The sequence below is a fragment of the Schistosoma haematobium genome, chromosome 2, assembly GCF_000699445.3.
Source record: "Schistosoma haematobium chromosome 2, whole genome shotgun sequence".
NCBI classification, from domain to species: domain Eukaryota; kingdom Metazoa; phylum Platyhelminthes; class Trematoda; order Strigeidida; family Schistosomatidae; genus Schistosoma; species Schistosoma haematobium.
The window spans coordinates 35,894,369-35,966,457 of record NC_067197.1 but is presented as its reverse complement, the minus strand read 5'-3'; the positions used below and the strand labels follow the sequence as shown (position 1 = coordinate 35,966,457).

The window sequence follows — 72,089 nt, the reverse complement described above, 5'->3', positions numbered from 1 at the left end:
TTAAATATCTGTTTACAACAGTCAGTAGTGTAGGAATACACAAATCTGTTCTCTTTAAAGCCCGATGTTTTAATCAACTAACAAACGCCTGAAAACCGATACAACAGAAAGGGAGTAGTTTTTGTTTACAATTGTTTTGTTAATTTCGGAACGCTACCATTGTAGAGGAGGGTCGATAATAATGAAGTTACTCGTGGTTCATATACTTTCGCTCGGAGAGAGAGCAAATTACGCGAACATACACGATGTTTTTTAATCCGTTAACTCTATTATACTGCATTTAGAGATTTATATTTTACAATTACGTATCAATACACACCAAGCTTACTATAAGTTGTCATTTAATTAGCTGTTTTTGCCTATTTTAATATTCATACATTTACATGTTTAAATAACTAACCGTACTTTAACATAGGGCTCAAGGAAATCAGCTAGTAATAAGGTATTGGACATTGGGCGTCTCACCTTCCTTTACGGACTATTTTGAAAGTTAGATGACAAATCGCGGTCCAACTACTTGGTTTGATAGTATAGGTAACTTAAGAACTGAATGCCCTGCTAAGGAAAATAACCGACTTCGAAAAAATGTGAGGGTCTCAGCATGTCGTCGCCTCGAAGATTCACATAGTGAGTTCACGGTAGAGGACGTTCATTCAGACGGGGACTACAGAAATTCTGTCTCGCATCTTCTATCAATAAACTTTGGCCTTGACGAGAGGAATGAAGGTGAAGTTCGTGTGTTTTATGATTCATGCTCCACAACACTTCTTGGTTCAATGGCTTTAGAGGAGTGAATATAAACCACTACGTCTTCTTGGTAGATCCGGCTTCTGTGTGTATATTATGTTCAGATAAACCAACTATAATCCACACAGCCTACTTTTAGGAAACCTTTTTGATTATATTTGCTATAAATAACTTCGTTTGGTGGTTCACATATCACTTTGTATGTTTGTATTGCAAATATAGTTTATGGATGCTGATATTGCGGAAGCAATAGCTCAGATACACGTTAACTACCAAATTCCAGTACTATCTTGAGATAGATTTGATGGTTCAATACTGTGACATGTAATCATCCCACCATACATAAATACTCCATTTAAAAACAGAGGATCACGAACGTATATAAAAAGTAAGACCAGTTGTAAACCCAACCGTATTCAGTCCAACAAGAAAGCATGTTAGCGAGGCTTGATAAATCTTAATTACCGCTTTTCACATTTAAACAACAGATAATTCTTCACTTTTGTTTAAAGGGAGATCTTCAATAAGAAATTGTAATCGTTAGTGCAAAATATCATGTTTCACCTGTCAATGAAGCTAGAGTGTGTTTGCCATCAAATGAGTGAGCCGTGTTGTAACCAAAAGAAATGGGCACTAAATCCGATAAGCAAGAGATTTTGTGTGTGTTCCATTAAGGCTTTGCAGTGAAGCAAACAACTAAATTTCTGATTAGAGTAGTAACATGGGATGTCGTTTCATGCGGTTTTGCACAGACATAGATGGTTGGAAAACGAACTACTCCACGAGTACCTACACATATAGTTATAGGAATTGAAGAAAAAATAACGTAAATATACCAAAATAATATATGGATTTGTTGGTTATATGTTGTTGCTGTTCAGATTGGTATTAGCTTCTTTTTTCATAACCGGTAAGAGGCTAAGAATTTATAGCAACATTAGATGAATTTAGTCAAGACAAATAACAATGGCAAATTTATATTTGCGAAATACCCTTGTCAAGAATTTCAGGAGGTAGAGTCCACTGTAAAAAAAATTAAAGTAATAAACTCTCAGTTACCCTAAAGCAGTTCTTTAAGCGTTTAAAATCATTAAATTCCATTTTGTGAGTGATTTTAACAGTAATAACTTGTCGAAGCTGCTAACTAAACCCGTTACCTGTTCAGGGCCTGTAAACTCAAATAGTTTACAAAAGCTTGCAATAAAGACATTAGATATTGGTTTCGAACTTGACTTTATGGGCTATCCAGTTAGTAATTATGGCTTGATAACGAAGTCTACTGTGATAACCTATTTATGCAGTCACGAGATTATTTCCATTATCAAGTACATTTAACTTACGAAACTATTAATCTCAACCAAACTATAAAGCTTAGTAAATTTGTGTAACTGCTAATTGATGAAATATTAATTAAAAATCTATTCACTCATTCTCCCTATCCTGCCCCGACTTTACAAGGTCGCTTGCTCATAGGAAAATTTCCGGAGGGAATGAGAATCTGTACCAGCAAGAATTATTTTCAATTAGGAGACAAGTATACTACGCGGCCATTCGTTCTTTTCTGATTTACGGCTGCGAAATGTGGCCCTTAAGGGTAAATGATATTCGTAAGCTACTAGTATTTGATCACATATATCTCATAAATGTTGCTTGAGTCTGCTGAGATCATCGGGTAAGTAATGGCGAGGTTAGACGCAGGGTATTAGAGAATGATGGAAAATCAGTTGATGAGGTTATGAATCTTCATCGACTGAGATGGTTGGGCCACGTGTTACGTATGCCTGAACACCGATTGCCACGACGCGCAATGCTGACTAGTGTAAGGGACGGCTAGAAGAAAGTTAAGGGTGGCCAAACCAAAACGTGGCATCAGTGCTTAAAGTCGCTAACTTCTATTCTTGGCCGTGTTGGTAGATGCAGACTACTTGGTTTGGGTCGGCATGACTATCCTAATCAATGGTCGGAGACTCTGAGTGACATGGCTCAGAATTGATTACAGTGGCGTCGGTGTATACACTCTCTGTCTTCTCTTAAACTAAGAGACTAAAATTACTTTATATCTTTCTTTCTACCAACTGATTCTTTTTTCTGTACTATCTCCTTATAAGCGATCATTCTTTTATATATTACCACCAATCAAGTAACTACTTCTATGAATTCGGTGTTCATCCTTTTGTGCTAATGACGTATGACAACTTGGACAGATGCATATATATGTCTGGACCTACGTCACAGCTGACTGATGAGTCGGATATCTTTGGTTATTTTTTTCACTCAGTATGTAGAAATCAACTTTAAGCAGCAAGATTGGTGAAAAATGAGAATTCAATCAAATTCCAAATATCTGAACATTCTATTATTGAAGTTTAATTTATCTCTATTTTATATTATACTTGCTTATCTTTTAGTTACATTTAAATATTCATCGTTTTCCATGCATACCAGACGAAAGTAACTTTTTAGTTATATTAGTTACTGAAAAAATCTTTTTAAACATATTGGAGAACAGATAAAACATCTTTATATTTCATAAGTGCATAGATTACAAAAATAATTGTCAAGGACTTTCATAAGTTTAAAAATATGATCTCATCTGTAATGAAAACAAACACTGTCGAATTTAAGTCGAAACACTTACATGGGAAAAATTATACGAAATAAGAGCGTATTTGATTAGTTCAACAGTGAAACATATAGATAAATATATACAGATAAATTATGATTAAATATAAAATTACTTTTGTAATTTTATATCCATTACTGATGACAGCAGGAAATCGTCCATCAAAGCTTGTTGGACACCACAATCATCTAAACGTAATCGGATACGTCTTAAACGTGCTGGTGTACCCACTGTAGCTTTAACTGAGTAACGCGGACCAGTAAGTTGAATAAATCCACGAGAATCAAGAAGATCGCATACAGCGGAGAGTTCAGATTCATTTAAACTTGTAATTTGTTTTTTCTTACATATAAGAATGTACGTATCATAAAGTAGGCTAAACGATAATTCACGTAAACCTTTTTGTTTTCTTAACAGAAGACAGCTAGCCAGTAGAAGCTTATGGTGTAATGGCAGCTCAGAGCCATTAGTAGTAAATGTATTAACGCCAGTAAACGATTTAACAGGAAGAGGAGAATCAACCTGGTAAGAATGAAAAAAAGATTAACTCGAATTACCCTGAGATATAACACAAAGACAATACAGATGTTAGACAAAAAGGACAAATTCAGACGACTAAATATGAAAGTAATATTTATGTGAACTGATTAAACGATTTTAAGATCATATTTGGTCTATAAGTGCTACCTATTAATTAAAGCATTGCGTCTATATCTTTTGGATTGTATGATAAACAAACACATCTAATTACTAAATTACTCTAGCGCAAAGGAACTAATGAAAAGCGTTTATCTAAGTAGACTGAAACTGCTGGCAGTAGCTATGAACCTTTGTCTTTACTATTTTAGCCGGTATTGTTACAGATGACGGGAAAAGTAACGTCTGCTTTAAACTTCCTTTGCAATGAACCTCCATCCAGAAAACTTGGGAACTGTCTACAGTAAACATATAATATGATCCTGATAAGCAGATGTACTAACAAATTATAAGAAAACAGAATGTTTGATATGAGTTAATAAATACAAGGTGCTGCTAGTTTTATCCAAGCCGACCCCTAGTAAAACAAAAAATAAAGTGGCTGGACGTATCAACAAACAGAGCTACATCAATCCGGGTAGTGACCAACAAAATTCGGGTATAGATGTGGGTCGTAATGGAAATAGCGAACTATGTTTAACCGCTGCATGAAAAAAATCTAATGGTCACGTATAGGAATGAGAACTACACCGTTTCAAAACAAGGCGTAACCGATGATAGTAAGCAATAATTACATAATGTCGAATTTAAGACCCAATAGCGATATGATGATAGGCGATTTATTTTGCCCAAAACACTACCTAGCAAATATTACTGTATTACATTGCTTTATATCTGATAAACAAACGAGCAAGCTCTATCAACAGGTCGAAGTGTTCGGCGTCTTATTTCTAAAAAACATCTAAATGACTTAGTCTGTACTATATATCTCTATAGTTTGTTAACAGTCTCAAAATACACTTCCAACATTACTTACTACGAAACTACAGTACTCACCTGAGATTCCTTTAAAGCCCTACTTATATGCTGGATGGAAGGTGTAATGTGAGAATCAGTCGCCACCTTTTGAGGAATAAACGCGTCAGATATGTTTTTCATCCGAGCATCTTGATGGGCTAAATCAATCGCCCTGCGACATATATCTAGTGCAGTACGTGCATCCCCTGTAGAAGCAGCAATCTAAATTAAATATGCTGACAACATTAATACATGTTACTGGAAAGAAAAGTAAACTATAACCTAACACTATATTGCAATTTAAAAACAGTTGCTTTTCCCTAAGAGCAGTGATCAGTGTTCGAAGGGAATATTTCATATTAAATGTCACTGAACTCTTTAAGTAATGAGTTACTTATACAATAAGGTAAATCTATTACATATGTTCTTCAAAAATAGTTTTGTTTTAGGATATTTTACTACAAACTTCAATAGATTAATAAAAGCTACATAAGTAATAAAAAAACAACTAATAAATGATAATTTCTCTTAAGTAGTTACCACGCATGGAAGTAATTTATTTTTAATCAAGGTATTCAAAGCATGTACATACTTCCTGCTCAAATATATTCGGAATATTCCAGTGAGAATAAAAATCTTTCAAACGTCTTAACATCTATACTAGTAAAACTAACGTGTTAAATTGTGATACAGAAATATTGCTAACGATATGAAATGAGTACTCGAATATTGATAGGTGATATGGCACTTGAACTTGTAGGTTAGGTTATATATATAGCACTAAGCTGGTAGCTCACGAAATGTGTTTAACATTCTCGACATATGTAATCACCATTATTTTTTCTCTTGAATCTGTTAGTTTTAACCCTTATAATCCACAGCCATTTACTTATTTTAACACATGAATATTGATACAAAGGGGCACCGAATACAAATGCACCACACAAGTCACTTGATTTGTGTGTGGGCTGCGATACTGCCCGAGCGCCCAGACCGAAGCAGGTGGTTTTCTTAAGTGGCCACACCCGGAGCCTTCGACCTAAAGGTCTGGTCCACAAGGCAGTGGAGCGACGTCAAGAGATGACGTCCGATTGTAGCCGGCTACCAACAATTAGTTCATACGCCATTTGTTCTCTCAGGGTACTGGAGCCCATGTGCACCATTGGTTCGGAATCAGGGTTTTTCAACTCTTCTAGGTGGATCCGCCGCGAGAAGGCAACGAGTAGGACTTGCCTGGTAGTGGCTGTATATGCGTGGCCATGTGAAAGCATTTCGAGAGGGAGAACTGACTCTCCCCACCCCCGACCGTACGAGGACATTTGGGGGTGATCCAGAGTCATAGAGCTTTGTAATTCATTTTATACACTTCACAAAAGACAACTAGTTACACTGCTGAAATACGTCACCAATTTAGGAGCAAAACACAAAATGAGGAGTACTGTGCAGCCCAAAACTGATTGCCTTACACACTAACACGAGAAAAAAGAAACACTGGAAACCGAGACCTTGAGAAAAGCTTGGTCTCAGTACGACGATAACGACCAGTATCCACTCCTACCACAACTAAAATGTTCATATCTTGTAGAGACCAAATCAATACCGCACCACATATTTGGAATATAACAGTTGACTATTAGATTTAAATGGACCCTGATGTAACGTACGCATTTTAGCGTAACCTAGTGAAAACTTCACTCCTATTGATGATTACTTTATAGGAAAACTCACAAGGCTTGCGTAAATAGTAAATAATCTGAAATATTACAAATCAAATAGCTCACTTTTCTAGAACATAGTTGTATAGCAAGAGCTTCTATACATGGTCCACGACTTGATGATTTGGATAAATGAGCTTGGACAATTTCAGCAAGCTCAGATTGTGAATATGGTTGAAATATAATATGAATAGGTTTGTAAACTTTTGATTTCAAACGTGGCAGCAAACGTTCTGGTAAATCTAAGGCATTTGCTACTCCAATAACAATGGTGTGACAAGTAAGTTTTGATGGCCATTCGAAAATTCTAGATGGTAAGTGTAGTTATAAAACGCGGACGTTTCATTAATGATAACGGGGAAGTTGATAATTTACAAAATAGCCATAAAAATATATGAATTCGTGAGTCGTCCTGATTTTAAAAAATTTAATAGTATTATAAGACCTGGTTAAAAGGGTTTTAACTAGGATCGTTTTAGTGCCACCCTACACTTTTATTTGGGCACTGAATATACTACAAGTCTTACAATTAAAGTACGTTAAGACAATGAATCCACAAGAATAAAAGTATATACTTACAAGTTACGAATGAAATCTCTTAAACCAAATTTTCATTTTTTTTAAGTATGGAAAAAACTAATCAGATGAAACCTTCATTCAACAGAAGCAAGGTATAACACAGGACAAATATGGATTGGTTTAATGTGTGAAATGCGAAAACCAGCACGAAGGGAAAACAAAAGCGATGGGCTAAAATTAACAAACTGGTGCAACACTAGAATGAAAAAATAAAACCATGAAGCGGAATTCATGGATAGTCAAGAAATATAGGACAACAACGACTGAACAACTTCATATCGTCATGATGAATTAAGAATTACCGATAGATGATTGTGTCATCTGACTGATTATGGTGGGAACTAACTTTTATCTATTTAGATTAATATAAAGTTACTGCAATTAAAAATAGAACACTAACAAAATATTCTGAGAGTTACGGGAAATAAAACCACCTGTAGAGTAACTTCTGATTACGCGTAGATAACTGATCCACTTCATCTAAAACTAGGATAATGGTCTTTTTTTGTGGTTGTTGATTCAAAACGCATTCCAATGAATCAGCATCGCTAATAAAATTATTTTCCTTGCCATTGTGAGCTTCTAAAACAGTAGATATTCGTCCAAAAATATCTGCACATGACGTTAATTGCATACAATTAATCACAGCAGTATTACATCTGCCAAACGTTTTAAAATTTTGAACAACATTCAGAACAACTGCTGTTTTTCCAGTTCCTGGGGCCCCACTTACATAGAAACTAGCACTTTTCTTCGTGTCTATACAAGACTGAATCAGAGATGTCAAACGACTGATCTCATTTGCTCTTCCAACAATCAGTGGACTAGATTCCGCAACCTGAGTTGCAGAGTTGGCTGAGAAATTGACCTTACATTGTGTAATATGTGAATCAAATACCACAGGTGGATGGGTTTCTTTTTGATCGTCAAGGGAAGTATTCAATTTATCCGATATATTGCTTTGATCTCTTAAGTTAAAAGATTCACAACCGACAGATGTTACGTTTCTACAAGAATCAGGGGGACTCGGTCGTCTTCGCTGAGTGAGACGACTTCCTGGAGTTCCCGTTGAGCTGGAAGATACTGAGGGGATTGCAGAAAAAACTCTTTCATTTCGTTGTTTCCGAGGTATGACTTGCTCTGACTTATTTTCTCTGATACTAGATCTTAAGACACGACTCATTTGAATTGTCAAAAATATTCACCAGTTTAGATGTTAGCATGAAATGATATAGATCTGGTTGATAAGGAAGCTGAAAAAAAGATGAAAGATAAACTTATTGGTTTAAAACGTGGAAAATAAAATATCAAAATACATCAGAAAATTACGGCGTCCTTAATAAATTTAAAATGGCTTATTTATAAAAAGAAATGAAACAAAAAGACCAGAACAAATGATTTGTTATAGTTTAGTATATTATCTTGATGGCAAGACTACAGTTTATAGACGAACTAATCAGACTTAAAATAGGTCTTGGACTTTGGCGCGAAATTCATTCATCCATAGAGATGAATGGTGTTTTGAACCTACAGTTGATGTCGGTTCGTGAAAACTTTAACTCCAATTTCCCACATTAATTTGCAACCTTCATTTAACGCCAGTAAGAAGGTGGATGGTTTTAAGGCCACCTAAGCATCACTCAAAGGTAGTCCATGAATTATCGTCTGGCCGTCACAGTAACAGCTTTTACTTGAGCCTAATAAAAAAATAGAACATCTGAGAAAAATTACTAACCATTTCAACTCTTTGTTATACCAGCTTTAACTATTCAGTATGCTACTAAATATATTATCCGGGAATTTGTGGACAGTGAACTACAAACATAAAAGACCATTTCACAAACTAACCAATTTTTCACCACTTTCTCACAATACCTACGTCAGGAAATGTGGAAGCCACTAAGATAGTGGACTATGGAAGATTCTTATTAAGATAACACTACTCATTCACTGACGGTTTTTATTTTTTGAAAGCGTAACACTCCAATACTACATTGCAGTGCTGCTATCCCATATAGATCTTATACTGCAAGCCATAATAACGTAGAACCATCCTCACATTTCAAGCATTAAGATTTTCGGATTGAAATAGACTTACACAAATATATAGTGGATTGTGTTGAGTCTAGACTTTTGCACACTCATCCTCAAGAGAATAACAGATGTGGGCTGAAGATTTAAGAAGAAAATAAAATGCACTCACATTTAGTAATGAGCTAATCGATAACAATCAGTGGTAGCGAGCGACCAAAACAACTCGACAATCATGACCGGAAGTACCAGGATGAGATTTAAAGTCCATTACACATACAAAGTTGCGTCTTTGGTAGGTTTGAGTTTAACCTGAAGATACCTTGTGTGCAGGGGAAGTGCGAGGAGCAGTGGGCTCCAGATAATCTACCACTCAGTATACGCAAAGAATGCACTTAAACTTAATTAAGAAAACGAATGCAAGCAAACACAAGTAACACAAGCGTGAGATTAAGACAATATGATAATACAAACAAGAAGTTGATAGTGTCAACAAACTAACAAAACACGCGGCCTCAATCCAGAGTACAGGATTACATATTTCAAGCTTCAACTTCAAATTTATTTAGCAGATTTAGTGAATTGTTGGTTACTCGGTATATGCGTTTGAGTAGCTGATACGAACTAGTGGTTACGTAAAGGCGTGGTCCCTGTTACATTTCCTTCACAAGAAGAGGAAAAACAAATTGGTCAGTAAAAGATGTGATTGAAGTGTAGCACCTAGATTGATCCCATCTACTACCTATTGAACTAAAGTAACCTTCCAGCCTCCTTCAGAACAATTCAATAGGGTTGTGTTTTATCGAATATTTTTTGGATCAGCATCGCCCGTTGTTACGTAGACCCATGAGGATTTGGGGCACTCCGAGTCAGTGATCTTAGGAAGTCGTTGTGGGTACACAGAGTCACTAATAGAGCCTGTGTTTTTAGGTCTAATCCTTATATGCCTCAAGGATAGAGACAGTGAAGTTTGTGGATATGCCTTTCTAAAAAAATGGCTCAGATGTTATCCTAATCAAGTCAAATACTGTGCGATTATCATGATTATCATCGGAGAGTGAGACGATTACCGGTAAGCGGAAATAAGTTGGCCAGATCGACAATCAAAGCTCTTTAAGTTTACTCACATGGTAGAAAAGAATGTATATTTAATGGACAAGTTGTTATGGTAGATGACGTGCCGGTTCACAGACCAAAAAACCTGTAATGAACAGTGCCAAAAACTGGCCTAATCTTGCGGATTTATCATGGTCAGAGTTAATGGGCGGCGAAATCATATTCCTTGTTGGCTGTAAAGTGTCTGAAGCACATTTGATCCTAGACCGAAGATTACGTAGAAGAAAAGGTGCTTATCCTAGTAGTACACTGCTAAGGTGTGTTCTCTTTAGACCAGCAGGCTACAACAAGCATGATAAAAAGATTGTTAATGATTTTTCTCAAACTGACGATCCTGTAGAGAAGTTAAAGAGTATATAACCATGAGTTTGCTGACATCCATTCATCTTAAAAATCATTATTTTTGAATGATTTAAAGACAATTATAGTAGTAGATTACGACACTTATTTTGATGAAAGTCACTGGGTAGTTCATTTACCTTGGAAGATAGGAAGAAATGTGATTTCTGAGAGTTAAGCCTCAGCTAAACGAATATTAAAAAAATTGAGACGTCTACTTGTAGGCTGCAAAGACTTACATGAAAGCTACACCCGTTCCATGCGGTAGATTATTGAAAAACGGCGTGCTAACAGAGTTCCAGGTATGCAAATGTATACGAGCTACCAACCATGATGGTATTTGTCCCATCATGCTATGAATAACACTTAGAAACCAAGGAAAGTGAGAGTGACATTAAGTTATGTTGCTAAGGTGTCTGGTAAACCTTCAAACAACCATCTCTACCAAGGTCCAGATGCGACAGCAAATTTAGTTGGGTACCTCAGGGAACCGGTTGCCGCATCTGCGGATGCAGAAGAAATGTTTATGCTAGCAGATGCCTCAAAGGTCCACCACAGAGCACTACGTTTCCCCTAGTGGCAGAGGGTGGTCTGACAAATGAACCTATGGGATATCATGTCATCATACCCCTTTGGGGCAACATCTTCAACATTCTGCGCAAATTTTGAACTGGTATGGACATTTCAAAATATCCGTAAGGGCTATGACAGCAACATAGTGGGGTCGGTGCCGCATAACTTTTACCTGAACGATTTGTTAGTATCCTTTCCCAAAAATGAAGATGCGAAAACATTTGTGGTACGACTGAAACAATTGATAGTTGAAGAAAGTTCCAAGTTGAAACAGTGGGTAACTAATTGAGAATTGGTGATGTAAGCTGTTCTACAATCTGGTCGTGCAGAAACGGTAGTTGATATGCCTTTGAACCAAGGGTCCACTCACCAAACCCTTGGAATTGAGTGGGACATCACCCACGATATTTCTAATTTCCTGCTCGACCCGAGGAAAATCCTATGATCCGGAGAGGAATACGATCCGCCGCTTTATCTCTATTCGATGCACTGCGACAAATCGCTCAGATATATCTTCACGCTGAGCAACTCTTACAGAACCTTTATAAACTACACATTGTTTGCGACCAGACACTGAGTGTTAGCAATGTGTCAACATTAGACAATTGGATTAAGTTTGAGCAGAAGCTCGGGAAGATCAACATTCCCTTTTGTGTTAGAAGTGAAAACGGAGAGAACTGTGGAATGATTGAATCACATTTGTTTTCCGACGCCTTCCAGTGTTGTGACGACGGACCACAAGTGGACTCGAGGAAGCTGTAGGAGGCTCAGAATGAACCGAAGATATTCCATCCAATCACCTTTCAGAAGAATATTCTAGAATTCCAACGTGTAGCTTCCTGATTGGTCAATGCTAATAACACCATGAATGCGGATTGGTGGACTGTAATGATGATTTCGTTCTTACTAAAAAATATAAATACCTGGCAATTTTGTACTATAATGAACACTGTTGAAATAATATTCCTTTCGTTAGTCTTTTGTCTTCTTCTTGCGACTTGGAGGAGTTTTGGGTGTTCTAGTGCTCTGTTGTACGCGGTATATCAAGAAATTAGCGTTTAAGATATCACAGGTGTTGTGGTTTACTCGTGAATCGTCCTCAAGTACAAACTTCTGGACAGCGTTTTGCTCCATAGTAAGGCTAGGTTCGCGCCTATAAACCTAGTTATTGTGTTGAGATTAGAGTCGGAAGCAGCATTATTAGGTGCCCGAAAAGGCAAAGTTTTGAGTAGAGATCTTCCACGTATATTTGAAAAGAACTACTTCTAGATAGGTTCTCTGATAGTCCTACACTATGTTAGAAATACAAGGATCAGGTATTCCACCTTTGTGGTTAATCCTCTGTCCGTTCTTCACCAGTTAATGTCGGTGGACCAGCGGGGACACGTTGGATCAAATGGATATCATGCAAACCGAATTCCACGAGTTAAACGTACAGAAGGAATTAGATTTAACAGTCTGGATTGATAGTCTTTCATTCTCAAGGAATAGGGAGTTTGTAGAAATTCCGAAGCGTATCCAAGAAACTCTTCCGGAAAATGTTGAGTTTAAAGGAACTCACATGATCAACACAGGTATGATAGAGCATAACTTAAGTACGGTTTTGTTGTACCACTGGAAATGGATAAAGCTGATTAAACAGTATCATGGCTCAGGAGATATGTGGTCTACGTGCCCATCACGTGATCCCGTCTCCTAGACAGGACTTTAACTACAAGCTGTCTGATTAGTTAGGTGTGACCAAACGTGATGTGTAAAAGAAAGCGTATGGAGCAGTTGAGGAAGCTTCGTCTTTTGGAGGGAGCCGAATAACTGCAGATTGTGTGTGGGGTTTATGGGTGTATGGGCGTGCTGTTGTAAGTTGTGTGCTTCCCACCTAAGTGAGGTAGTATTGTCATTCGTTTGTTCCTTTTCTCTGTCTTGGATTTTAACCTTTATTCAAGTCTCTTGTTAACGACACCTTATGTCCATTATTTTTCCTTGTTGGAGCTTTTGTTATTTGATACTGGTATAGTGGCCTGAAAATCTGACTCCAATCTGATGGTATGTTGATTGCTATACTATCAAAATATACATGTCGTCAATCTGCATATATATAAATTTCGTCAGCGAATAACAGAGTTAAATAAGTCGAATATGAGAATAAATTTCAAGTACATGTATTTCATACAATCGTAGACCTAGAGAAACGAAGCAAGGAGAGAGAAACAAAAGGACGCGTGGTGGAAAAGGTATGTGAACCAACTCAATTTAACCAAGTGTGAACCGATATTTATAGTCACACCAAGAATAAGTTACAGACATGTGATGAGTAAGGACAGAAATACACACACATACGCTCACATAAAGACAGTCTAAGTTAATAAGCGATTAAGTAACAGGGCCAGATGTTTCCTGAGAAGAATGAATAGATTGGCCTGTCCATAGGCTAGAATAACTTATGTGGGCTTGACACTGTGTCCACACTACACTGGTTAAAGATATATCTTACGTTACGTTATGACTGTTGCATGTTGTCGGACAATCGCCAATGAGGTCGTGTCTGACAAAACTCAGGATCACGCTGCAGTTTGGTGTATGACTATTAGCCTCTGACTGTCTGCTTGGAAAGGTTGACTGAAACTTTACACATAAGTATGCAATTCCATTTTGGGAATATTTTTATTGATTCTCAGGCATTAAATCCTTGTTTATTAATTATTCCTTCTGTTCTTTATCAGGTTAGTTTGTGTTTGGGGAACCCTTGACTGTATAGTTCAGGCTGTACCGTTTGAGGCATTTGGTACTTTTAGTATAACTAACTCCCTTTCATGAATTAAAACCGTTTAAAGTGAAAATAGAGTTTGCATTTCGATAAAACCTAATACGAGTCACCTAAAACGGTTCGTATGTTACACAGAACGTGATTTGGTCTGGTCAAATAAACTTTGGTTCGTTGGTTCTGTGTTGATATTTTGTTTGTTACATTATTACTCACCCAATAAAGCTCCGAACTATCAGCAAGTACGGTAGTAATAAATTTCTCACTCTAAACTCGACCTCAAACCCCCAGGATCACAGTTGCAATTACTTTGAGGACGAAAATTTTCCATAGTCAAATTTACAAACCCACCGAACATAAATGGCTCTAAAACATAAAAATGGTCTGAACAACTTACAACCACGTACAGCAGATCTTACCCAATCTAACACTAAAACAAATGGCTATACCTCGAACTATGAGATTAACAATCAAGAGCGGTACACTGTACAATCAGTTTGTAGAAGATTTTTGAAATACGACCCCTAGTGGCACCTCTTGCCGGGCATCTGGCTTAGGTCATCTCAATCCACATGTGAATTGTAAACTCACTTCTTTGGTGGAAGTTCAATCAGACAGTATCCACACCCCAACTTCATGGCTTGCTACCTGATCTCATATATTCCCCTCTAACTCTTGCCACCAGCCAAACGAGCTATCAAAGTGTAACCAACACCTAGCGTTGAACCCATATCGCACTCATGAGGGTAACAGAAACTCATTCACTGAAGATACTGTCACCTAATTTATCTTGGTGGGTCACTTTTTGACATGTCTACTAATACCCGATAGGCCCTGAATGAAAGGCAACCTTCTACATACCCAAGTAAAACGAGTGATAATCCTTTCTCATGACTTGCGATCCCTGTTAGCTGCGACAGCTTCAAGACTGCAACGTCCAACCAGTATCCGGGTAAATCACTTACCGATTTGTACCACCCTAGTTCAGATATTCCTGCAAATTTCTCAAGTGAATCATCATGACCCCCTCCAACAACTACATCTCATCGCCGGGGGATAGTCAGTTAAGTGTGAGGAGACATCACTAAATCTCAGTTGCTTAGATGTCAATGAAAACAACTCCACTCACCAGGTTGGCTGTGGTTTATCCAATTTCGTTATCCCTTAACACCTTTCTATTATCTTTTTAAAATTCACGCTCTTCCTGCTATAAGACGGTTCATCTTACTAGACCATTCCATGCTGAATTTTAATTGCTGTAGCCTGGTGAATACCTGTTACTGAAGTTTCGGGTTCCTAGTTTTAGTACTAAGACCACATAATGAACTAGGCATATAAATTACTCAGTAGTAAGTAATTTTATTTCTTTAAATCTAATAGTTTAAGTAGCACATTGTTTAAGGTGATAGTTATGTTGATTACTTTTCGGTTTTGTTTTCACATAAGTATTTTTCTGCTTCAAATGAACTACACATAGTGGATACAATCAAACAATAATACAATAAATAATGCAAATATATGTTTATCACAACTATGGTAAAACATGTGTTTGGTTAACTACGAGAAAAAAATATGATATATCATCACTGAATGAGCACACAGAAGTAAAAATATACCAAATCAAATAAAACAAACGTTTAAACAGTACAAAATGAAAAAAGAAATGAACATTTATTGAATACAATGTTTCACATGATTAGGTCGTGGACAATAGATATATAAAATACATGCAACGCATACAGGGATTACAAGTCCTGGACTTAAAAGGCTCGCTACAAAACCATAGGGTAGCCAAATAAAAATAAAATTAAACACCAATTGAAGCGATATGTAAATAACTGTTATGATAAGCAAAGAAGATGAAGAGCGAAATTTTGGTAAACGGATGAACAGCACATTTGAGTGAATATCATCTTCACAAACACTGTTTGAATATTGCTCCGACGGCTCACCACTATTCAATGGATAAATTGGATTATATTGTTGATGACCACAATGATAAGTAAACAACAACAGATATAAGCCAAATGCAAATAGCTGTGAAGTGGAATTTAGGACAAAATTAATAAAAATATGTAATACAGGACGATGAATAGTTATGTGGTTTTATCATTAAAAGTGAAAAAAACTATGCTTTAAGTAACTACTTAATTTAAACATTTCCAGTAAGAAAATTAATGTAATTCAACAACTATATAATCGGCTATAAGTCATACGTTTTGCATGCTAGCTAATGATACTGTCAGATGAAGTGAGTACTCATTTTAATTTTGATTAATGAGCGGTTACACAAATACACCAACATGTTTCTTACAAAAACAAATCGACCAGGATGACATGATATTCACTTAATTTCACTTCGCTTACATTGTAAAACGATTGTGTTCGCCTCAAATTATTATTGATTATCAATTGTATGGCTTATAGGATATGGGGTTGAGTGAAAACAATAAACATAGCAAATATAAACAATTTATATAGATATTATTTACCTGACTTTCTGCTAGCACATAAGTCAGTCTTTCTGGTATGTAAATACCGTCAATATAAATACCAAATGAGAAAACAAAGCCAAATTTATCAGCTACTAGATAACCCATGAAAAGTGGACCTTAATATATAGAGAAAAATAAATTTAAGATAAGTAATATATTTTCAAGTGTGGAATTTAGTTAACTTCCTAAACTCTATAACAAGGTACGTACATATACTGAGCACATATACAGAGTACAACACTAAGTTGTAGATGGATAACAATCAAAGGGATAAATAATCAAAGCCTAACGGAAAGCAATATACAACAAGTAAATAAGTTAGCTTCTAACGTTAGCGGAACGTTTCAACAACCTACAGGAAAACCATACTTCCTTTTACAGGGAATATGAAAGTCGTCTTGATGATAGAAAACCTACCGTTCCCAAAAATTGATTTCATACATAAAACGAAATACAGAGCTGATTTCTTAAAAAAACATTGATGAAGTTCTATTCCTGGATAGACAGGCACCAATCATGACTAAGAGCAACATTTCCCATCATATAGAAATTGTGCATTATTAACTTGCAGTAATGAAAGCCCAACTGAATAATTCGATATTAACAATAGTTAGCATGAGACAGCAATCAGTTAAATCACATTTCTTATTGAATCCCTATGAACAAACAAGGTCATGACGTGAGACTTTAAACAAATTATGCTTATATTCATGTCAATGGATTTTCTATTGACGGAACAATTATACATCAACCCACCAGGGTCTTCTAATTTTATTGTTTTTGAAGAGAAGAGATTAAAATAGTGAAGCAGAAATAAACTCCATTCTAAAACTTACATGAAATCTGATACACCATAAACACCAAGATAGGAAGCAATAGTTTTTTGGTTGACGATATCTGGTACATACCTCTACCGAGTCTTGTACGTAACAGATGTACAACTAAATAACAAAAAAAGCAAAATATTCAATTTAATTATGATTGTTAAAATTATGCCATTAGAAATTCCTCAAACGTCATTTTGTGATTGAGCATGGTTTAGTAAATAGAAGTTGAACTTTATAAATATGGCTTCCTTCGTATAAACTTAAACAAAATGTTATTTATCATTCTACTTATACACAGTTAGTTCAAATTTCCTAAATGGTACAAAACGTTGTAACACTTAAGTGGACAGTGGATTCTACATCAATCTAATTAGATTACCGTACACCAATATTGCAAATTATTTATCAAAATAGAGGAACCACTAATTTTACTGAGTTCTATATGATTACCTTCTAAATCTAATGTTAGTGCTTTTCGTCACAAGCAGATGTCGGTCCAAAGCTATTGGTCTATCCGTGACGACCCCAGGTTCAATCCCATAAACATTTGTAGGTGCAAACTGAAGAAAAACCGCATACTAAAACAAAATGACTGTTTGCTGGTGTTCATGATTCCAACTGATATCAGTATATGCTGAAAATTACTCTCGGCAGCATTTCAATTAAATGTTAAGCATAACATTATGGTTTTCAGGAAATTCGATTTTCAATCGTAAAATCTCAATATTACTTGTTTAGGCGTTATTAGCATATTACGAAGTCACTAAAATATAGGAAATAATCAAGGTACATTGCACGAAGAATTTTGTACACGTTGAACTGAAATCATCGATAGGTATATTAGGTAGCCATCAGCAAAATTAGACCACAATAAATAAATTCCCTCATCCGTTTTCAATCACAAACAAATCAACGATTGAATTTTGGATTTGAAATGGGAAAACAACATGAAATCTATGGAAAATCTATAATATTTAAGTTAAGAGCCTTAATTTTGTTAACACAGTTCTGCCACCCAGTTACCATTATCTTACTATCAATGTCAGGTGCATAATGCAACAGACGGTCGCCACTATCTGCTCTTTGAGCCATGACACTATAAGATCCACTCCAATGTCTTTCCTTTTCGCTTAGTTTACAGACTTGAGCATTAAATTCACCAGCCACTATTACTACATTAGAGCGCCTAACTTTTGGGAGGTTAGAAAACTTCCCGGCTGCCCACACCATGGAAGGTTTACAGACATATTTTTGTAATTGATCAGTGTTCGTCACAAAGTAAACATCGTTAATTATTTTCAATATAGGCTGACCTAACAGTTTAGAGGAATAATTTTATTGCTTAGTCAAAGTTATAGAACTTAAACATTGCAGTGGAATAGGTGATCATCCAGTCGGAAATAAGACACGTGACTCACTGATTCCTCGATGTTTCTCAGAAACTTCTATTCAACGCTGATTGCACAGAATGCTTCCCAGAGTTTCCGGACCCTCTCTGGATTTTATCCAGGAACATTTTGGATCGCCATAACAACAACAGCAGTAAGTTACATTTATTTGCTAAAAATCCGTATACATATATTTATTCTTCATTTTTTGAGAACTCTTAGTTTCAAGAAAAAAAAAGGAAGACTGTTAAATCATTGAGTACAATGGCCATAGAGAGCCCTTTCATGTTCTCCTTGTAATCCAAGTCGTATCTGTGTCTCTGCTTCGCTTCCCAGATGGACGATGTATGCTGTGAATGTTTAGAAGCCACCTATTAATTCAACATTGTGAAAACAATTGAAAAACCTAGGAATTATGTCTGCTCAAACACACAGCACCGCATACTGAAGACGTTATGTCCAATGATTGAATTTTCGTATGTTTTGTAAACGTAGTTATTTAATACAATGGCTGCAGCTCCCGACAGCAGTAAAGGGCGAATTCTCTTCATTTGATCTCCCGTCACACGAAGGGTTCATGCGCTGCACTCATGCACAACGCGTAGTATATCATGATTATGAGTCATTCGTGATTTAATTGCAGTGAGAAATCCATCTACCGCAAGGACATGGGCGAAGGACCGATATCGACAAACAATAGCTCGCCTAACATATTACATACAGGATATTTGAGGAAACATACCTTTGTGCTGATGGTACCCTTCCGTCCTGCATACATATTTAATGTAAAATTCGTCCTCATAGCAATGACTAACCCGAATAACGAAACTGTTATATCCGAGTGGAGATTAAATTACAGGTAACTCCCGAGGACTATTAATGGACTAATATTCTATAAATATTCTTATTGTATAATTATTCAACAATTACATTACGTATATTTATATTCCTCTTATTGTAAGCTTTATTTTGACCTATAACTTATTATTGTACGATTTACGGTTCTTAAGTTATGTTCAGCTTATTAACTACTGCCTCCCACATTCACAGCCACTTTTTGGGCTTATTTGTGTACAAATATTATTTCCTATTTTATGGTACGTTGCGGTCTGTGTGATTGATATATAAACTAGGTGTGCCTGAAATAAACGATCTGCTCTGTTCTGGTCTGATCTGCTCTGATTCGGAAGCTGGTATTGTGTTCTGTACTCAAGTGGAAGGGCTCGTAGGACATAGGACCAATAAGGACGCTAAACTGCCCACACCGGTTGAACGTCATTGGTTGGCCTAGTGTGAAGATTCGTATAAGTCGTATTCGGATTGGTAGATAAGTCGTGTGATCGAAAAGTCAGACATCCAAGGTCATAACAATTGGCGACGGGGATTTTGGCAAAAACAAAATAATTGGGAGATCCAAGGTCATAACAATTGGCGACGGGGATTTTGGCAACAAAGAAATAATAATAATACAAGTGGTGACTCAGATTTTGGAAATAAATTAGCTGTATAATTGCCGGTGATTTTTGGAGCTAATATTATTGGCAAAAAAAATGTCGATTTCTTTCGAACAGTTGCGGTTAATATTACAGCACCAGCAGAAGATGTTTGCCTTGCAACAAGAGCTATTTATAACAGTTTTGGGCAGACTTTGCATTCAAGCAGAAAATAAGAAATCTATATATCATGCAGATAATGGTGCAGTAATGGACATTTCAGAAGCATATCCTGTGCAGGATTCAAATCCCTCTATACCAGAAGGGAAACGTAATATTGGTAACGTGTCCAGCTCAGAGCAAGAAAATATTGTGTTAGATGCACATGAAGTTGTGACAATACCAGATGATCAGAAGCCAGATCCTGTAGATGATGCCCAGAGTCCAGAATCAAATGAAACACTACTGGTACTGTCTAGCTGCGAAAATAAACGTCAGCTCGAACAAAATTGTGGTCCACGTGCTACTAGTCGAGAAAGCTATGGTGACTCGTATTCAGAAAATAACTGGAGCAACACGATGAACAAAATTGTACCAGATGTTACTCAAAATCACCGGAAGACAGAATTTTATATTGAGTCAACTTATCCCATTTCTAATGACAGTGTGCCAGATATTGATTCTCAGAATAATGCATATGATTTTGATGAAACTTCTTATAACAATGAGGGAAATATGTCAGCTGAGTCGAATGATGGCCAAAAATCTAATTTAATTCTGTTAGACGTTGACTTTCTTAATGACTCGTTATCTGCTAACGAGATTCATAATGAATTTGAAAATAATGAACTCAGATCAAAGGCCGTTCATCATCATCTAGTCATTTTTAGTGGCTTCCCCAGTCAATACGAGAAACATGGTTTAAATAAAGTCCTACTAGTTGTATTTTGGAGCCATAAGGACCCAACATTATTTCGAGGAGGAGGAGAATGTTGAGGAATTTAAAGTCACATATAATTTTTTTTTTTAATCAGAATCTAAAGTTGGAATTTTCAAAAAAAAGGGGGAGGTGTTATATCCGAGTGGAGATTAAATTACAGGTAACTCCCGAGGACTATTAATGGACTAATATTCTATAAATATTCTTATTGTATAATTATTCAACAATTACATTACGTATATTTATATTCCTCTTATTGTAAGCTTTATTTTGACCTATAACTTATTATTGTACGATTTACGGTTCTTAAGTTATGTTCAGCTTATTAACTACTGCCTCCCACATTCACAGCCACTTTTTGGGCTTATTTGTGTACAAATATTATTTCCTATTTTATGGTACGTTGCGGTCTGTGTGATTGATATATAAACTAGGTGTGCCTGAAATAAACGATCTGCTCTGTTCTGGTCTGATCTGCTCTGATTCGGAAGCTGGTATTGTGTTCTGTACTCAAGTGGAAGGGCTCGTAGGACATAGGACCAATAAGGACGCTAAACTGCCCACACCGGTTGAACGTCATTGGTTGGCCTAGTGTGAAGATTCGTATAAGTCGTATTCGGATTGGTAGATAAGTCGTGTGATCGAAAAGTCAGACATCCAAGGTCATAACAATTGGCGACGGGGATTTTGGCAAAAACAAAATAATTGGGAGATCCAAGGTCATAACAGAAACGACAGAAAGTTTGATTCCCATAAACTGTTAATTGTCTAACTAACTCTTCATCACTTGGAAATCCAACGTCAACAAACATCTGTCAAAATATTTTCTGCACTTCGCTGTTCGATATCAATATGTGAAACATGACATCAGTAATGAGATTTTTAAAATGCTGCGCCATAGAAACTAACAGTTTTTATTCATCTGAAAGTACGCTCTCTATTGGACGATTAGAACTAGTTTTTGATTGATCAAAGGGTAAGGGAAACAGGGATACAGAGAAATACAAATTGACACCTAGAATAATTTGATTTTCGGAGACAATTCGTTACTCCGCCAGTACAAAGTCTAATATTTCAATACTGATTGACAGTCAGCAGAACACAGAACAAGAAATGGCTACCTTAACTGAAATCGATGACAAAAATATGGTGATTCTCAAGAGGTCGAAAACACTCTAAACTCTTTGGCGACTTATCAATTAATTAAAATAGATAAAATAAGAAATTTAGGTGGAATCTTAAAATAAGAGACATTATCATTTTAACTATTTGGGTTAATTCAGATTAGTAACCCAAAAAATATCAAGATAACCTGTTTTAAATGAAACAATTGTATTTGAAAATTAAGGATATCATACAACTGCCTAAACCAAAGTACATGGAGTGGTGTTTGAGTTTTAAAACTAATATCTGAAAGTTGATTATTTTAATAAACAATACAAGAAGTAGGCTAGAGCATGTATTTTCACAATTTTGAAGTGTCTGTGGTGTTTCATTACCATGTACTCATTAATTACAAATACAAACTTACGTAAGTTCAGACGACGAATTAAAAGCGGTGATACCACAAACGTGAATACTGTTATCCATAAAGTATAATAAAGTGCAGAAACCTATAAAAATAACAGAAATTATACTTTATACTTTGCTCTTTTTCAAAGATATGTTCATTTTTTGGCTTGTACTGTAAAATCTGGACACTACAACGAATAAGGGACAAGTGAATCAGTGAAACGCAACTTACGACCTAGCACAAGTTGAAACTGGTCCGAGTTACCACAAAAAAGCGAGAGGGGAAATCGACAAGATGAAACAGATGAAATAATCACAGCTACAATGGAAAACTAAACACAAGGAACAGTTCCAATCAAACAAACGTGATCAGGGAATGCAAGACGTGGAATGACACAGGTAGAAAGATAAGAGATCAGAGCAAACTTCAGTAGTGAGACTGAATTTAAGCTAACTCTCTTGAGGTATTCAACCATATTGAGACTATTCTGAGAGCTACAAGCTTGGAAATCTACATCCTTACACACAATTTAGAGTCATCATTGACATTCTCATGAACTGACGGCTTGGTTAGTCTGAAAAACAAGGCACACTAAAAGCAATCGATCACTTGCTGCTTACGAAGTACAAAAATGAACAGGTTAACTTATCTGAACTAGCAAACAATAAATAAATGTAGTAGAATTCGTGCACCTTATGTACGATGGATGGGAAAATAGTTGTATCATCTGGACTAATAGCATACACGAATATTTACAAATGATAATTTACAGTCAATAGATTACTTAAAATACGAATGATTTATTAGTAGGTAAATTTTGTATGTTATGTCGAAACCACACATCATAAAAGTCCCGAAAATAAGTAGAGATTTGAAAATAACCCGACTAGACAAGGTTTACATAAACAGACTTTTGTAACAAAGTGAAATACTAAAGTGCTTAATTATTATCTACAGAAAACAACAAAAACTGTGGTTTATTTATTTCAGGTGTTAATAAACAAACAATAGTGAACAGAACAAAAGTCAAAATAAAGTTCATTTTAGATTAAACCACTTGAACAATCTGATACAAACCTACGAAATTTTAGCTACGTGGTGTACAAGAACTTAGTAAACTGAAAACATCGAATCTTAACATAGTGGACGACTAGTATTTGAATAATAACTGAAACATTAGATGTTATCGGCAAGGAGTGTATGACTCCTTTAGATGTGGCGACTAAAATCCATATTCTTCAATTTTTAGTATTAAAAAAGCAGTTTAACACTCTGTGTTATACACAACAGTAAAAATGAAATAATTTGCTTCAAACTGCTTTCGTCACACAAAACAAGAGGAAAAATTTATAAATTCAGAAAAGTACTGGTCAAATACTCGTCTGAATTTGTTTCCATTATAAAACCTGTTAATGGGATACAGATTAGATTAAGGCATGTTCTGTGCACGATTGTGTTGAGGCACGCTGACTGACCATTTCCTGGCGCTAGCGGATACTTAGAAGAATACTCTAGAATATTCGGTGAGGTCATAATTTGTGGATGATCGTTGAGCGACATTGAAGTGACCTTGGAAATGCCCACCTACTAACTAGGACTAAGTGAGGGTTATAAACCAGTGTGAGGAATTAGAATTATGATTTGCAGTTGATGGTTACGGTTAGGAATTAGATTTGAAGTTTCCATCACGAACCGACATCAGCTTAAATGCCAAAACGTTACTTAGCCAAATGGATGAATGCATTTCGCGCCAAAATCCAAGACCTGTTATCTTATGTCTGATCGGTCCTCCTATAAATTATAGTCTCGCCGAATATTCTTGTGTAAAATTTATAAACACACCAACGTTTTCCTTATTGTGATTCCTACTTCCATTCGACCTTGTTTATTTGGATTATAATTGCATACCTGTTTAAATGTGTTCTGGTTTGGGGACTTGTCCAGTGAAACAATGTCCAAGAATACTAAGCAATAAGAGTGACTGGGTCGTAATAAGAGTTCATTACAAAACCATCATTTCCTTATACGCTGTATTAGATACTCAGTGACCGGTCTTATTACTTTACTATGAGGCGAAATATTTACAATTTGTACAATAATAAAATGAAGTCATCACTTCGTGCCGTCTTCTGAAATCCATACGTCGTCGAGATCACCTCGAAGACATTCCACTGCAGTCTGCCATAATTGTTTACTCTTAGTCTCCGTTTTCATTGTTGATAGTCATTATTGACTTCAGACAAAGCGACCGGATGTCATTCTCTTTACAGACGCGTTATTCACCATAGATGACTAACGATTTGAGAAACGCAATTTGATAATAGACATTCATTGTTTTGATCCTCGATTTCAAGCGTAACTCGGTCGTATAGTTGATGTTGCGGATGCAAGTCCCCAGAAATCACTTCGTAGACGTCTTATTTTCATGATTTATTTTGAAAATTTGGATTTCTCATTTTCGTGTCAAAAGTGCCCACTTTTACCTTCATTTGTATTTCCCACCTGGAAAGATCTGAAACATAATTGGGTTATTCCCTCTTTTAATACGCTATTTTACGACGTCTCCCAGGGACACTTTTATACTGGATATATACACTTGAGTTGTGTGCTTGTTTGTTTGTGCTCCTGCCTGCTTGTGGAACATACCTTTCACTCGGCTGAATCTGGTCTTCGCCCTCTAGTTAACAGAGCTGGGATGCAGTGAATAGTTTAGCTTGTCTTGTTGTTGTGTTGCTGACCCTTCGTTCCGTTCGCCAAATTCAGGTGATATCGTAATCGCTTCAAGCGTAGCAGTTGGATACTTCGATAGAATTAACAATTATCATGCGACAAAATTCCTGGCAATATCAGGTAGAACTAATGGTAATAAAGACTAACCAAAACAGTATTGAATAACAATCCGAAACACTCATCAACTCTATTGAAAATTTCTCAGTCAAAGTACCAAATCAGTTCAAAATAACTAATGTTAAGCAGTCTTGCTCCATTTATGATTAGCTCAGTTGAGAAAACGATTCCATCATTGTTTCAGTAATAGTATTCAAGGGAGTTAAGGATCCAATAATAAACGTCATGCGGTACAAGTTGATAAGTTGGTGGGATAAAGAATCAGTAAGCATCGTGCAATCCACAAGCGAAGAAATAGAATGTACTACAGGATGATGTGTGAAGTAAATGACATATTTGAGGATACTCTGTGATGTGTGGGCGAGAATGATAATGATTAGCTGTATGCTTAGTCAGACATGTAGATAGTCTGACAGGTGTCAGATGAGTTATATATTCACCTATCCTTATTATTACTTATTATTGATTGTTGTTGGGTTGTGTCGAATTTTCGGTGTGAAAATATATTTGCGTTGTGGTCAGGCTAATCACGTGTTCTTGATCTGAGTTGAGTTGACGTCCTGTAGAATAGACACTGGGAGGGAATCTAGTGTAGATAATCGTCTAAGGTAAATTAACGTCCCATATGTGTAAACGTGCAAACGCAACCGTTATAAAATTGGACGAAGTAAAACCAAGCGTTATAACATTGTCAAGTGATTAGATGTGATTTATGTAATCTATGTTATACATAGTAGTAACACAATCTACTCTGTATACCTGAATTCAAAATGACTGTTCCACGTAAAACATCAACACGATAATCGTCAAGTACTTCTTTTGAAGCCATTTTTATGATCACATCGATGATGAGATTGAAGAATCAGAAGACTGGACGAGTCATAAAGCTAGAGTTTTTTCCTCGATTTCCGTACCATTGAAGGAACTGATTGGCCACCAACCAAGGAGTACAACACAGTCCAAGTCATTAGAGTCAAGAAATAATTAAACCCTCCTCAGAATATCTCGTCTAGGATTCAAGGTATCCAAAGAGATTACTAGTTAGGGTGTCACGAACCTTAGATATCGCTTCACTGACAGGAAGCTTATTGTTACTAGTGGCTTGGATAAGTTTTAACGGCCACCGATAATTATGATATGAAGCTGTTGCTTTCAATCATATAGGGACACTACCGTATGAAAAGAAGTCTCGTAAAAATGAAACGTCGATGAGTGTTTTAGGAATATATTTCGCTACTTCCCCTATACCACAAATCAATACCCTTCAAGTGTTTTCTCCTTAAGTAAAGCTAAGTGGGTTTGTATTTACTTCAGAATGTCAGTCAGTCAGCTACAACGTAGGACCAGGCACATATGTGCATCGGTCCAGGTTGCCACACCGCATCAGCACAACAAGATGAACACCGGATTCACAGCAGTGGTTAGGTCAAAGGTGGTAATATATAAGAGAAAGATTGCCTATAGAGATATAGTACAAGAAGAAAGAATTGGTTCGTAGAAAGAAGGATATGAAGTGATTTTAATCTCTTAGTTTAAGGGAAGACAGAGAGTGTATACACCGACGCCATTGTGATCAGTTCTGAGCCATGTCACCAAGAGTCTCCAACCATTGGTTACGATAGTCACGCGGACCCCAACCAAGTAGTCTGCATCTACCAACATGGCTCAGACTAGAAGTTAGTGTCTTCAAGCACTGATGCCACGTTTTGGTTTGGCCGCCCCTAACTTTCTTCCAACCATCTCCAATACCGGATAGCATTGCACGTCGTGGTAATCGGTGTTCAGGCATACGTAACACGTGGCCCAACCATCTCAGTCGATGAAGATTCATAACCTCATCAACTGATTTACCATCATTCCCTAATACCCTGCGTCTAATCTCACTATTACTTACCCGGTGATCCCAGCAGATGCCAGTAATATTTCTAAGGCATCTGTGGTCAAATACTAATAGCTTACGAGTGTCTTCTACTCTTAATGGATATGTTTCGCTGCCGTAAAGTAAAACAGAACGGACTGCCGCGCAGTATACCCGTCCTTTTATTGATAGACGGATATCTCGCCTTCGCCATAGGTGACGCAAGTTGGCAAAAGCCAAGCGAGCTTTTCGAATCCGTGCTGAGATTTCGTCAGACACCAACCCATTAGGGCTGATCAAACTTCCAAGATAAGTGAAGTTGCCAACGCGTTCGACTACTTCACTCCCTATCCTTAGTTCAGGTGTTGACGCAGACCAGTCCTGAAGCAACAACTTGCATTTAGAGGGAGAGAAGCGCATTCCAAACATTCTGGCATTGTTGCTTAGTGCTACCAAAAGACTCTGCATTTTGTCAGCGTCTTCACCAAACAGGACTATATCATCTGCGTATTCTAAGTCGATAAGTGGACCTCCTGGATGGAGATCAATACCCGAGAATTCAGTCGACGAGAAAGTTATTTCCATCAGTAGATCTATGATGAAGTTAAACAAAAATGGGGGAAGTGGACAGCCTTGACGGACACCACTTGAGGTTGCAAAAGTAGATGACAGTTCGCCATAAGCTCTGATTCGACTAGTAGTGTTCGAGTAAAGAGCCTTCACAAGGTTTATGTACTTCTGTGGTATGCCTTTCAATGACAGACACTGCCACAGAATCTCGCGGTCTACCGAGTCAAATGCTGCTTTTAAGTCAAGAAAGACCACCATTGTTGGACGCCGATAAGTATGCCTGTGTTCTAGAATCTGACGAATGGTGAATATGTGGTCGATGCAGCCACGACCAGGTCTGAAGCCAGCTTGAGTCTCTCGTGTTTGCAGTTCACGAGTCTTAGTTAGGCGTCTGATAATTATCGAAGCTAGTATTTTAGATACTATATTAGTTAAACTAATCCCTCTGTGGTTGTCACAGGATGATTTTGACCCTTTCTTATATATTGGGACGATAAGTGATTGTGACCAGTTAGATGGGATAACGTCTAACTCCCAGATCCTAGCTAAAATATTAGTCAACCTAATCGCTAAAATTGGACCACCATCCTTAAAGACCTCTGGAGCCAGTTCATCTGGACCAGCTGCCCTTCCTCGTTTCAGATTAACTATAGCCTTTTGAACTTCAGCAAGAGTTGGGGGACCTACTTCAATGTTCCATTCACACTGTCTGGGAATGGAGGGCAGTTGTAGAGTAGCTGAAGGCCAGTTGAACTGTTCTCTGAAATGTTCCGCCCATCGTTCTAAACGTCTGGACTGGGAGCAGATGAGAGTATCGTCTTTTTCCGATATAATCTCACTTACACTTGACTTATTAATTCCAGTTTCTTTTATTAGTCTGTAAAGCTGTCTTGTGTTCCCTATAGTCGCCGCCTTTTCCATCTCTTTTGCTTTCATTGCCCACCACTGCTCACGGTCGTTTCTTAGACTTTTTCTTAACCTAGATCTGATTTGTTGTCGCTCTTCATCATGTTCGGAACCTGATGGGACGAGTTTGCGAGAATCCATCAGTGTGATAGACCTTGAAGAAATCCATTGGTTCTTTGTAACCCTGTGGTTTAAATCACTGATAGATGTCACTGCTGTTTCCACAGCTGTTTGTATGGCTTTCCAAGCAACAACTGGGTCAACCTCGTTTTCAGAACTACCTAATCGTGACCTCAGTTGTTCCTGGAACCTACTTTTGGTTTCCTCGCTACTCAGTTCGGTTCTAATGGGTCTTTTTACTGTGGCTTTTTTGCGTCCAATGAGGCGCAAGCAGATGCGTGCCCGTATTAGGGCGTGGTCAGAGTCCAAGCAGGTACTCCAGAATGAGCGACAATCTTCTACCGACCCTCTCCAACGATGACTGATGGCAATATGGTCTATTTGAGTCCATCGTTGGTTTGGTGTAGGGGGTCGCCATGTTAGACGATGTCTCTCCTTATGCTTAAAATTTGTGTTTGCTAAAAATAAGCGATTGTCTGAGCACAGTTGCAGCAGACGGTCACCATTATCTGTTCGCTGTGCCGGAATGCTAAAATATCCACCTAAATGCCTTTCTGTTTGGTTTAAGCTACCTATCTGAGCATTAAACTCACCCCCTATGAGTACTATGTCTGAGCGTTTAGCTTTCTGAAGAAGTTCAGAAAGCTTTCTGTAAAATTCATCTTTCACATCATCTGAGCTGCAGCCGGTGGGAGCGTAGGCAGAAACGACAACGACGTGTGTCCCTATCCTCCCGAGTTCTTACGGAGCCGTTTAACCGAACAGCACATAAACGATTGTTAACGGGGATCCACTCTCACAGTGCTTGTTCCGCCCTCATGCTTAGTGCTATGCCTACACCTGCCAGTCCACGAGAACTGGCCATCGGGTCACCAGATACACGGAGGGTGTATCTCGTTGGCTCTCCGTTTTGCCGAGGTGAGGTCAAGTGAATGACCACACTGGAATCCTGTGTGCGTGTTTCGGAGACACAGCATACATCAATGGAAAGAGACTCTAGGGTTTTAGCCAAGGAAGCCTGCTGACCGATTTGACATAGGGTGCGTACGTTGAAGGCTCCAATGTGTAGTTTGGAGCGAGGTTTCAGTAGACCTGGGACAGGGTTTTGAACACTAGAATCGTTGGCTATGGTGACACTTGAGGAGGAAGCCGAAAGAGGAAGTTCAGAGTAGAAAGTCGATGTAGGAGGAATAATAGGAATTGAAGAGGAAGGTTGATTATGAATACAGTGGTCTCGAGTGCTGTTAGAGGTATGATGGCGGTTATCACTTCCCGGTTGCCCACACCGAAGAAGGGTCCTTCTGGAGGTACCTGAAAGGGAAATTGGATTAGAGGTGGTCTCAGTGACCTGAGGGCGTGACCGCAGTGCCCAAGGGACAACTGCTTGAGGCCGGTCGGGCACGGCCTTTTCGTGGGAGGTTTTTGACGTGTTAGCTCCGTTCTTCAAAGGGCCTTACCGCCGGGGACGGAAATCCGTGAGGTAAGGTGAGATGTGACATTTTTAGGGTCGACCTTTTCTAACCCCACCCCTCCTTGCGGGAAGGCAGCATCGCTGTCATGCTGGTTGTCTGAAGGAAACACCTCACTGCTGCTACACCTCCGTACAGTCAGCAGTACGACTTCGCCTTCGGACCTTGGGTTTGTTGCTTTTAGTCTTACCGTTCTCCAACCGACCTGTCTGACATGGTAGTGTAGTGAAGGAGAACACGGGTGAGGACAACCAAATTGTATGTAGGACAAATTACAGAATTACTTGGTAAAATAGAAAAACCATATAGTAAATCGTTAATTTGCAAAATATTATTCTATCATATCAAACCGGACTGTTGCTTTTGCAAACATCAATCCATTGTCTCGCATTTCATTGTTTATGCGATTTCTTACAAATTCCATTGTTTTCTCGCTCTTCTTTTCTTGATCTTCTCCATCTTCTGCTGCCAGACGTTACGTTCTTTTGACTCACGTTATATACTACTTATATCAATATAAGTAGCACGCACCACACTCGTCCCCCCTTTTAACAAGTTGCTGTCGTAGTCTTTCTGATCTCCGTACCGCTGTGTTCTTTGGTGCTTTTCGTGATTCACACCCATGATGATCTTGAAACCATCTCTGTAGTTGACTAGCATTTACGCGCTTCTGCTTGTCTTCTCTCCGGATCGTGTAGACCGAGCCGCGTCTCTCCGTGATAACATACGGTCCTTCCCAGTTTGGGGCCAGCTTCCCCGACCGTGCTCCCCCTGCTATGTTACTTTTTCGTTCTCTACACTTTACTAGGTCCCCCACTGCAAAGGGTTTCCACGTTCTCCTATGTTGTTCTGCCTTCTTTGTGTCTGATATTTGTTTCTTTTCCACGTTCCTTATTGCCTCTCTCCTCTCTTTTCTTAACCTTGTTGTCGTCCACTTCTGTTGTTGTGGCCAGGTCTTATTATGCATTGGAAGTCGTGGTTGTCTGCCATACATGAGCAAGAAAGGTGACTTCTTGGTTGTTCCTTGTGTGGAGGAACGATGTGCCAGCAAAATCAATGGTAACTCTTTCTCCCAATTTCCTCCTTTTGATGCTAACCATTCCTTTAACGTTCGATTGTTTCTCTCTGTAAGCCCGTTTGTCTGAGGATGATATGGTGTAGTTCGTATTCTCTTGATGCCAAACTGCTTTAAACGGGCTTTAAACTCGTCACTTTCAAAGCAGGGACCCTGGTCAGTTAATATCATCTTCGGTATTCCGTGACACGCTACAATATGCCGGATTACCACCTCGGTCACTGTCCTTGCCCGCTGGTCTGCAATGGGTACGGCATCTACCCAACGTGTAGCATGTTCCGTCATCACTAACAGGTACTGGTTACCGCTCGCCGTCTGTGGAAACGGTCCCATCACATCCACCGACCATAGATCACCGACTGCGGTTACTGGGATTGACTGTAATGGCGGTTGTCTGTATCGATCGCTTTTCATTAGCTGACACTGCTGGCAGGTTAACACGTATTCAGCCACATCGTCTCTCATGCTCGGCCAGTATGCACTTTGTCGTAGTAAGTCCGTCGTTCTTGCGATGCCTGTATGTGCTACCTGGTGACACTCGTGTATCACTTTACGCCGCCAGTCTTTCGGGATCACCGCCACCCAATTCTCATCATCGTCCTGCCAGGTCAGCACTCCATATGAGTTCACTCTCAGTCGGTCCTTTTGCCGAAGCAGCGTTATTACCTCCTTGTCCATTGTTCGTTTATCTACGTCTGCTCCCTCTTTTATCACTCTGATTACCTCTCGAAGGTTAGGGTCAGCTTTCTGCTGCCGGACGAGTTCTAATGGGTCTCCCTCTAAACTATTCACCGCGTATGCTGTTAGTGGCAGGTCGGCTTCCATGTCTGGTCTTGACAAGTAATCCGCCATTACGTTTTCTTTTCCTGGAACATGGCCGATACTGAAATCGTATTCTTGAAGGCGTATCATCCATCGCGCCAACTTCCCTCGGGGGTCTCTTGCTGTTTTCAACCACTGCAGGGGTTTATGGTCGGTCTCAATGTGAAATCGTCTACCTAAGAGGTATGGTCTCCATTTTTCCACTGCCCACACAATCGCTAAACACTCCTTTTCGATGGTTGAATACTTCTGTTCAGCGGGTGTGAGGACGCGACTCGCGTATTCCACCACTCTATCAGCCTGACTCAACACAGCACCTATACCATGATCACTCGCGTCTGTGGCCACTGTAAACAATCTTCCCTGTTCAGGCAGTCTGAGCGTCATCTGGCGATCGTCTAGCATGTTTTTGATTCGGTTGAACGTTTGTTCGGCAGTCTCAGTCCACGTAAACTTGGTGCTGCTCAATAACTTATATAAGGGTGCTGCTATTTCGTCGAAATTCTTGACAAACCGACTGTAGAACGCCGCTCTTCCCAGGAACTGTCTCAACTTCCTTTTCGAATTAGGTACTGCAATATTTTTTATGGTAAGAATTTTCTCCGGCAATGGTTTTATTTCTCCATTTCCCACTTTATGTCCCAACAATGTGACGCTACTTTTCGCTATCTGCGACTTGTCCTTATTAATCCGAAGTCCAAATTCGTCAATTCGCTTTAAGACCGCTTCCACATGCTTGATGTGATCTGTTTCTGTTTGACTGTACACAACTACATCGTCGCCATATACCTCGACATTATCTAGATTCTTGAGCAGTAGTGTCATTAATCTTCTGAACGTGAACGGTGCACCCGCCAACCCGAACGGCATTCGTTTAAATTGATACTGTTTATCACGTACAGTAAACGCTGTCTTGCTTCGATCACTCTGTTTTATAGGCAGTTGCCAATAACCTGACCGTAAATCCAGCACTGTAAACACCGTGGCATTCTGTAGCCGATCTAATGTTTCCACCACTGTTGGCATTGCACAAGGCTTCAGGTCTGTTATATTATTCAATTCTCTGAAGTCGACACAAAATCTATACTTTCCATTTGGTTTCTTTACCAAGAGTACCGGCGAGCTATATGGGCTGTCCGCTTCCTCAATTATACCTTCTTTTAACATTTCCTGGACCTGACGATTTACCTCGGCCTCTAAATGCACCGGGACACGACGTGTTGCAAATATATTTACTCGACTGTTCTTTATCGGTATTTCGTGCTTTACTCTGTCACAAAATCCATACGGCTCCCCATCTCCCGTGAATAGTTTCGCATACTTTTTGCATAATTCGTGAATGTTTGGTTTCTTTGACGAGACATCCGCTGCAACTCTTATTTCAGCCACTTCGCTACTTTCGTGTATTGTCAATTAACCATATTTCGTGACCACCTTACCGCTTCTTAAGTCAACTATCGCTTTTACTTCTCTTAGGAAATCTGCTCCTAATATCGGTCTCGATAAGCTTGTGGTTACGACGAACGGAAAATTTATCTCAGCATCCCCCAATTTTACGATACTGTTAGATACGCCAAACACCTCTAACATATGGCCCCCTATCGTGTGGACAGCTAATGTACACGGCTTGATTCTCTTACATTGCTCTTTGCCTATTAACGATACTGCTGCACCTGTATCGATCAGACAAACTAAATCTCGCTCATTTATGTTCACTCTCGTATATACTGCCCCTCTGTCTACTAACGCAACAATCCCCAGATTCCTAGGATAGAAAGAACACTCGTTGTAACGTCTAACATATCTGCGTCTTCGTCTTGTTGGACAGTTTATCTTCCAATGTCCTGTCCCTCCACAAGCGTAACATTTATCGTTCCTTTTATTGTTCACTCGTATTGCTGCAATCTCACGCTCCAGCTCCTCAATCTTCTTCTCGACATTACTCATCTCCTGCTTTTCGCACCCGACCGGAGCTACTGTTCGCGTCATCAGCTGACGAGTCACCTTCGCCAGTTCACTGATATCCATCGGTTGCGCTGCGTTTACCAGTTTCAGCTGTTGGGAGACAGTGGCAGGCACACTCTCGATAAACTGTGACGCCAACAACTGTGCCTCCGACTCCTCATCCAGACTCGGCAGCGCACGGTGTAACAATCTGGTAAGCTCGACAGCCAGCACCAGTGGGTCACCATCGACCGGCAACCTCGCCAGCCGGAACTTCTGCAGCGCATCCTCCCTGTCCACTGGGCTGTCAAACTCCGCCGCCAACCGCTCCGTGACTGTCTCCCATGTCGTCTTCCCGCCAGCACCGTCCAAGCTGTCATACACAGCCTTCACCCTGCCTCTCAGAAGCGTCCCCAGCACCACCAACTTCGCCTTCGGCTCCTTCACTCCCACCAGCTCCGCCACGGCCTCAAACTACTTCAGGAACCTCAGCACATCTCCGTTCTCAAACTCCTTCGGCCATGGAATCTTCATCCTTAGTGGAGGCAGCGACACCAAATGTAGTGAAGGAGAACACGGGTGAGGACAACCAAATTGTATGTAGGACAAATTACAGAATTACTTGGTAAAATAGAAAAACCATATAGTAAATCGTTAATTTGCAAAATATTATTCTATCATATCAAACCGGACTGTTGCTTTTGCAAACATCAATCCATTGTCTCGCATTTCATTGTTTATGCGATTTCTTACAAATTCCATTGTTTTCTCGCTCTTCTTTTCTTGATCTTCTCCATCTTCTGCTGCCAGACGTTACGTTCTTTTGACTCACGTTATATACTACTTATATCAATATAAGTAGCACGCACCACAGTAGGACCTTGAGGAACGGTTGTTCCAGCCAGTATAGCTCGGTTTCTTCATCACGATAGGCAAGCCCGACCACCACGTCAAGGTAGCAACAACGGTCGGGTACTTCAGAATGTTGACAGATATTGCTTCCTAAAGTATACAGTATATTTGGGAGTCACGTTTCATTTCACATATTAAAGTTCCTAAGACTTCTCGAATATAACGAGAATCAATTTGTTTTACTGATAAATATAACTCATCATAAACTTACAAAAACTGACAAACTATTGGCAACCAAAAATTTCGATAGAAACCCAATGGGAAAAACAGCACGATTTCGAAGACTGAACGACTGAACAACTGTACGCTGATTATTGTTGACGTCCTTAAAATAAATATGAGGCAGAAGTAAGCAAAATGTAAACAAAGTCGAATAGTCTACAGTGGCCAAGTAGCCAAAATGCACAATAGAATATACGCTGTTAATGTGACAAGGTCTGTGTAAAAATACTTCAATGTCTGGTGCCAGAATAATGATCACTGGTATAGTGGATATCGTACCATTCGGAATACTAACGATATACAGTATTACAAACGAAACGGTGGTGTCATGCATTATTGATGGTCAAATTAGACTTTCAGAAAAACCATTTACAACTATTTATAAAATATTTTTTTTGTGAAAGCTGAAACTTGGTCGACTTCAACGACTCTGTGCATCTTAATAAAATCGCCACAACTCCCTGTATGAAGGGTTAGTTGTGAAATATTCGTTCAGATAAGACATATTGGCAATATACGATGACATATCAGTGTAAACAACCTCACTTACTTTCTTGACATGAACAAATATTAATATAGTGAAAATTTGATGAAATTTACAGATTTACAAACCAGGATAAAGCTGTTCATTAATTGTTCAACTGATGAGAATTCATAATATAAATCAACTCCGGATTATTTTCATACACTTAGTAATACGTAGAACAAATAAAGTAACAAGTCACTTGCTTGAGCAAACACATTGTACCATCTTGTCAATTAGTAAAAAGAACAGTTCAATATTCATTGGTAATTGGACAATGGATTTGTGCACATGACAATGTCACATAAAGTCATCCATAACTCAGTTAACTGTGGAATGACATTAATTGTACTATTTGAGCGCATCTGTTTTACGTTTGACGTTCTCATAATTTCTCGATTCTCAATTTTTCTAAGAGCATGACTATATAGGCTTTTATTAGCATTACAATGAGAATTGCACACTATACATGAACCTATTTTCTTATACAATCTTTCTTTCGACTACTTTATGGCTGTTTAGTGTTCGGAAGTTTACGTTCCAATAACCAAACTTTCGAACTAGTTTTTCACACCTCTAACCATCAGTAATTACTATCATTCAACAACACATTAAATATGAAAGTTTGATGAAAAACGGGTAGATCATTCACTCACCCTAGCTGTGACTTCAATCACGTGAAATGCATACGGATTGGTTGACCACTGAGATGTATTCCATGGAAGTACATATAAAGGTGTTGAATTATCACTTTCAAGTGAATTAGCTGGTTCGGCGAATCCTTGATGAATGCCATCGATTGACACAGAAACTCTTAGAATAGGCGATAGTGACCAAACTAGAATTCTAATCAAAATATCCATCAACACATAGATAAAACTATTTATTTCTTAAACTGAATAGTTAAGGCTTCAAGACAAAAACAATAATAAACTAATAGATGTCACTGCAAACCTACCAGTAAGACGTGATTACACTTAATTTACCTGTTTAACAACAAATAATTACGGTATTTCTAAACAGAACATTGAAAGTTTGGACAGGCTTTAAACAAACTTATTCTGACTGAAGAAATAACTATCGTGTAGAGCGTTTGAACATTCAGGTAATCATTGATCACCATAATGAGCGTATTTTACGAGATGGAGCAGTGAAGATTAGAAGGATTATTTAGTTTAATGTAACTCATTCTCTAAACAGAGGTTCATGCACGCGACTACGGGCCGCAGGCACTGTGTAAAGAGCCGCGATGCAACCCCAGTACGTAAATCACGGTTCAAACTTGTGAACTGTTGGTTGAAAGGTGAGTATCCTAACTATTAGACTACCGTTTTAAGGAATATTGAAATACTTATTGTTTAACAAAATGACGATTCTTGTGATGAAACTAGCATCTTAAAATGACTAATAAAATACTTCTAATAATTCGGTTAAAAGTGGTGACAGCATTGACGATAAAAATCAGTATATATAAAACCAACACTCAGATTGTTTTATTGAACAATCTAACTGTTCAGCATTTACTCACATTTATGACAAAAGAACAATCCTAAAAGTAGTTTTCGAAGTTCGTTTGCTTACTCAGAAAAGGCGAAATAATGTTCAATTACAAGTCGAGCAGTTATAAATTAAAAAAACATGGATTCGATTGAGCGACAGTTATCATACGTATGACACAAACCATTATGATTTCATTAGGCTGATTAATACCTAGTATTTCTTCAAAATACCATTTCAAATAAACCTTTGTCACCTATTCAGTTAACTCCACCTGTAGCTCTACTAGGGTTACTGCCGGTCCCAAGCCCGGGTAAAGAATGATGTAGCCAGTAACGCCATCCCTTAAACAACAACCTTGCTAAAACAACTCGAACCAAAATAAACAATTTAAACCATGTAAACTCTGCCTCGGGAATTAAAGGACCTTCATCCTGAAGAATTATGGTGCTTCGTGGTGAAAGCTCCCATTCTGCCGAAGTCATGAGGCCAATGTCCCTCCTAACAACAAGAAAAACAATTAATACAGGAACATGGAATGTTCGAAAATGTGGGAGACCGGGGATCAATCAAATAGCAACGGAAACGAGGTGAAACAACTTGACAGCGCTCGGAATCAGAGAAACCCATTGGACCCAAGCTGGACAGAAAAGGTTAGATTCAGGATAGATGCTGCTGTACTCTGGTCACGAAGAAGGAAATGCTCCACACACAGAGTTGCTTTGATGCTGTCCAAAGAAGAAAGTGATGCACTTATAGGATGGAAATCTCATGGATCCATGGTCATCAAATCATCCATCAAAACGAAGGTGGAAATCATAATGAGTACTATCCAGTTCTATGCACACACCAATGATAACAATGAAGACGATAAGACGAGTTTTATGGGAGACTGAGGTCGAACGTAGAAGTGTCCAAGAAAGGACCTGACCAACCTGATGGGAGACCTAACAGCCAAAGTCGGAATGGACAATATTGGGTATGAAAATATCATAGGACAACATGAGCTGACTAGGAGAAAGGAACAAGAATGGTGAGATTTTCAAATTTATGTGCATTCGACAAAATGGATATGGGCGGCACAATATTCCCACACAAACGTATATATAAAGCTACATGGGTCTCACCGGATCAAACCACAAAGAACCTGGTAGATCATATTTGTATCACTAAAAACTCACAAAGTCAATTGAAGACGTGAGAACCAAGAGAGGAGCTGACATAACTTCAGACCATCACCTAGTTTTGGCCAATTTAAAACTGAAGCTAAAGAAAAACTGGACAACTGGGGAAAAAACATCACAAAAGCTTAATACAGCCTTCCTTTGAGATATTGACAATCTCAACCAATTCAAGATAGCTCTCAACAACAAGGTTCCAAGTCTTACAAAATCTACTCAAATAAGAAGAAACTACCACGAAGGACAACTGGAGAGAGATCAAGGAAGCACTAACTTCAACGTGTCATGAGGTTCTGCACTGCAAGAAACATCATCATAAGGAATGGATCTTTATCGAAACCCTGAACAAGATTCAAGAAAGGAAGGACAAGTAGACAGCAATTAACAACAACCGAACAAGAACAGAGAAAGTTAAGGCACCAGCTGAATACACAGAAGCAAACAAGCAAGTGAAGAGGAGCATTGGAGCTGACAAGCAGAAATATGTGGATGATCTAGCAACGACAGGAGGAAAAGCTGCAAGAGAAGGAAATATCAGACAACTATATAACAGAACGAAGAAAACGACAAGGAAATATATTAAATCAGAAAGACCAGTCAAGGACAAAGGAGGCAAGCCAATCACTCAGATTCAAGAACAGAGGAACAGGTGGGTAGAACACTTTGAGGAACTCTTCAACAGAACAGCTCCACTGAATCCACCAGAAATCGAACCAGCACACACAGATCTTCCTATAGATGTCAATCCACCAATGACGGAAGAAATCAGAATGACCATCAGACAAATCAAAAGCGTGAAAGCAGCAGGACCCGACAATATACCAGCTGAAGCACTGAAGTCAGACATCGAAGTAACTAAAAACACACTCCACCTATTCAAAAAGATTTGGGAGGAGGAACAAGTGCCGATGGACTGGAAAGAAGGATACCTCATAAAGACTCCAAAGAAAGGAGACCTGAGCAAATGTGAAAACTACAGGATCATCACACCACTATCAGTACCAGGAAAACTTTCCAACAGAATGTTGCTGAACCGGATGAAAAACTCAGTGGAAATCGAGATTCGAGATTAACAGGCCGGATCCCCTGAGGATCGATCGCGCACAGACCAAACTGCGACACTACGGATCATTGTTGAACAGTCGGTTGAGTGGAACTCGTCACTACACATCAACTTCATTGACTATGAGGAGGCGTTTGATAGTGTGAACAGGAGGATCTTATGGAAACTTGTTGGACACTATGGTGTTAGTAGCTGAGAAAATCGTCAATATCATCCGGAATTCATAGGACGAACTACACTACAAAGCTGTGCATGAAGGACAGTTGACAGATGTGTTCCATGTGAGGACTGGAGTCAGACAAGGCTGCTTATTCTCCCCTTCTTCTTTCTTCTGGTGGTCGACTGGATTATGAAGACCTGCACACCTGAGGGGAAGCATGGAATACAATGGGCAGCTTGCAATCAACTAGACGACTTAAACTTCGCAGATGAACTGGCCCTTCTATCTTATATACACGAACAAATGCGGATGAAGACAAACAGTGTAGCAGCAGCCTCTATAGCATTAGGCTTCAACATACACAAGGGGAAAACCAAGGTCCTCAAATACAACACGGAGAACACAAAACCAACCACATTTGATAGAAAAGCTCTGGAAGATATGGAATCTTTCACGTACCTGGGTAGTATCATCGATGAACTAAGAGGATCTGGTAAAAATGTGAAGTCAAGGACTGGCAAAGCGAGGGCACCATTCCTACAGTTGAAGAACATCTGCAACTCGAAACAGCTGTCAGCCAACATCAAATTCAGAATTTTCAATGCGAATATCAAGACAGTTCTAGTATACGGAGCTGAAACTTGGAAAACTACTACAACCATAATCAAAAAGGTTCAGGTGCTTGAAACCAATTATCTACACAAGATACTCAATATCCCTTGGTCGGATACCATCAGCAGCAGCCCACTGTGGGAGAGAACAAACCAGTTTTCGGCTGAAGAGTAAATCAGGAAAAACTCTCCAAGTGGATAGGACGTAAAATGAGGAAATCATCACACTGCATCACAAAGCAAGCACTAACTTGCAATTTTGAGGGAGACGGAAAAGAGGAAGGCCAAAAACACACTGCGCTGAGAATTGGACGCAGACATCGAAAGGATGAATAGCGAATGGAAAGGACTGCTAAGGACAGAGTTGGATGAAGAATGATGGTGGGAAGCCTATACTCGACCACGGGGAGAAACAGAAGTAAGTAAGTAAGCACGTGAATGAAACAATTCTAAAATGATATATCACAACATTGATTGTATATTTCACTCTACTTATCGAAGTAATGTGGTTTACTATGTCTGTCAAAATAAAACAAAACTAACAATATAACCTTCTACTTGATATTCGAAAAATCCCAGTTTATATATTTTAAACAGTAAACTATTTAAGGCTTGAAATCTAAACTCCATGTAACAGTTATAACTCAAACAATATTCGTATATCAGTCATTTGAACTGTAAAACTAGAGTAGTTTATTTTTATTTTTCAAGTGAACATTCTACTATTTACATACTTAGTGTAACAAACCTTACACTTATGTGGTCTGACTTATTATTTATTTAAACACATAAACATTGATACAAAAGTGCACCGAAAATTGAGTCCAAAAATTAGTTATCATTAAATTTGTGTGCAGTCTGGGATGCTGTCCAAGTACTCGAACCGAAACAGAACTGAAGAAAAATATTTAACTAGATTAGTTGATTTAAACTTTGAAATATTTCTCAACTTTTACTTTTACTTCACGCACAAAACGATTATCCAGATAGGTTATACAATTAAATAGGATCATAGTAATTTATTCCTTTCAATTTTAAGATGGTTGCAGGTCTGAATATAAGTGGCGAATATAATTCATATATCATGCATAAATTATTGCTTACGAGGCTGCGGTTTGGTGTTTGAAACACTTTCAATTACAAACCTTAGGGTGGATGTTCCAAATTCGCTCAATTAATCTCGATCTTGACAATCGGGAGTAGGATCTTCAGTGCTCACATGAAATAATTAGCTCAAAGCGTATACTTGGTCAATGAGCTGCACAAGTGTAACATCTAGTGAATTTATATTTGCATGACAAGATTAGTCTGTACTTCTATCTAATACTATTCCAGCTTCATACTACAATGAAAAGTTCTGGATTGTCTTTTTCAAATTTGCATTGATTTCATATTTCGCCTGAAATAAATGAAACTACAGATTGCTTATTAGCAAACGCACTTTCAATTGTATTAATAGCAATCATAATAATTACCACCACTATATTGACGGTTATGAAATCACTACCAAAAGAAAGTTAAAAGCTTTTCACCATGCTCCTAAATCAACAAATGAATATTGAAAACCCTATGTCAAGTTTTCAAGTGCTCAGTGAATAACTGCGGTATTTGCAACTGCAAGTACGCTGAGAAACATAATTTACCAGTTCGAAATCTTATTCGCCTAAGTAAGCTCCTACAACCTCTCCGTCGCATAGTAAACTTGCTAAATGCGGTATTGTAGAGCTATTATACCTTTGCTTGAGTGCATGGATTCTAGTGTATCGGCGTCTCGTTCTATCAGAAGATATAAAAGATATGAATGGAGTAACTAAGAAGTATGTTGTATATGTGTCAACGACCAACGATGTGCTCAATGCAATTAAACTCTTAAAAACCAATATTAATTACCTTATGTGCGTAGAAAACTCTATCCTGTGGAATGGTTCTTTTTTTGGGAGTAAAAAGTTAACGTTTTTCGGATTTGTGATTAAAATAATAGGCCATTCTTTGCTTGAATCATTAGGCGAGAGCTTCCGCACATCTACAAACGACACCAAATCGTTGTCAACAGCTACAATCCGGTAGCTGGAAATCAATAAAGAAGGGATACAAAAATTTAATATACACATGAGTCATATATACATACATATATGCACAAGTTACTTATAGCACGTCCAAATAAATATTCAAACTCCATTACATGACAAACGAGTTCATAACAAGTAGCATGATGCGATTCGTCAAGTCAGACAGTTATTCAACGGACTGGTATGAGTAGTTTGTGGAGAAAAATATTAGAGTCCTACTAATAACAAAATAACACTAAAGCAACTTAGATAACCACATGGCTCAAACTCTAAACTGAGACCAATAGAAAAAGCACTACAAATCGGGTAAGACTTACTTAAAGCTCCATCCTATCTTGAGACTTAACAGTGTGCAACCTTACATAATATCGAATATACGATACTCAAGACTTAGCAGTAAGCACCTATCTAAGTTAAGGGATAAGCCTATTCCCTAAATAATGTTATATTACTGTAATGCGACATACACCTATGGACTGGTGATAATGTTTAGGAGAAAGTAGTGGAGTTGCGCACAATAAAAAATGAACCTTTGACTAATTGTAAGACAAAGTGATGCTAAAACCAACACCAAGAAATACCTCAGTCATAGTGCCCAAGTGCAAAAACAATACAACAGTAGAAATACAGAAAACGTGTTTTGGTAATGCTATATGATTCAGCAGTTTACTCAGGATTTCCATACTGTGACATTTTATAACTGATTTCCAGAGGCGGGAATATACATTCTGATTGGATCTTCATAATGACTATACTATTTCTAATGGTAAGCATTCTACCTATTAGTTAGGTCTCATAAACCCACATAATAAATCAATATATATTCGTAAAGCTCCGGAAAGTAGTACCGTTGAAACCAGTGCTTACCATAAGGATCGATGCATACGTTTTGTTGCTCTACATGATTCTTCTCGTTATACACTTCTGGTTGAGTTCCTTAACAGTCTTAGCAACTAAGTGGTTAACAAAATCACAATAATTCAGTCGTGCGGTTCAACATCACAGAACACAAGTATGTAAATTAAAAGAAGGGAAACGCAACAATGAGAAGTAAAACACATAACTTACTAACGATTTTCACGCCAATCACCTAATTCCCATTCCCAATATCCTTGAGGCTGTAAAAATACATCTTCTTAGCCAACCCAAACAACGTATGCAAATGACCGCATAAATAAGCAAATGCACTATCTCTGCAATAAAGAAAATACGCATAGCATTTATAAGAAACTGTGTTCTGAATCATAATTCAGACATACAAATTGAATTTAATTAAAACATAGTTTGAGTATTTCTTATTGCCGATATCCAACACTGTTGTTAACAACTGATGGATAAGAAAAACAATTAGCCATTAATCTGAAATTTAATAATAATAAAATATATATAGTTGCCTTATCTACTACATGTATCTCCATTCCAATGAACACGCGCTGGATATCTTGGACATAAAAAGCGCGAAATGAGAAAGAATCATGCAAGAGATCATAAGTCTGTATATTGCTATAATTCAGAATATTGGAGATTAGACTGTTTTTATTTGTTTCTAATGAAAATATAACTAGAAATGATTTTGAAGTAAATCATTCACAGTACTTCAATATTTAAATTTATTACAGAAAGAGCTGAACACGTAAACCCTGGAAAGCTACAATTTATTTTAGTCACTAATTACGGATCCTGAGCGTGAGTACAAAACGTCAGTACAAACAATATTACTATTAATCAAACTGATCGAAATTTAGTTCTGAATATCAACAACAGGATAACACAAACTCATAACGAATAAACACCATACACAATGAACAAGTTAGTGGCTATTTCGAATCAGCAGATTAATAGAGAATGAGCTAGTCTTGCAAGAGATAGTTACAGAGTTAGAATCACTGTGTGAACATTTGGAAAGGAATTAAACTAGTTAAATAGCTAATTAAGAATAACTGAATTTTTCGCAACAAACACTTAACAGTATACCTTTCTTCGACAAGCTCTTTAAGTTTCACGTTTTCCAACGAACCAAACACTTTTACGCCTAAATATTTTTAAAGTGTACAGTGAATTACTGAAAATAATGGGCTGTGAAATACTGACCTAAGTGTCTATGGTCAGGAAGATAATAGTCCTGTAATTAAGTAATTCAAATACAAAAGAACTGATACTTAATAAAATAGATTATTATCTTGTTGTGTTAACGAGGTATGGCAACTTGGACCGATGCATATATGTGCCTGGTCCTACGTTGTAGCTGACTGACTGAGATTATCATGCTTGCAACTGAAATTGTTGTGGAACTTTACTCGAAGTGGATCTAGTAACAACAATCATTCCGGTGCAACAAAAAGTAATCATATTAACCTATAAGTTGGCTCATGAATAGCTTTTGAAGTCTAGCTACTTGAGAAGGACAATGCGAAAGGACGTGTTTATTGCCAAGAAAACCTATGCGAAAGTGAGAAAACTATGTATTCTGTGGTGAATTCTTTAATCGAATGAAATCTAAAAATTGTAAATACCAATTATTTTTGGTACAGTTAAATATCAAAAACTTAAAGTCCAATGATATAAAACCTACCCAATCACTGTACCCAGATTCGAATCACTCGAAACAACCGTGGAAGTTGGATAATGTCCAAATACAAATGTCTGATTACTATCTTTAGCTTCATCAATCGACTTTAACAACTGTCTTTTAACATTCTGTAATATTAGGTTAAATATTGATAGAACAAAATAAAAGAAAATATGAACAGTTTACAATAAATCAAAAATATTACAAACATGTTTGCTATAACTAGTGGATCAGTTATATACAACGTAGAATCCAGAGTATCAGTCACAGTACCTCACATAAGCACGATATATATATCTAGCATATTATGTACTGGATACGATAAACTGAGTTACCTGTAAAAAACTACTGACCACTAACATTAGTGCCACACCTTGTCTTTGAATGTTGTACAGTGCGAACTACGCGTCACATATCTCGAGAGAGGACATCACGTGAAAATTAAAGAGCTAAGGTACTGGAGTTTGGAACGACACCACGAAAAAGTTCTTTCTATTTGGAAACACTACAACTGGCAATTAGTTTTATTCAATAGGTAATCTATAGAAAGAACCAGCAAACAACAAACAAACGGTATGCTAAACTTTCAGACCGGGAATCACTGTTAGCAATCTACACAAGCAACACGAAATGTGACACATAAAGATTATAAACATCATACTTAGCCCATGTGCTAGATTCTATACAGCCTTTACAGTCCGAAAATCCAAATAACCAATCAAACTACTACTAAATCCATAAAAGCGTGAGATGCATGGGAAAAAATACAAACACTCTGTAACAATTACACATGAAGTCATAAAATATGGAGATTTATGGGGAGGTTAAGGGTTCGTGCGCGAGACCGAAGGTGATGCGCTCGAGTCCCACGTGCGGGATTGTGGTTGAGCACTGCTGAGTCCCATACTAGGAAGAAACGGCCGTCCAGTGTTTCCAGGTTTCCAATGACGGTATAGCTTAGATTGACTCGTCAATTCAACTGTTGAAATCATGCATTCGAACGCCTTCAACTAATCAGGAAGTTCTTTAAAATGGACTGGTGTGATTCACAAATACAAAACTCGGCAGTTAATGTATTGGTGAGCACCTTTCAACCTATTGACAGTGGCCTCAGCACGGTCATTAGGAGTAGAGGATATTAGCAGGTTACTGATATTCAATCATCGGTGCCTACAAGGCATTGCTCGTGTATTTCGGGATCACAGAGTAAGCAATGCTTGGGTTAGAAATAGAGTACCAGGTAAAGATGGGAAATCGATCAACGGAATAGTAAGTCTTCATCAACTGGGGTGATTAAGACGTGTTACATATGCCGACCACCACCTACCTCACTTAAGTCACTTCGAGCTTTGCTTATGATTACTACGGAAAACAAGAGCGCTGACAAACACTTAGAATCGTCACGATTCGACCAGGTTTGAGATGATTATAGTACGGTCTCATATAAAACGCACTCTAGTGAGTTAGTCAGTCTATTTCATGCTACAATACAAGTTGCCAAATATCACAAATGTATAAACTGAATAGTAATGATGTCCAGTAACAGACACAACTTACCAAGTTAAAACTACCGAAAAATTAAAAGGCCATTTCAATCCAGGTTCAGTGGATAAATCAATACTTATGAAAGAATATTGACCATATGGTTTTACGAGTTTGAATATGCGTGACTTTAATGAAGATCCGCCCCTTACACCAAATCGACTGGAATGACAACGAAAAACACAAGACGTTTTACTTATTACGTTGAATCATGTCGATAAGTTTACTACTATTCTTATTTTACACAAGGTGCATCAAAAAACGCAAATACTCTAATAAGATAATCAAAGTATTTCAAGACTGCTATAGCATAAGACTCGAATAGCAGAGTCTGGCACAAAGGATTCGCCTGGCTGGTAACTTCAATTCATTCCGACAAAAGAAACCAGATAACGGGTAGTACAGAGAGCTTTTCAAGACTATCAGACGAATTACAGTGATTTCGAAGTCAATAGTAGTGAGACATAAATCACTACGTTGTCTGAACTTGTCTAAATAAAGAAGTTTAACACCACCGATCAGCGAATCAAATGAGGAAATCACTAAGTTAGTATGGCTATTTCGGTTACAAATTGACAAAAGATGAACAAACTATTATACCACCAATTAGTAACGACAGTCTGTGATTTACCTGTAATAATCACCATAACCACCAAATGATGGAACGTCAAAACTATCTAAATGAATATCAAAGTGATGATTAAATCTAACCATGATTCCCCCGTACGTCAAGCCACTTAGTCAAATTTAGTACTCCAGATTGTTTCAGAAGTGACGAATAATCCTCCCATTCCTCCAGATTTTGTAAAGATAACGAGAACGTCTTACCCTTGCCATCAGTAATATCACCTTATGCAAATAAATTGTAGTGAAACAATATACCTGATGCGATTACGACTTCAGGTCGAATCACAGGAATGTGTGTAGAACAAAACTCCAAGAAGTCCATCTGTCTGTCTTTAGAACCAAACTCGCTAAAATGCAAATCTGTGATCTTAAAATTTCATACAAGTAGTAAGTTTATCTTACATGTACGAACCAGAAAACATTATGAGCACCACCATCGACGACCATATCATTGTGAAGAAAAGATCTAACTTCAAAGGCGACTGAACCGCTTAAAGACAGCGAATTGATGAAAACGTAAGACCAGCATGATACTAATTTGGAGAAAAAGACGGAAGACCTTCCCAATAACATTCTGGTAACGCCTCAGTAGTACTGTTACAACGCTTCAGGGCTATCGTTCACTTTGAAAGTTGCGAGCACTTGAAGGTCAAACTGTCGCAAAATGATTGGTGCGTCAGATCGACAATTAGTAAGGACGTACGGAAACGGTAAAATCAAGACATTTTTCGATTTGATTTGGGTTCAGCCACACTACGTCTGATAACATCCATCCCTCAAGTAACGAAAGTGATGTCATAGTAATAATGTATGATACAGGACGAATCTTCTATGACATTATGTTATCGCGACGACTTACTAGTTGGAAAACCATGAAACCCGTTTGAATGAAGTACATAAGTTCCAGTTTCAGTTTTTGGTTTGAAAAGGACAGGAGGCCTGATGGCCTGTGTCAGTCCTGGCAATGGTGGTCTCTCAGTTGATCCAACTTTCTTTTGAAAGAGTCGACGGATGCAGCCTCAACCACGTGCTGAGGTAATGAGTTCCACTCGTTGATGATTCGATGGGAAAGTCGATAGTCAGCTGATAAGTAATTTGTTCTTGGCTTGTGATGCACGCAGTTTCTATGTATTCGGCAGCGACCAAAATATCCGTGTTACAGTCTACGCACAGTCATGCCGACGTAATATTGTGTTTATCACATGTCTTAGGAACATTTTTCGGGAGGGTAAATGTTAACTGTATAAATTATTTGCTGTAGTTCAAAAATCTCCATGTTCGCGAATGCTTGTAACACCTTATAAAAACCAGGCGATCTGACATGTGAGCTCTGCTTTTAATAATACATTTTATTCAGGTTTACGCAGAAGTACGAGCACCTGAGAACTCATTTTCCAAGGGCCTATGATTACATAAAAAATCACTGGGTTGCTCGGAAGTCAGTGTGAGTTCGCTGTTTCCAGTGACATGTACTAAGCCCGAGAGCCGATCATAAACACTTAAAAGAATGTCCCAGAAGAGGTGTTTCTCTTCCACTTACGTTCTGGAAAGTCTGAAGTACGATAGACAATGACCCAAGTTTGCGTCATTACGACGCCGTAAAGGATTGTCGACGTTTTCCAGAGCTTGAGGTAAGGAATGTAGCTATGTGTATCATAAATTTCAAGTGCCAAGGTCACTGTAAACCATAAAAGTGTTGGGAGAATGAGATACGAATTAATAACAAAAGAATACATCCGCTTCTACGACAAGGGCATAATGTATGTTGTTAACACTTGTGGGCGTCTCAATGATTATATGCTGCCATGTGGTCATATTTTGTATGTACATTCCAAAGATCTAATTCGTGGAGGTGTGTTTCCTCGTTTCCAGAAGAATCTTATATTTATTTCGACAAAGTAGCCGGTGGGCAAGAAACTACATAATGAGCTTGGTCTTCGGTGAACAACGTGTCAAGCTCTACAGTGAGTAAAGATGTGCTTGAGAAGTTCACTAATAACTACCACTTATTCCATGCTCTTATTAAACCTCTGGCCAGTAAACTAACTTGTTCATTCCATGAGGCATCGGGAGACATGTGTACACAAGTTATGAGTTCAGTCGGTGGTAACTATGAAGCTGCATCGTCTGAATTAATTGTTCTCAGAGTCCATAGCTATGATTCTTGATAACAAGAAGTTTTATTACTGTAATTTTTTCAGTTTTACATAAACTTGTTCTCACAGTGTTACGGCAGGGAGAGTGTACTGTGCAGTCTTGTATGGCTGTGAAACAGAAATTTTGGTGTGTAACGATTACGATTCTGTGGCAAAAGCGAATAATCGTACAGACCGTCTACCAGATGCCGCAACACTGGACTTGGTGTACTATGCTACTGGGTCAATTTCTGTACTGTTGTACTGCCTAGAAATCATATAGCAGTTAATTTTTACCGTCATTAGACTGGTTTCGCTAAGCCTTCGTTTCGGGATGTACCAATAAAACTGCGTGTTTGATGTCAGTTACCTGTATTATATGAATAGGCATTGTCTCACAATTTTTATCTGTGCTCTATCGTCAAAGATCAGAGGATCTACCTATTCTTCGCTCTTAGTGGTTTGCTATTCGCAAACTAACAACCCTCTCTTCATGTATTCATTGTAAATAATTTCTCTTCGCTTGAAAAATTAGTAGAACTTATACATTTATTGCCTACACTTATGATCATTAAAATGGCTGCTTGTTTATCAAACGATAGGAGTGATCGCAAGTTATTCATGAGATACTCGTGTTATGAATGAATGTGCATTTTCGGGAATAGTTCCATCGCTGACCATCCCAACACCCTTAGTTACGCAAAAGACTAATAGAATACATGTAGAATTTATTACATTTTATTGGTAGTTATTCACAACTACGAATACAAACTTCCTGTTTACTGTACAAACAATGGCTATCTAATAATTTTTTGTGCAAATATTTTTCTTGTTTTTGGTTTATTAATAGAAAGAACGAACTTGATTGTAGAACCTCACAATGGTGAGACTATTGTTTATGGGTCACCTTTGAGCGACGCTAGAGTGAACTTGGGCGTGTCCCCGTAATTACTAGGACCAAATGAAGATTATAAACCTATAGTACCAAAACGGTATTGTAAAGTACAATTAAACTCAAATTGATTTCGTCATCGTGGCAGGCTGCTTAGCGAACAATCAGAATGAAGCGGAAATAATTATATTCACCATCTTTGTAAATAATGGCGGTCGGCTTGTAGTGGCATTGAGCCCTAATCGCTCAATCCTCAAACATGAGCACGAGACAAATGGGAAAATAGATATTCAACATTTGACGCAGAGACAAACCTGAATGTAGGGCCAGCGTAATGTCACTAAGCCCTAGCCAAATCATACGGCAGTTGGGTCATTGAATATCGAGCAAATCATCGATCTTCGTCAAGGTCAGGGACAGCCAAAGCGCATCAGTTAATCATATGCCATGGACTGGCCAATGTGGCAGTGGTTTTAATTTCGCTTGTATCTACTACAAATAATATATTTCTGTAATGCCGTCCCCTGTGTTGTACAGTCTTCAAAGCATCTATGGTACATTGATACGTCAATGGGGTAGTCCACGTAGGATGTTGACCACGAGGTGTGAATTCGGTGTTCGGTAGTTTGTCACACCATTCACGTCTAACTCGAGTAGGCCTCCGATCATTTTCGACATAGATCATCTACGTTGGTGATTTACACTGGTGAGCCCGATGTGATGTGATGTGTAACGTTGCAGATTACGCACGGTAGTTTCGGTTGCGTTTGATGAATCTCAGGATACTTGTCGAGTAGTGGTTGATAAAGTGGGTCTATCGTGTACTTAATTGTGACCGGGGATAATCTGAAACCAGAAAAAGAAGTTATGCAAACGGATAAATTAGTGTTTCCGCCTACTAGCCTCCGTTTGTGCGTATCGATGATTAGATTATGGTGTTGTAGAAGGTCCATAACAATGATTGGCATGGAAATATCTGCAACAACGAAGATCCAGTGAATGGGTTTGCGTAAAACCACGTTCAGGTAAACGTACCTTTTGCCATACGTAGCGATAGGTTTTCCGTTTGCCGCCTGTAAGTTTAGAGCTGATTCGTGAAGCCAGTCGTTAGGATTTGCCGGGAGAATGCTAACTTCTGTGCCAGTGTCGACGAGGTAGCGAACTCTCGTTGTCACATCTATGACGTATAACAGACGGCTATGTTCGCCGGCTACGGTTGCCGTTAACGCGTGCCGGCTTGGAAGTGTCCCGAGTTGTTTTTCGTGTCGGTCGGTTTTGGGTTGGGAAAATTGCAGGGTTTTCTGCAATTTCTGGAAGACTTTCCATACTGGTTATGATATCGGCACCAGTCGGGGCTATCCGTCTCTCGTGGTCTAGAGACAGATTGCTTACGTGAAGTGCTTCTACGTGGGGTGTGTGATCGCTTACGGTCGTTACGAAAATTAAGATAACGCGTAAGCGTATGACATAACTCTGTTATGTCATTCTGGGACGTTTGAGGCTTTTCTTTTTCTAAACAACCTCGGTAGTAGAAGATTTTGTGATTTCTGAAATGCCGTCGGCAGATGCAGCTAGCTTGTCTTGAGCGTTGTTATGGAACGAGACAAGCACAGCTTGAACCTGTTGAGGAAGTTTGGATAAGAAAAGTTGTTTAAGTAGGCCATCATCGAAAGTTCGTTGGCCAATAACCTCTCTCATCCTTTGCAACATGTCAGTCGCAGAACCGTATCGCAGGTCGATGTTATTGAGGAGTTGGTCTAACCTTTGTCGATCGGTTAGGTCTCCTCGTTTAAGGATAGAACGCTTTAAGGTTTCGTACGGTTCAGAAACATCACTAGTAAACATACTAGGTGTTACGTACCTGTTGAATTCCCGCGGCAGTGCCTTGACTAGGAATTGTGCACGTGTGTCGTTCACGCCGTGCTCGTGGAAGTCGGCTTCTGCGTAGCAGAACCAGGCTTCGATATTGTCGGGCCAGAAGTACATGAGTTGGAACGAGGGTGGGGACATAGTCTTAATGTTAAATACTCTGGAGGTCTGTTTAGTCATAAGGGAAAATTAAGTACGAAAATACACGAGTGAAAAATATATGGATATCCGAAAACGCGGGAAAAAATATCACAATGTATAAAATATTAAAATAAACCAATGATATATAGAATCCTATAATGGAACAGACTCACAGCTTAAGATTTTGTGTACCGTATCACGTTAGGCTCACCAACGTGGACCGAAGTACTATATAATCGATAAGAACAGAACCGACGATAGCATCAGCATCGATCTCCTCAAAGCAGCGTATTTAGAAGGAAAATCCTATCCACGTCGATTTTCCTTCGGTGCAATCGAATGACACGACTCCGACACATATAATACCTCATCCGACAACCAACACGCATGATGATACTTCGACAGTATCTGAAAGTAAACTTAAAACAACGCGTTCTGGGAGAAGAGTAAGATTTTCAGAACATTTAAACGACTATTGCATGTAAGACACCAGTTAACATTTTGTTTCATCTCGATTTTCCATGGCACTATATATAATATAAAAAATTTTTAATATGCTTATATATATATATCATCCGGCTAATATGCATATTAAAAAATTTGTTTAAAAAAACAAAAAACATCTTGTAAAAATTGCTTTTACGTTATCACCCTTTTTTCGCCCACTTTGTGTCTTAAAGCGTGTACGAGTTTATTTCGACATGCACTTACATATTCTTTTCTTTTCCAGGACGGCTGGAAAAGACGATACAAAGAACGATGAGGTTTACGAGGAACCAAAATTTTCATTGTGCATTTTTTTCTTACTTTATTGTATTTCACGGTCCCTTATGGTAAGGAAAGACGACCAGACGCTGCTAAACCTAGCAAGCTATCAGATGAGTGTTTACCAAAGACAAAACTCGTTGGGTTTAAACTTCTGGCTGGTCACGCCTTAGGGTCATCAGTACTCCATCAGGGGGAGAGTGATCTGTAGCAGTAAATAAATCCCTGAAATAAATAACTCTGTAAGTTTTCGACATTGGATGCTGACCACATGTTTCAATGGACTCACCTAACTGAAGGCACTCGGTCATGCATCCTCATCAGATCACGTGTGGGAACGCTGAGCTCAACATCTACTGCAATCGCTAAGCAGATTAGATCAGACAATTCCGATATATTGACAACCATCAAATACAACTTTTGATCTTGATTCTGTCTTTTGATTTCTCTTGATGGGCGCGCTTCATAATAGGTGTTACTGGTAAAATCGTTGTCAAACACTGAATACCTGTGACACCTTCACGCAGTTTGGCGACCATGAAAACAATGCAATTTATATATATATATATATATATATACATGAATAAATCACGTTAGTCGATATAGAAATATGTTATTTGTCTGATCATTGTGTATAGCTAAGTGTAAATGACTTCTAGTCTGAGGTCTGAATATGGTAAAGCTGTTGTATCAGCAAACGATGAATGGTTTTTCAAGGGCTTTGTGATACTATGTACCGCAAAATAGAAAAATACCCATTCACTAAATTTTGAAATCAGATAATAGACTTTCGAATCAATTTATAGCTAATTTAGACTTGAGCCTGTGCAAAAAGTAAAATTAAAAAATTAGGGCTAAAATGTGTCGCGACATCACAGTTTCGTCAACGTCATTCGTTAAGCTCAGAGTTTGGATTGCCACCTTTTTCATCTCAGTGGCCTTGTCCTACATGCCTCAAATTTAGATCCAGATTTCAGATTCACATTTTTGTAGTAAGGACAGAAGGCCTGCAGTGCGAGGACGGTCCATTGGTGAACTTGAGGAAGCTCTAAAAAGCTCAGAAACAGCCGAAGATGTTCCGTTTAATCATCTTTTGGTAGAGTATTCCAGAATCCCTTTATGTAGCTTCCTCATTGGACGAATGCTAATAACCCTCTGTGTGAGGATTGGATAACTATAATGGTGATTCAATTTTTACTTAAAACTATAAATACCTGACAGTTTTGTACCATAAAGGATATCATTTGGAATAACACTCCTTTCATTTGTCTTCTGTCTTCTCGCTTGAGACTTGGAAATGTTCTTGCGTCCAGGTGCTCAAGTTAAACGCGTGCAGGGCCAGTGCAATGTCACTGAGCCGTAGCCAAATCACTCTGCAGTTGGGTCGCTGAATATCGAACAGATCGCTCGATCCCTGTCAAGGTGAAGGACAACCAACAAGCATCAGTTAATCGTACGCCATGAACCGGCCCATGAGGGATAGTATTACTTTCGCTTGTGTCTACTCTAACAAATATATTTCTGCAATAACCTCCCCTGTGTTGTACAGTCTTCAAAGCATCTATAGTACCTTGATATGTCAATAGAGCAATCAACGTTAGGTGCTGACCACGAGGGGTGACTTTGACGTTAGCTGCCCCCAAATGCCCTGATACGGCCGAGAGTGGGGACAGTCCACTCTCCCTCTCGAAATGCTCTCACATGGTCAAGCGTATATAGCTTCTGCCAGAGAAGTCCTACTCACTGCCTTCTCATGGCATTACTGATGTTTACGAAATTAAGAGGACGAAAAGCGAAACTTCAGCGCTTTAACTGGGTTAGTGGACATGGAGACTCTACCTAGTGGAGTTGGAAAACCCTCGTAACGACCGAACAACCACTATTCGGTTGGAACGCCAGACTGACGAACCAAAATTTATTCGATTAGACCAGACCAAGTTCCTCTGTATAGCATACAATGCGTTTTTGAGGTACTCGTATTATATTATATCAAAACACAAACTCTGTGCTCAATATAAACAGTTCTAATTTAGAAAATAGAACAAATTACATCAAAAGTACCAAATACCTCAAACGGTACAGCCTGTGCTATACAGTCAGAAGTTTCTCTAACGCGAAGTAGCGCACTAAACAACGAAGGAAACAGTTAATAATGAAGGGTTTGATACCTGAGAATCGATAAAAAAAATTTCAACAAGATGTGATCAAACATCTATCCGCAAGGATTCCAGCAATCCTCCCCAGCAGACAGTCAAAAGGTTAACAGCCACACGCTGAACCACGCCGTGATCTTGACCACAACCTTACTGTCAATAGTCCGGCAACATGCAGTGGAAACTTAGGTAGCAAAAGGTAAGTCTTCAATCAAAATCACATAATAAAGGCTCAGACGAGGAAGACTGAAGAACAAAAGGTGTGGTTAAACGAGGTCTGAACAAAGGTTAAGATACACGACAAGGAGAAGAAACAGATACATGACAGTACTTTCCAACAAAAAGCTGCGGAGGGATTTTTATCGTTTTCTTTCCGTTACAGCCCTCATTCCAAACCCATGGCGCACATGGGCCCCAGTATCCTGAAGAAACTAATGGCGTTTGAACCAATCGTCGGTCACCGGCTACCACGGGGCTGAATCTCTTGACGTTGCTCCACTGCCTTGTGGATCAGACATTCGGGTGGAAGGCTCCGGGTGTGGTCCCCTAAGACCGAGTTGTTTGGGTCTCGCCTAATTTCATGAAAGAGTGACCTCCTATCAGCTTGGCCCACAGAATTCCTTTTACCGAACCTTGAGTTATACGGTACTAATCTACCATAACGTGTTCGAGCAATTCTGGCTCTCTCTTCTACAAAGATCACAAATTCTTCAAAGCTCGGCTCCCTCCCATGCACCATGATCTTATTGGCGACTTCCGCTCACTTATTCTGTAATTCTAGCGGACATGTACCCCATTTCCTTCAACGTTATACATACATTTTGTAACTTAATCGCAAAGTCAGTTAATACGTCAGCTGATCTTCCAACAGATTTGTGGTTTAATAACTCAGTAATTAGTTCTCGTGCAACAAGGTGATCCTTACCAAATAAATCATATAAAATTCGTTTAGCCGTCATAACCCAAATGACTGGGCAGGGAAATGCATGCTTCAACAGCCGTTTTGGCCTTTCCTATACAATAATATAACAGATACGACAACAATTGGCCCTTATCGGACAGTTTACTCTCTATGATGCTAGTAAACTGACTAATAAAACAGTAGTACTGACCCGTTGTCCATCAAAGTACATCATACCAATCTTAGGAAAAACCATATTGTAGGCTCTCTACGTGGATAGACGGAATCGGACTCTAAGTTCAGTTTGCCTTATTTCCCTACTTTTCTGTTGTATAAGATAATTTTTTCTACCTGATTTTTTTACCTGAAATAGGCAGGTAACTCACTGGACCTATCAATACTGCTCAATCAAACTCGGTCGCTAAGGGACACTCACTACTACACTAAAAGGTCAAGAGAACCACACAATTGACTGCCTACTACTAGTGGTCCTGCATCTATGGAACATGTTACCCACCAACCGGTTGGGATAGAACAAAATAACATCGACACCAAGTTGGTGCGTGTTCCTTCTTGTCCATTCTTTATCAGCTTCTTGCTTTCCTATACACTTTGTTGACTTGCCACTACTATTATTTCACCACTTGTTACATTATCTATAACTCATATATTTTCATACTTTTTCGCCTACTTTGGTAAACAACTATCTGACAATATACCCTTCCTAATGCCTATACTGTGATTGGCAACCTATACTTTATACTACAGTCAATTACAACATTACACCAATGCCTTAACCACAGTCCATAATCTGTAACTTCCTGATAAGTACTTATAGAAATAGTGTTTTCCAACAGGATGTGAAACGCAGAGCATCGTGTGAGGTATGATATATATCCAAAAACAAGCTCAAACGAGCCTTACATCACAAAAGGAGGGAGGGTGGATTTATTGACCAACAAGCAATAACGGTGAGGGCAGTGACTTCAAACCACCCATGTTTGTGGGGTAGAACATTTTGTTTGTATCACGTCCTTTATGATTTACAACAAGTCAATCACTCTGTGATACTGGGATTGTTCTTCTACACACACCATCCAGACTTATGTTTTCAATTTTATGCTGGATTAGATATTCTATTAAGATAACTGTGATAATCAGAAGTATTTGAATTATAATACAACTTCATCCTGTGTCTGTCCGACATTGTACTGGATATAAACTCTGTACTATCTAGAATGTGCTCATTATTATTAGAATTAACGACCGAAATCGGAACAGAGTCACTTGGTTCCTGGGATTGTATACAATCGCCGTGTCGGTTGTGTACTGAAACCACTATCTAGAATTTAAAGCACAGATTTCCCAACGCTATCCTCCCCCACAAAATAATTTTGGATCTTCATATCCCCAATTTATGAATGATGTGGCTTCATTTAAAACATATTTCTCACATTGGTTAGAATAAACATTAGAAGTGTTTTTGTGATAAGGATAAACAACATTTGATATGAAATCATCGGAATCGTAATCGAAATCGAGCTCATTTAGTACTTGTGCTTCGCACTGAACAAGTTTCCCACAAGAAACAAATGCATTATGAGGACAAATAATATTTGATAGAACATCAAGATTTGATTCTTCTGAAATAGTTTCCTCAAATTTATTAAGAACGTCATTGCCGAGTAGAGGATCATTAGAAAAATCAGCATCTATCAAAACTACATCAAGTTTTTGATCATAATTATGTTCACTCAACATATTTTCTTTAGATTTGTAAGAACTTTATCAGAAATATGTGAATCATCAGGAAGGACCATTTTTGGTACAATAACATGAGAAATCTGACAAATCGATTGATTAGAAACTGTTGTCTCGCAAGGACTCTGAGTTTCATTTAACTCTGAACTGCTAATGACTCTACACTGTCTTTTGAAATCGTTGATAAAGACAAATGATCATTAGGAACACTGGACTTAATAGAATCAGAATTACAAGACTTAATATTAGTTGCAGCAAGATGAACAGTAGTATTACAAAGTGACTGAATATGTCCAATATCACAACATTTAAAGCATTCAGAATAACGAAATTTACATGAATTAAGAGAGTGGAACCTGCCACAGGACAAGTATCGACCAAACTTGTGCCCATCTTCGTGAACTGCATCGCAACTCCTCAATGATTTGTTATCTGCATAACCTTGAGTATGCACTGGGTTGGGATGACATAATGCAGTGGAATTTTCTACATCCTTGTGGATCATTTTACTAGATCTCCCGTCACCGCAATCGAAATTTGTATACTGAGCATAGTCTAGCAGTAGTTCCTTGAGAGCTGTGTAAGAAAGCGAAATGGGCTTTTCCGGTAAAGCCAGAGTTTTGAATAAGTTATATGCTTCTTTTCCGATGAATGTGAGGAAATGTGCTACAATATAAACATCCTTATCATCTTCCTTGGTCATAGCCCAGATTTCGAACCTTTCAAAGTAATCCTCAAAAGCATCAAAATCTGAATGTATGTCCAACCGTTTCATCACAGGCTCTATCGCGACGCCAATATGATAATTAGAAGTATTTGAATTATAGTATGAACTAGGAATCCCAGAAATAACGTAATCGGATCAAGAAGTACTAGATAACCACAAACGAATGTACTGTATTTGGAATTCGAAATCAAGCATTAAACAAGTACAAAGGAATCATTAGTTCATTCAAGCAACACAACAACCTATAACATGCTAACTCCGACTTTTACACTAGAACTTTGTGGTGGGCATCGGGTTAAAAAAACTAAAAAATCGAGAAAAATCAAACCCTAAAACACATATTTATTAGTTTTCTTAATACTTTATTCCCTATATGCACTTTCCGTTCTAGTAAACAGTATTCTTTATTCCAAACTTGACTTCCCTTCCTTCATTTAAACTTACTACACCTTGGTAAATATCACAACTCATCGTTCTTTATTACTGCATTCTCTCATCTGGAGCCTCTGATCACATTTCACTCTAGAATCAAGAGCTAGTATGAATGAATCTAATAACTTATAATACCTCTGTCTGTTCCACTACAAAATGTTAGGTATTGTTTAAGGTTCACATCCAAGTGATTTGCCGCTCCTCAGCTTCTCTTTTTATCAGAATCTTGCTCTGAGGACACAGCTATGGGACTTTCGATGTCTGGAAGAAACTCGACGTACGCATTTTCTCAAGATAATAGTTTACACCAAGCGCTCTACAAATCTATTTTATAAACTTGGAAAGCTGTATTGAATAAATACTTAGAACGGCCAGAATTCTAACACAATTATGCCGTGATTGGTTCTGTTGTGTAACGTGGGGATGATGCCACTTTGAAAAATACTTTGAAGACTGTACTCAATGTAATACTAAAGCACAAACCTAATCATAAACGCTCCAAGAAATCTCCACGAATGTACTGTTATTCACTTTAACTGATTATATCTATTTAACGACCCTTCTTGGAAAGCATTTTGTGAGCCAACAAATTTTTTAACTTGAAGATCATGCCTGTGAAAATGGCGTGCACCTGGGTTTGCAGAAATATATTTTTATCAAAGTAATTTTCTTTGAAGTTAGTAGGTCTCTTATAAAATTCAGCAAGGCTGTCTGATGAAAAATTCACATTGATTCATTTTCGTAGTAAGAACTTGTAATGAATGAGGGTTGTGAATCTCCTAGACTCAACTACGCTGACAAACAAAATTGATTAGCAGATCGGAATTATTTGAATACCTAAGTGTCAGTCGAATTCAGTCTGTGGTGTTTGGTACTGATGTCGACAGATATAAGTAGTCTAAGTCATCAGTTGAAAGTGAAATGCCTGGCGGCAGAAGGTTAAGATCGAAGAGAAAAGAACGAGAACAGAGAGTGCTTGGTGTGGAAACGAAGGGTCAGTCAAATCCCAGGCAATTGATCAACATTTTCTAGATGAAGCATTCGCCGTATGGTTCTCAGATTTTACCAAGACGTTCTGTAATTTTGTATTCAAACATATTTGGTTGTCCTCGCTTGCATTCTCGTTCACTATATTACTACAAGCATCATTGTGTTTCAACATCTTTAAAGCAACTCATAGTGAGACAAGTTTTATATCACGTTACGCTATTCACCAAGCATTCAACAAAAACTTTAATTACCAATACAGGAACAACTAGTTTTTTGATCATTTTTACCAGTTTTTAAAGTCAAGTATGGTGACTTTAATTAGACTGCGGTTAAAAATAACAATATTTAATAATCAAAAACATAGTAATAATAACAAATACATATTATTCAAACAAAATAACTGCGGTAAGTAGGAATGCATTAATAAAGCGGGGTGCTATACACGTTATGTACATGAAGAAATAATGATGTTCCACAATTTTACAAAACAAAGATGGAAAAGTATCTCCTAGGATAAGTTTCACTATTTAACTACTTCAATGGTGTACTTAATGCCTCCTCAAATTTACTTAGAGTTCGTTTCAAACCTTCTCTAAGATAAGGAGAGAAAGATAAAATAACATATTACACAAATAGGATATTTGCCAAAACATTTCATATTTGGTTATAGTATCGGCAAAGGATATTTGGACTGGCAAGTTTTTGGATTAGAAAATAATTTGCTTTGAAGTTACTAGGTCTCTTGTAAAATTCAGCAAGGCTGTCTGATGAAAAATCCAATTTAATTCATTTTCGTACTAGGAACTTGTAATGAATGAGAACCACGGTCATCGATATCACCTGATAAGATTCACCAATAAGAATTATTCAACACCCTTTTCCCCTGCGAACACTATTTAGCACTTTTTTCCGTAACTCGAACACTTAATTAGATTAATTTTTGTTGGATGGATGTGATTCTATGTAAGTGAACATAGTGCAAGTTTTTTCTAAATACATTTCTTTATGTCGAACCATCCTACCTTTTAGAGAAGAAAGCACATGTGGGACTAGTCATTGGACGTGCATTATCAAATGTTTCTTAGAGTCCTCGTATACTGACCGTGTAGATGATGTTTGGTACATCACCTACATAAAGGCAGTGGTATTTTGGTTTACTAAAAGTATCACATAATACGCCGTTTTGCAGTTAAGCTAAAAATATATTGGTGAAAGTGGGACCAAGAGGAGATCTCACTGCTACTTCATCTATTTGTCGATAACGTTTGTTTTTGTGCAAGAAGTGGGTACTCATTATCAATTTCAATAAAAGTCTCTTCACTTCATCTACTAGCATAAGTAACACCGTTCTTTTCTACAAGTTGTTTGCAAATATATTCCATAGTTTTAGTCAGTGAAATATCAATAAATAAAGACATTATATCCAAAGATGACGTGGCTATTTTCGTTAGATTAATATTTCTTATTACATTTCCAAATCCAAATACTTCTTTTACATTGCGTTTCACTAACTTTCGATGTAGTGATCTTAATAATTTCACGAGCCACTTTGCTGTTGAGTGGTACGGTGTGTTTGATAAATTCAGACGTAATTGAGCTTATTGCTTTTACACTGTAAATAGGTCAAAAAGGTGTGGAGTGCGTGCTTCTGAACATTTAAGCATGTCACAAGTAGAATGAGAAATAAATTGTTGTTGTTCTACAGATTTTAACGATGAAGTTGGTTGATGTTCCATCTTTTCTGCCAGGCCTTTACGTAATCCTAGTCTATGACATTTAGTTTGATCATCAAACAGAAGACCAATTTATCTATAGAATCAATCTTGTTTAAAATTGCGACACCTGATCCTTTATCTAGTTCGATTATTATTAAATTTTTACTCGATCTCAGTTTTCTGGGTGGCTTCTCGAGGTTTCCTAGTCAATGTCCTCTTTATGTTGTGTTTGCTGCTTCTAAATTAGTTACAGTAGTCAATTAATGTCATCTTAAATTCTTCTATTTTGAGCTTACTTGAAGCTACCAAGTCTTGTGTCTGGATTAGTAGATTTTTAAACTAATCCTTTGAAAGCATTAAATTTTTGTTTCTTCTTGTTTGTTGCACTTCTGAAGCATATGTCACAACTTGATCCTTAAGATTTCTACGAACATTATCAATAGCATATAATCTAATTCAGTGATATGTACTTGAAGTATTTTGATTTTGTTCACAGCATATCTTTTCAGTGATTTAACACTGGGCTCGACCTGGCCATTAAAATGGACGTGAACTAAGTAGATAATAAAAGTTCTGAAAATATTGGGATAATAATTAAGTATTTCGGGTACAAATAATACATCTTACATTAATCAACGCATGCAAGGCGTTTCCTTAACTGATTGATTATTACCCCATAGCGCTTCAGTGTTACCAGCGTAAGGTTTGCTTTGAAGGAATTTTTGTCTTAGCGCGGGACTCCAGATTGTGGGGTACCAACACTCCTAAATCATTTTCAACCTGGGATACTTCTAGAAGGGAGTTACCCAAGTTGTAGTTGTAGTCTGCAACATGTATCAAATGGGCCAATTTACACTTTGAAGTGTTGAAGGTGTAGCGGTAAATAAATCCCCAAAATAAATAGCTCTGTAAGTCTTCGACATTGGGTGCTGACAAGATCAGTTTTAATAGACTCACCTAGCTGAAGACACTCGATCATGCATCCGCACCAGATCACCAGTGGGAACGCCGTGCTCAACAACCCCTGCAATAGCTAGCCAGATTAGATCAAACGATCCTCGATATATTGATAGCCCATCAAATATATCTCCGAACCTCATCACTTCTGTCTTTAGATTTCACTTGGTTGGTACGATTCATAAAAGAGGGTGTTACTGGTTAAAGCGTTGTCAAACTCCGAATACCTGTGGCATCTTTAAAGGTAAGTCCGTTGTCATCTGCCCATCTTTGAGGTCGAGTCAGATTCTCTTGAAGTGCCAGTTTATTCTCTTGATGGTGAGCTTAGTTCCAGAGTTTCACACCATAAGTAAAATGTAATAAATCCGGCGGTGCCTGCTGTGGGAGATCATTTATACAAGTGATGAAAAGAAGGGGTCCTAGTACTGGCGAAACTGATCAAGACATTCCATAATCTGAGAAAAAGTGAAGTAAACACTGACCCTAAAATATCGATTATTTAGATTTGAAGTGAGCTAATCAATTTAAGGTGATTTGATACCTTACGATGAATGATGGTTTTCCACATCACGCCAAGTAGTGTCGTCAAGATTGAAGCTGTTGCCCACAGTATAGCAGAATGGACCATATATGCGCCAGGAGCGGTGTCCTTGTTTGTGTGATGCAGTTTCGGACACACCAATTCAGCCCTTGGGCTCACTTCAGAAAGTCCTGTTGAGTTAAAGGTGAATCTCTCACAAACATATGTAGTATGAGTTGGTTGAATTGTTCGAAGACACTTTCTGTGAGAAGGTTGACGGGGTCACCGTCGTTTTTCGTCGTGTCATTTGGATCTAGCGGTTGGGAAGCTCCGTTTTTGGCTTGTTGAAGAGAGGCTGAATGACGGAATAGGTTCGTCGGGTCGGAGAAAAATTTGTCGGTAAGCTTGAGCTGACACAAAAGCCTATCTTCTGTCATTGCCATTGTGCATTGGTTTCATGCTTGTTTGAATTACCTGTATGCGCTGTTGATACCGGTTCGTTTGTACTCAGTCTAGTAGCGCATTATGCTGCTCACAAAATGAGGAGGGCTATTATTGATGAATGTAGGTTGCTTGTGGTTCATGAAGACCGTACGCGGAACAGACTTTTGAAGCACATAAAATCATGTGCAGTAGGAAATCCCGATGGAAGTCCACATCAAGTTGGGGTGAACTTCCCAGTCCATCTGCTGTAGATTATCCTGAAATCTAACACATCCAACCGTTCGAAATAGCAGTGCATGCTATTGGCAAGATGTCTTAGCTCACTTGCACTCATAACGTTGAGGGCTAAGACGATGTGATCACTTCTACCTAGGGGGGGGGGCTAATAATAAGAGGTTGTCAATAAGATCGTCCTCGTTCGTATATATGTAGTCTGAGCGCGACGGGTTTTGATGATTTCTAAAGCGATTTATTGACTAGACATTTTCGAATAATCCCAGGTCTTCAGTGGGGTTGAAGAACCGCTTATCTGCGGAATTGTTACCCCTAATATACGCATGTTCAGCGAAGTTGACTTTCGGAATATCGAAGTGTGCTAGAATTGGGATACCGGTGTGTCAAAGACGAGTAGGGTGAGATAATTCTCCCAGTATACGATTGTCAAACTCGGTATCAGCAGTGGGTTCTTTTTACATGGCTCCAACTAGACACCACGAGGTATTGGAGAATCTCGCTGAGCACCATATGGGTTCATCAAGATTGATTGACTCTTGAGTGTACACCTCCCCCATTCCTGTTTTTCAGTCCTTTCGAAACAGAAACATGTCGGGTATTGCTATCTTGTGGTTCGTCATTTGGGCAGATATCCATGTTTCGGATATTCCTATCAGATGAATGTTATTAGTATTACTGAGTTCATACAGCATATCCACTTTATTTGGTAAACTCGCGGTGTTTATGTATAGGCATTCTATGCCTTCAGTTTATGGCGCCTGGGTCTCCTCGTTCTGTTTATCTACATGAACCTTATGTGAGTGGGTAGGCAGCCTGTCCACACGGCTTTCCTAGTTGGTAGCCCCGGTCCCTCCTAAGTTTTTTCATGATTTGAATAGTCAGCTCCAACTTGTTTTTGTGCCTGATCCTTGCATTATGTGGAGTCCAGTTGGCGACCGATGTCTGTCGGGAAAAATTGCTTCAAGACTGGTAGCGGCCATATGGGAGGGTGGGAAGATTATTTTCATTGACGAGGATCTAGAATCCCCGTCCTTCATGGCTAGTCACACCACCTGTTGAGTTGATATGTGTTACGTCCAAGTTTTTGTTCGTTCCTTTTATTGAAGTACGGTATATCGATCTATTTGCAATTTACGAACCCAAATTAACAATAGAACCGAATTCCAATTTAGATACCAAAGTTTATTCGCAATTTACAAATAGTCGACCCAAATGTCGTTCTAACAACAATAATCATAACAATTACAAAACAAACCTTCAATTTTGTAGGTTCCCGGGGGAAAAACTCCCAAATACCAAACCAGTGACAAAGAGAAACCAAAATGCCTGAAAATAATGATATAAACAAAAAAGTTCAAAGGTTAAGTAAAACAAATACATCCAAAAACACAGTAAAATTATTAATATACAAAAAAGGTTTTAATCAGCCAAATGTCTACAGTTCTCCCGTAACAATATGCTCTTGAGCTCCAAAGACTACTTTATTAATTTCCACTCTACAATATCAGGGTCTGATTTTTCTGGGACACTTTACACAATCATATTCCTCCCACGAAAGAACGTCTCTCGAGACGCCTTTGGAATGTTCCTGATGAGATTGCTTTCAGAATATGGCATATCATGTAGTATTATTATATAATGTGGTGGATAACAAACAGACAGATGTAAACATGGCTACAAAGAAGCAGTGAAATACGGAGGCCTAAAGAACGTGAGTTATCGGTCTCAGCTACAGAGCCTCATACAGATAACCTGAGTAACGCAAGACAGGCTATTTAGGAACCAAGCCTGATTGCTAAAGAAGGTTTGATTAAGAAATAAAATACAGTGAATAAATGGCTTACATTAGCGCATAGGACTAGTGAGTATAGAGAATGATGTGATTTCCACACAAAATCTTATAGATTAGATTGCCAAATCATGACAAATTCGCGATTTTGGACTTGGGTCTATCACTGGAATAGCAAAGATAAATGCACTCATACCAGAATACTACATTGATGAGACTGGTTAAAGAAACATAGCTTGTTATTAGTTCACAAATCTGCTTAAACTTAATCAATCGATTTCTACTTGTATTAACCCAATATTTTATTGGTCACCTGATCAACGCTCATGTGTGTTTTATTGTAATATTGATTATTATTCGTAGTGAGGTTGCTGGCACAGTCAATTATAGTAAGTGAATGACTATAATTATGACTAGCTATGGTGGATCATTAGCAATCTTCAGAAATACTCATGTGCCTCATTAAAATAGGTTTGTTAAAGCATCAATTAGTAGCAAATGTGTCGCTTAATCGACATGAATACACACAGGCTAGCAATTCATGTAGGCAAGAACTGAGTGATAATCCTGTTCTTAATCTCGTTTCTTTACTTAGCATTTCATGTGACTTTAAAATATGAACTATTCCCTAATATCTTTTCATTCGAACAACACCTGCCTAACTTCCATTTTTAGAGTTTTATTGACTGACAACAAACACAACGTTCTAGAAACTTATAGTGAGTTTAAGCTAAACGTTTTCTGCAATCTTAAGCACGTTTCAGATCGTTTATACAAGAAAAGCCACGTATTAGACTCTTGGATTTGTACTGCATCAACGGGTGATAAAGTCAACAACATCAATTACCCTGGAATTATTTGTAATAATGCATGTTTCTTTCAGTTCCTTTTCGATCTATACTACTTGTCACAATCGGCTTATTATACGTCGAATCTATTGGATGATCTTAATTCAGAAGATAGGTCAGGCGAGTTTTACTATCTTGCTAGATAATTTACGATGTCATTTATACTTTATACATATTTTCATTTAATCTAGACGTGCATATTTCATATGAATTACTACCCAAACCGTTTTCGATGTGAGATATATTTAATAGCTTCAAAAGATGGAAGTATAACGTCTTCAGGAGATCTATAATAGATTCAAAATTAATTTTGCACTTCCTAGATCTGGTTATCACTGCTACATATTTATGAATGTTACTAGGCTGACTACAGCAACTTATTATGAAGAGTCTACATCATAACTGTCACTTTCCTTACTGTAGTTCCACGAGTCGTTTTAACTTTTAATTTTTTTGACCAGGCTTCCTTGCCGTTATTTCCATATGGACTATGGATTTGGTTATCACATTAGTTGCCTAGAAAGATGTTTCATATAGTTAAAATGATAAGATCACCTAATTGAGATGTTGTACTTCACTGATATAATAAGTAAACTATCACGTAGTTATTAGTCAAGCAAGAGTTCAAAATAAAAACCCCGGAGCTTACCACTAAAATTTATACTAAGTAAATCAATATTTAAATCTTATACTCTACCTGATAATCACATAGACAGTACTCAATGTTAGTCACTCTTAAAGATGCCATAAGTATTTGGACTTTGACAACATCTTTACCAGTAACATGTTCTATGATCGAAACGTGCCAACCCGGTGAAATTAGAAGTCAGGAGCGAAGAGGTTGGAAGATGTGTTTGATAGGCTATCGATATATCGAGAAGTGACTGATCTAAGCTGGCTAGCTGTTGTAGGAGAAATTGAGCGCAGCTTACCCACTCGTGATCTGGTGCGAATGCGTGACCTAGTGCTTCAGTTAGGTGAGTCAACTAAAACTAATGCGGTTAGCAACAAATGTTAAAGAATTACAGAGCTATTGATTTTGGCGATTTATCTACCGCTACACCCTGTAACCATTTATTTGGCCGACAGCATCGTATAATACAATGTCACCTGTATTTGTGGAAGATAAGCTTTGTCAATTTCAACATCATATAATTACTCAAGTTCATACAAATCGATCACTATATTATCCCAAATTCGGTACTTGCAGCTGGTATGCACTTTCATCCGGTAAGCAAAAATTAAAAAGCTGGTTTACTGAACATCAGAACACCGAGTGTACCGGGAAGAATGCGCTGAAACCCCCCACAGCATTTCATTGGACAATATTGTCAATCATTTGTTTGCCCAACTATTGCCAATGAGGTCGTGTTTGACTAAACTCAAGGTCACGGTGTGGTTCAGTGTATGACTGTCAGCCTCTGACTGTCTGCTTGGAAAAGTTGACGGAATCTCTACATATAGATTTCTGATCTCTTGTTGGGAATACTTTTATTGATTCTCGGGCATCAAACTCTTGTTTATTGATTATTCCTTTTGTTGTTTAGCACGTTAGTTTGCGTTTGAGGAACCCTTGACTGTATAGCTTAGGCTGTACCGTTTGAGGCATTTTGTACTTTTAATATGATTTATTCTCTTTTTAAAATCAGAACAGTCTAAATTGAGCGCAAAGTTTGTATTTTGATATAATCTGATACGAGTAACTCAAAAACGCTTCGTATGCTATACAGAAGAACGTAGTCTGGTTTAATAGAATAAACTTTGGTTCATTAGTCCTGTGTTCGAACCGAATATTGGCGTTTTCATCGTTGCATTGGGTTTAAAGTATATCCCTTTTGCATGTACTGACATAAAACAAACTACCGCCAACTGTCTATCTAAGATTCACATAATTATGAGTATTTTCACTTAATAAATGAATTTTTGATGACACCTTGTATGTATTGTCAGTATTACTAAGTTCTATCATGTTTAAGCAATAACGAGGTCGAGAGAATCTCCCCGTAACTAACCAAACCATAGTAAACTTGAAAAACTAGCTGGAACACTAACTGAAATTCTTGCTTTCCACGTTTAGACTTCTGTTTCATCAGTTAACCTGCTAATGCAGATAGAACTGAGAATAAACTCATACATACAGTATACCGGCCTAATCGTTAACGATTTTCCTAATTAAACCAAAGATAAAACCAATATAATCATTCCTATCATACCGATTATTTTTTATCTCTATGCACAAAATATTTATACTGCCCACACGTTAAGCTATTAACCAATGACTAATACTACGCATCTTAATTTTATTTGTTAAAATAACTTCATACTAAGTCGTTCTTCATCATGATAATTTCACCCTGTTTCACCATTAATCAATCTTCACATGTATTCTCATTTTAGGCGTGTTAAGAATTAAATCAAGCATTTTTGAAACTACTACACCTATTTCCCAATCAGCTGCTACCGCCTCCTTTTTAATTCGTCTTTTAGTTTGTCAATACTCGGCGGATTCTTATCCCTCAAGCGCGCTAAAATCACACTTGATTTGTCATAAAACCGTCACAATGACTCTGGTGGGAGAGTAGTGTAGTAATATTTGTTCCTAACAGGACGATCTTTGAAGCTGAGAATATGATTACTGGCAAGACTTACATTCAACATGTAACACATAGGGAAGATCAAAAATGACGAACGCGGGAACCATCGACCGGTATAGCATGGCTCGGTATTGCAGATGTGGTAACTTGATTCTGAAAAATTACATACAATAACATTCAATGAGACCAAACATTAAATAGTATATTTGTAATATCCCAATGAGTAGAAAAATTAGATTTTCTGACGTTTCGTGACTTAGTGTAAGTCACTTCTTCAGAGAATAAATAACCAAATTAAAATTAATCCAAGTTTTCTACTCATTGGGATATTACAAATATACTATTTATTTATAACAAACTACCCAACGCTCAATTTATTCGAAATTATCAAGTCAAACCTCGGTAATGATATCTACAGACCAAACATTGTTTAGCTACTCACAGGTTAAGTTCAGTCCTACTTTGGAACATTGGGTATGTATTCTTTGACGTTGAATAGTAGTCTACCAAAGAATTTTCAAACAAAAGGGCGCTGTTTGTTGTGTTTTTTCCTTCTCATATTTGTTCAAACACGTCTGTCGATTTTCCGTCTCACGGGACAGCCATACGGAATTACTTGGAGCGGTAAGGGTTTCATCCGGGTTTCCAATTACTACTTTAGAATCGTGACTGTCAATATCAGTAAATGACGAGACTTCAGCTAGGGTGTATTCGGTAAAACTAATGAGGTTAGCATCAATGTTGAAGACCTACAGAACTATTTCATTTCAGAACTTATTTACCGCCACAGGTGTCTTCGAAGGGTTCAAGAGGCTCAATAAACACATGACCACGCAACTTTTTCGGATCTGTTTTTATTCCCTTATACATACCCGATACAATAATGATAAACCATCCTGGTTACCGATGCATATATTTACTGGCCATGACCAGTTTATTAACTTCAGATCTGTGGGATGCTAAACGACCGCCGCATCATCTTTCAACCTGATACGCATCAACCACCACTTAAATCCGGTTTGTTGTCTGACACTCCTGGGTCAAGGACGTTATAACGACAGCTAATTGTTTTGATGGTACAAAGTTGGGACACCAGTCCTGGTGGGTTTCTAATTTTCTTTAGGTCTAAAGATACCAATAGGGGAATCAGGAATCTCTATGGTGCGTGGGTACCTCTGTGTAAAGCCATCTTTAGGTGGATTCTAGAGTAGGTATTCCTGGTCAACAGTTCGGACTTCAATTACTGCACAGTTTGTGTACATGCTTTACAAAATGTCTGATAATCAGTTAAGTAACGCGTAGATTTGCAAGTTATTCCGAGGATAATAAAAAGTAATTGTGACAATATCTAAAGTTCTATTTGGGCATAGTTAAGTCCAATCCGAATAATAAATAAAGGGGTAGTAATTTCATCTTGTCACCACATAGATAATCACGACCTCATACGCAAAAGTATCCATAATAGTGAAATCAATTGTGAAGCGCCATTATCAAATACTTCCCCAGTATGATTCATATTACCAACCAAGATGAAAAGTAATCTATGTGAAGATTATCAGGACAAACAACTAAACACGAAAGACTGCAAAGAAATCATTGAAGAGAGACGGCTTCAAACAATACTTGAGATAAAGAGAACTACGCCAGTGATACAACTAGATTACCAAACTAGTGTGGAGGTCAGCTGCAAGAACTAAGGTTTAAACAATCTGAGCTAAACTAGGTAAGGAATGAAGTACAGTCAGATAACTCACCTCATTTAAAGGGTAATCTGGATTTATTAAAGGATCGTGCAGGTTAGTTTTCAGGGGATACAGTAACAAAATCACAGCCAAGCATAAATGTTACCTATCCATTCTCGAGGTATAGAGGGAGAAAAGGCGGGCAAGACATTTACACAACAGCACATTTTCTTCGTTGGAATGTCAGTAACAGAAAAACACTGAGTAATTCTGGAAGTTAGTAGGTCCGTAACTAACTTTTTTAGTAATCGAAATTAGAATACTGGTCAGCTGCCTATTGGTGGGATTTGTCAGGAGTGTTGATATAACTTATAATCATGCTTGAAATGAAGAATAGAAAAATTCTAGTGATCTATGGAAAGTCGCAGATCCTCTGGATACAAAGTTTTTGATGACGGATTGTTAAGCCAGCAGCAATTACAGGTGAATACAACAAACCGCACAACCCCGCGGTTTCGACAACGGTTACAGGAAGTGTTTTTGGACTACCAGCTAACAACTTTATGGTTGCCTCAAAACAGTCCCAAAACATTCAGTGATCAAAGTAAGTGTCAGTTAGAGTTAGTTGTTTTAAGCTTTGTGAATAAATGCAAACTTCTTTGTTCAGTTTTCCAAATAAGCCACATTTTGATTTTTGTGAACATACAAATCAATTCAAATTATCGCAAGTAACAAATTCTCATTGTAACCTTATTTATCTTACTTTTTTGTCACCCTCCATATTCATTCTCAGAATTAGACATCTACATCCTTTCAGCTTTCAAACTGTTAGTGTGTAGTAGATTCAGTCGTTTTGGCAACTAGAACCAGTAGACACACGCGAATGTGTACATTCTTTTTGTTTGACATTAAACTGCAACTATTTCTGTATTGTAAGCAAATAGTATGAGACCTTTATTAGACCATCGATCTTTCAAACTGTCTTTGTGCATTTCGCTCAGAGTATTGATAAGTTTTCGGTAATTTGATGAGATGATATTCATAAACAATAGCATAATACCGATATAGAAGCCATCTAAGTCAATAACTTGCCATATCTCTATATTAGTATATCAAAAACAGCACAAATATCACACCATTTTCTAGGTTTTTATCTGATGACTGTGACAAGACAAAAGATCATACGTATGATGAACTATGTAACTTAGAGTATGTTGAAGAAATGACATAATTGGATAGAGACTGACTGTTTATAACACGTTGTAGATGTTCGAACAATTCTTTTGATAAACTCGCACATATACATAGTAAAATTACTTACTAAACGCTATAGAATATAGTATACTAAGTATTACCATTAAGACGCTAAAAACATAAGC

The 72,089-nt window shown here is 38.1% G+C and overlaps 5 protein-coding genes across 5 annotated transcripts; 2 read left to right on the top strand and 3 right to left on the bottom strand.

Moving 5' to 3' along the window:
• The first annotated feature begins 43 nt into the window (after nucleotides 1-43).
• On the top strand, nucleotides 44-2,137 carry MS3_00006830 (uncharacterized protein). The gene has a single exon (XM_051215067.1). The coding sequence runs from the start codon at nucleotides 495-497 to the stop codon at nucleotides 792-794; it is 300 nt and encodes a 99-aa protein (XP_051068251.1). The 5' UTR covers nucleotides 44-494; the 3' UTR covers nucleotides 795-2,137.
• A 1,108-nt stretch (nucleotides 2,138-3,245) lies between these two features.
• CDC6 (AAA ATPase) lies at nucleotides 3,246-10,432 on the bottom strand. Its single transcript, XM_051215066.1, has 5 exons — nucleotides 9,362-10,432; nucleotides 7,593-8,411; nucleotides 6,646-6,886; nucleotides 4,904-5,086; nucleotides 3,246-3,892 (listed from the first exon to the last, which is right to left on the bottom strand). Exons 2-5 carry the CDS (start codon nucleotides 8,339-8,341, stop codon nucleotides 3,482-3,484), a joined length of 1,584 nt encoding a protein of 527 aa, XP_051068250.1. The 5' UTR covers nucleotides 8,342-8,411; nucleotides 9,362-10,432; the 3' UTR covers nucleotides 3,246-3,481.
• A 3,078-nt stretch (nucleotides 10,433-13,510) lies between these two features.
• Nucleotides 13,511-43,454, bottom strand: TMEM62_2 (Transmembrane protein 62). Its single transcript, XM_051215064.1, has 7 exons — nucleotides 42,245-43,454; nucleotides 36,499-36,688; nucleotides 35,309-35,422; nucleotides 22,593-22,674; nucleotides 17,310-17,414; nucleotides 16,471-16,589; nucleotides 13,511-16,015 (listed from the first exon to the last, which is right to left on the bottom strand). Exons 1-7 carry the CDS (start codon nucleotides 42,463-42,465, stop codon nucleotides 15,650-15,652), a joined length of 1,197 nt encoding a protein of 398 aa, XP_051068248.1. The 5' UTR covers nucleotides 42,466-43,454; the 3' UTR covers nucleotides 13,511-15,649.
• Nucleotides 19,517-21,524, top strand: MS3_00006828 (uncharacterized protein). Its single transcript, XM_051215065.1, has one exon. It carries the CDS (start codon nucleotides 20,239-20,241, stop codon nucleotides 21,115-21,117), a length of 879 nt encoding a protein of 292 aa, XP_051068249.1. The 5' UTR covers nucleotides 19,517-20,238; the 3' UTR covers nucleotides 21,118-21,524.
• Nucleotides 43,455-43,561: 107 nt separating the features above from the next.
• Nucleotides 43,562-55,523, bottom strand: TMEM62_1 (Transmembrane protein 62). Its single transcript, XM_051208118.1, has 7 exons — nucleotides 55,448-55,523; nucleotides 47,564-52,725; nucleotides 47,417-47,528; nucleotides 47,246-47,383; nucleotides 47,166-47,211; nucleotides 44,996-46,696; nucleotides 43,562-43,616 (listed from the first exon to the last, which is right to left on the bottom strand). The coding sequence occupies exons 2-6, from the start codon at nucleotides 47,732-47,734 to the stop codon at nucleotides 46,546-46,548; spliced, it is 618 nt and encodes a 205-aa protein (XP_051068247.1). The 5' UTR covers nucleotides 47,735-52,725; nucleotides 55,448-55,523; the 3' UTR covers nucleotides 43,562-43,616; nucleotides 44,996-46,545.
• Nucleotides 55,524-72,089: the final 16,566 nt, after the last annotated feature.

What these genes read in the sequence shown, in the direction of transcription:
- MS3_00006830 (XM_051215067.1), top strand. Translation starts at nt 495, where the DNA reads ATGACAAATCGCGGTCCAACTACTTGGTTTGATAGTATAGGTAACTTA.
- CDC6 (XM_051215066.1), bottom strand. Translation starts at nt 8,341, where the DNA reads ATGAGTCGTGTCTTAAGATCTAGTATCAGAGAAAATAAGTCAGAGCAA. An exon ending in TACAACTATGTTCTAGAAAA is followed by an intron (nt 5,087 to 6,645) that starts GTGAGCTATTTG and finishes TATTTAATTTAG; the next exon opens with ATTGCTGCTTCTACAGGGGA. An exon ending in GGGCTTTAAAGGAATCTCAG is followed by an intron (nt 3,893 to 4,903) that starts GTGAGTACTGTA and finishes CATTCTTACCAG; the next exon opens with GTTGATTCTCCTCTTCCTGT.
- MS3_00006828 (XM_051215065.1), top strand. Translation starts at nt 20,239, where the DNA reads ATGTCGATTTCTTTCGAACAGTTGCGGTTAATATTACAGCACCAGCAG.
- TMEM62_2 (XM_051215064.1), bottom strand. Translation starts at nt 42,465, where the DNA reads ATGTGTATATTAAATTTTTGTATCCCTTCTTTATTGATTTCCAGCTAC. An exon ending in CCAATAGTTTGTCAGTTTTT is followed by an intron (nt 22,675 to 35,308) that starts GTAAGTTTATGA and finishes TTATTTTTATAG; the next exon opens with GTTTCTGCACTTTATTATAC. An exon ending in TATGGTGTATCAGATTTCAT is followed by an intron (nt 16,590 to 17,309) that starts GTAAGTTTTAGA and finishes CTATATATTAAG; the next exon opens with GTCCACTTTTCATGGGTTAT.
- TMEM62_1 (XM_051208118.1), bottom strand. Translation starts at nt 47,734, where the DNA reads ATGTTATTGGGAAGGTCTTCCGTCTTTTTCTCCAAATTAGTATCATGC. An exon ending in TGACGTACGGGGGAATCATG is followed by an intron (nt 47,212 to 47,245) that starts GTTAGATTTAAT and finishes ATATTCATTTAG; the next exon opens with ATAGTTTTGACGTTCCATCA. An exon ending in GGTTATGGTGATTATTACAG is followed by an intron (nt 46,697 to 47,165) that starts GTAAATCACAGA and finishes TTGTCATTCCAG; the next exon opens with TCGATTTGGTGTAAGGGGCG.